At 43.2% G+C, this 69,837-nt stretch overlaps 1 protein-coding gene and 1 long non-coding RNA gene across 10 annotated transcripts; one reads left to right on the top strand and one right to left on the bottom strand.

Annotated features, from left to right (window-relative positions):
* The first annotated feature begins 9,528 nt into the window (after window positions 1-9,528).
* On the top strand, window positions 9,529-57,654 carry PCGF3 (polycomb group ring finger 3). 9 transcript variants are annotated; one of them, XM_081894810.1, is made up of 12 exons: window positions 9,529-9,825; window positions 36,480-36,522; window positions 38,233-38,270; window positions 42,246-42,413; window positions 42,988-43,105; window positions 46,381-46,477; window positions 47,415-47,470; window positions 48,855-48,965; window positions 50,718-50,806; window positions 52,707-52,844; window positions 56,549-56,629; window positions 56,857-57,654. In XM_081894810.1, the coding sequence occupies exons 5-12, from the start codon at window positions 42,997-42,999 to the stop codon at window positions 56,902-56,904; spliced, it is 729 nt and encodes a 242-aa protein (XP_081750936.1). In that variant the 5' UTR covers window positions 9,529-9,825; window positions 36,480-36,522; window positions 38,233-38,270; window positions 42,246-42,413; window positions 42,988-42,996; the 3' UTR covers window positions 56,905-57,654. The 9 variants fall into 9 exon arrangements, with proteins under 9 accessions (XP_081750936.1, XP_081750940.1, XP_081750938.1 ...); XM_081894814.1 differs by lacking the exon at window positions 42,246-42,413 and adding an exon at window positions 37,554-37,670; XM_081894812.1 differs by lacking the exon at window positions 42,246-42,413.
* A 3,890-nt stretch (window positions 57,655-61,544) lies between these two features.
* LOC309360367 lies at window positions 61,545-62,479 on the bottom strand. The gene is made up of 2 exons (XR_014164058.1): window positions 62,392-62,479; window positions 61,545-62,238 (listed from the first exon to the last, which is right to left on the bottom strand). It is a non-coding gene; the product is annotated as an uncharacterized lncRNA (long non-coding RNA).
* Window positions 62,480-69,837: the final 7,358 nt, after the last annotated feature.

Here is a 69,837-nt window from a genome sequence, read left to right as displayed (position 1 = left end):
CTCTAATCAATTAGGGAGTCTCTTGATCTTTTCAATTTGTCCAGTGTCTGCTTGGATGTACCAGCACTCATTGGAGAAACATCTGCACAAACCTACCCACTTCCCCAGTGTGCTCTGCTGAGCTGGCCCAAGATATTTTGGCACCTGAGACAAATCGCAAAATGGCGCCCCCTCCTCCCTGTCAAGGAAGAAGGGATGGGAGAAGATCTACATCAGGAACAAGGAGAGAATAAAGTTCTGCCTCCTGATCTGCTGCCCCAGTAGATCCTGCCGCCTGAGGCAGTTCTTTCACTTTGCCTCATGGGTGGGCCGGCCTTGGTGCCCTGTGCCTTTGCCCATGAGCACATTGCAGATGCAGAGATGTCCCCCTTCTATTATCCCTCCTGCATGTTCGCTGCTCGGGTTGCTCTGAAGAATCTGCCCAGGAGAAGCAAAAAACTTGTCAAGACTGGGTTAAGGGAAAGCAGCTCTCTGAAAAGATAATTATCAACTTGAATGAATCAATGATGGATTTACAGTGGTACCTCGGGTTACAGACCCTTCAGGTTACAGACTCCGCTAACCCAGAAATAGTACCTCAGGTTAAGAACTTTGCTTCAGGATAAGAACAGAAATCATGCTCCGGCAGCAGCGGGAGGCCCCATTAGCTAAAGTGGTGCTTCAGGTTAAGAACAGTTTCAGGTTAAGAATGGACCTCCGGAACAAATTAAGTTCTTAACCCGAGGTACCACTGTACTTTACATGTGCATTATGCTGGTCAGAGGCAAAGCATTTAGGGGTGGGGGTGGGGGAACACACACCTAAAAACTGCAACAGACCAGTCATCCATATCATAAGAGCTCCCCCCCCCCCCCCGTGTGATGTATTTTTAGACTGCCAGCCTGAGGGCACAGACTGTCTTAGAAACTATATTTGCAAACTGCTTTGAGAACCTTTGATGATGAGAGGGCAGGCCTTAAAGCTATGAATGAATTAGCATACAGTATATAATTTGAGTTGGCAGGTACAGTAGCTACAAGAGAAAGGGTCTGTTTGGTGGTGACTCCTCTAGTAATGGAATGCACTCCCCACAGAGGCTTACCTATGATGCCTTATGGCATTTTTGACATCACATATTTTCTCAGGCTTTTCAATGCTTCCTTCCTATCTATCTGTCTTTCTGTCTTGTTCTTCTCAGAGCTGTCAGTCTTATCCTATGTTGCTGGTTTTGTTATCTCAATTTTATTTTCTGCAGCTTTTGTATTTTGCTTGACAGCTACCTGGAAAGCGGATGAAGTGGGGACAATTTTTTGGGGGGTGGGTGGGTTGCCATGCAGGTCTCTTCTTGCTGCTGACATGTGATCTAATAGGTTTCTCTGCCCCTTAGGATTTCTATGAATTCTTTACATGGGACCAGCCCTGCTTGTCTTCACTGCTGTTCCCCTATTGTTTCTTCTCTACCTGTACATTTGGTAAACAAAACAGATTTAAAAAGCAAAATGAAACAGAAAAATCGCCGCCGAGGCATAATGAGCCTCTGTCCCAGCCTGCCACGAGTCTGTGGGTTAGGTTTCCACGGGGAGAAAGGAGGGAGTGTACCTATTTGAGCAAACGATACAAAGACCCAGCCTACCCTGAAACTAGGTGTGAGATATTAATCATCGCTGACAATCGCAACCACAAAAGTATAACCGCAAAAAAACAATCTAGTAGTGCATTTGGTTGAGCAACCACATTCGCCAGGGATTACCGTACGGGGCCATGAGACACAAAGCCACCAGGAAATGGGAGGTTGGAAGTTGTGACGTTCCTGGATAAAACCAGGAGGGTTTCTGAGCTTGGCTGTGGCAGAGAATCAGACCTGCCCTCTTGCCTGCCGTTGCTCTGCTGTGTTCCTCCTGCTTCTCCGCTTTGTAGATAGAGACAAAAGCTACGGCAAGGCTCACATCTTGTTTGTGGGCTTCTCACAGACATCTGCTTGGCCACTGTAGAAGAGGATACTAAATTAGATGTGCCCATGGCCTGATCCAGTAGGCTGGTTTTCCAACCAGCTGTGACTCCATTTGAACGGCACAGTCAGTGCTGGATTTACGTATAAGCTAAAACCACAGAGCTTAGGACTTGCCAATCAGAAGGTCGGCGGTTCGAATCCCCGTGACGGGGTGAGCTCCTGTTGTTCGGTCCCTGCTCCTGCCAACCTAGCAGTTCGAAAGCACGTCAAAGTGCAAGTAGATAGATAGCTACCGCTCCGGCGGGAAGGGAAACAACGTTTCCGTGTGCTGCTCTGGTTAGCCAGAAGTGGCTTAGTCATGGTGGCCACATGAAGCGGAAGCTGTACGCCGGCTCCCTCAGCTAATAAAGCGAGATGAGCGCCGCATCCCCAGAGTCAGTCACGACTGGACCTAGTGGTCAGGGGTCCCTTTACCTTTACCTTTAAACAAGCTATAGCTCAGGGCCCTACTCTCTTGGGGGCCACCAAAAAAATGTAAAGGAAAAAACCTGGATGTACATTTCCAAAATATAAGATAAAAAACAAACGAAATAAAACCTGCATACAGCAACAGTGTTTTGTGTTGTGTAGGCTCCTGTTTGTTATGTGCAAATGGCTTTAGATACCTATTAGGTCCATAAATTACCATATAGCATTTATTCAACACAAAAAACAGTGACAAATTGTTGTTGACAAAGGACAGCTGGACATATAAAGGGCCCCATTACCTTCAGTAGCTTAGGGCCTCATCAAACCTAAATCCGGCCCTGGGCACAGTACCAATAAGTTAGGACCTGGTTCCGAAGCTGACAAAATATCCTTGGGAGAATGAATAAAACTTTCTGCCAGAAGGAGGGGACCTTGTTAGTACTTTAAAGTCTTCGTGGAATGATGGTCTTCCTCCCTATGGGCTTTGTGGGCTGGTTTCTGCGACGAGGGTTTGTTGGGTCGCAAGTAGAGAGCTCTGCTTGTTTAGAGCTAATACCAGATGGCTGTCCTTGAGAAATAATCTTACAACAGATAATAGAGCACAAACACTGCGGAGAGAAGAGGCAAAACAATTCGGAGCTGGACAGGAAATGGACACTGGCTGTGCGGAATGTGGACGGGTAAAAGTGAAGATGAACAACTACTTGAGAAGTGAAGGGCGGTGGACAAGATCGACGCAGACGCCAGCACACGCAAGATGAAAAGAAAGGAGAATTAATATAGAAATAATAAGCAATGAAGCAATAAAGTGGATAGGCAGGGGGATGTACAGTATAACCTCTTCTGTTTTCTAAGGGAATATGATATTGTTATGTAAATATACGAGCAGGAATCGATAAATTGATGGCTGATGGATAAGGGGCAAGGACATATGAAAATTAGGAAATTAATAATGGCAAATTGAATATAAGGAATGAAATGTGAATTATAGATGTAATACCAAGTAGCAATGGGGGAAAGTAGGGACACATCTGGGATGAAGGGTGGGAACTCAACTTTTGGGGGGAAATTGTATTAAATTTGGTATCGATTCACTAAAAAATTGGAAAAATAATAAATATTATTTGGCAATGCCCCCCCAACCTTCTGCTAGAGAACCATCCTAACAGGGAAGCAGCCCCAGGGGGTTCCTTCTCATGTCTTAAATGTGTGTTGGAAGATCCAGTGTGAGTTACAATTCCCAGGTGTGCTTCTGGGCAAGAATCAAAGCCAGATGGTGATGGGATTGGAAGCAGGTAGCTTTGCCTCTTGGGTAAAGAACCTGTAGTGGTTATATGGGGTTGCTCGTGCGTAAGTTGCCGCCACTCCTGGCTAGGTAGCCTGGTTAAACCTTTCCTGGCTGGACAGCCCTTCACTTTGTGGCTGTTCAGTCGCTAGCAGAATCCGTCAGTGGGCGTTTCTTGAACTTCTTCCAGCAAAGAAGTTCTTTGACGCCAAGTCTACACCTACTTTCCCTGCGCGGAAGTCTTCTGCGCAGGGTGGGTGTGGGTAGCGGAGGACCTGTGCTCTCCCCGCTGGTCTCCAGCGAAGAGTCCTGGAGCCCTCTCTCCGATTCCCCCATCCACCCCCCTTTATCCCTGGTGTTACGCTGATTCCCTTCCCCAGCCGATGAGGTCCCTCTCTCCCTGCTTGGCCCTTCTCCGGCATCACTTGGGAGCCCTGCCTCCACTTCTGGCTCCGATGTCAGTTCCCTGACAGAACCCTTTTATCCTGGAGAGGACTATTCATGAGGGATAGTGTCAAATGGCTAATCTCATACTGTACTCAGAATATCTACTACACTCTCTATTGGATAGGCCTAAACTGCTTTGTCTCCCCTGCTTTCCAGGAAAGCCTGGGAATTACAATTCTGTGAAGTGAGAGTTACTAATAGAAAAAAGACAAACAAACTCAGCATCTCGGCTGTATAGGACCCTTGGAGGAAAATGTATATTAGTTTGTGGAGTCATTCTGCCCTTAGCGTTTGGCCGCCTGAAGGAGAAAAGCAGGGAAATAACAGGATCAATTGCTTTTGCAAGAAATGCAACGAGAAAATAGTATAATGCAGAAGTTGCACTGTAAGTGCTGTGAATGGCGGCTTTTTCTGTGGCTTCTTATCTTAATAATAACAATAATAAAATACCTGGGAACATAACAAACTCCATGAGAATGTTTAGGCTTGAGAGGTAGGAAATGAATGGTTAGAGATTAACTCGGCAGCTCTCAGTATTGTCCTCCTGAGCAGATTGCCCACACCTTTGGAATTGTGTGATGGGTTGGAAGTAAGAATGAAGGAGCCTTTAACAGTGCAGACAGAATTGTAAAGGGACTGAACCAAGGCATCCAAACAAGTCCAAACCATTTCAAGTTTTCTTAATTGTAGTGATAGCTCTGTAGAGTCTTGCAATAGACTCTTGTTGTTTAGTCGTTTAGTTGTGTCCGACTCTTCGTGACCCCATGGACCAGAGCACGCCAAGCACTCCTGTCTTCCACTGCCTCCCGCAGTTTGGTCAAACTCACGCTGGTAGCTTTGAGAACACTATCCAACCATCTAGTCCTCTGTCGTCCCCTTCTCCTTGTGCCCTCCATCTTTCCCAACATCAGGGTCTTTTCCAGGGAGTCTTCTCTTCTCAGGAGGTGGCCAAAGTATTGGAGCCTCAGCTTCAGGATCTGTCCTTCCAGTGAGCACTCAAGGCTGATTTCCTTCAGAATGGATAGGTTTGATCTTCTTGCAGTCCATGGGACTCTCCAGAGTCTCCTCCAACACCATAATTCAAAAGCATCAATTCTTCAGCGATCAGTCTTCATTATGGTCCAGCTCTCACTTCCATACATCACTACAGGGAAAACCACAGCTTTAAATAGTCTAAATATCTCTATTCTTCAGCAAAGTAAAATCTCAAGGGTGGCGGAGATATAACATTATCTAGGATAGCCTGTGTGGCTTAATGAAACAGCAAGCTAGATTTGGACTAGGGAGACCTGAATTCAAATCCCCACAGAAGACACATTGCTGCCTTCCATCCGACTCTACCTCTCTGGCTTGTTGTGAAGATAAAATTCAAATTACCCCCCCTCTCCGCCACAATGTGCTGAAGTCTATTGCAGGCATAACAGGGCTAAATGGGATTATCAAACAGAATATCAAGGAGTATATTGTGACTCTAGTGAAATGATTTGTGTGTCACATGATTTCAATTATTAAACACACAACTGGAAAATAGCTCACTAATGCAGCAACATTACTATTGGCGGAGGGCATATTAACCACTTAAAAAAAGAAAGAGGCAAATACATAGTACATAGGTCTTGATTCGACATCGTGAATCAATGTTAAAATTAAAATTTGATGCAGCTGCATTACTGCCATTGCTTTTACGATTTTTTAAAAGTTATGTACGTTTTATGGTTTTCCAAGCTGCCTTCTTGAGCAGTTGTTGAAAAGGCAGGGTATGCATGCTTTACAGTGCGATCCTCTGTTTCTCTGCTCAGAAGTAAGCCTATCTGAGCACTTACTCCCAGGATAGCATGGCCAGGGTAAGTGTGTGTCCTTTCCAAGCAATCCTATATAATAATAATTTTATTTTATTTTCCCCAGTGGATGGGAGACGCAGCTTATGTAGGCTATACCTGCCCAGCCCTGGAGGTGAAGGGGGAAATTGCAACACAGGAAAACTCAGGCACAAACATCCCAGAGCCCCTGGAAGCTACCAAAGTCTACCTTTCTGGAACTCTGTCAAGGATGCTGCTCACAAATAAATGAATGAACTCGTAAGACTGGGGACACTTCACAACATGTAAAAAATAAAAATTTGGAAAATAAATTTAAAAAATGAGACCAGTGCCCCAAATTCACTAATACCAGAGCCAGCGATGACCCAGTATTGTCAACACCCAGGAATCCTAAAGGTTGGAGTTTGAACCCATTTATGCTACCGACAGGGACGCAGGTGGCGCTGTGGGTTAAACCATTGTGCCGCTTGGGTTTGCCGATCAAAAGGTTGGCGGTTCGAATCCCTGTGATAGGGTGAGTTCCTGTTGTCCGGTCCCAGCTCCTGCCAACCTAGCAGTTCGAAAGCACGTCAAAGTGCAAGTAGATAAATAGGTACCACTCTGGCGGGAAGGTAAACGGCATTTCCGTGTGCTGCTCTGGTTCGCCAGAAGCGGCTTAGTCATGCTGTCCACATGACCCGGAAAAACTGTCTGCGGAAGCGGACAAACGCGCGCTGCAACTCCAGAGTCGTTTGCGACTGGACTTAATTGTCAGGGGTCCCTTTACCTTTACTTCACGCTACCCACAACCACTTTTTATGACCCCACGCACCCAAAAGGAAGGAAGGGGAGCCTACATAACATAGCACCCATATAGCTCCCCAGGTTGGAGCACACAGAGTGCTCCTGCTGGGAAGAGAGTTCAAGAGGGGACCAAGGGAGGGAAAGTCCCTTTTGCCAACCAGCCCGAGGGAAAGGCCAGGACAGGCAAGAAACAGGAGCTGCAAAACACCCACTGATAGCAGCAACCTCAAGTGACTCACTCTGTAAGCCAAAGGTTTGAAAAGTAGGAGAGGGAAGTTGGATCCCTGCCAGGGTGAGGCAGGAAAATGCATCCCCTCACCTCTTGTACGCCTAGCCTGTGTGGTGTAGCAGATGCAATCACATTGGAGGCAAAGGAAAGGGAGCTATCAGAGAATCACAGAACTGTAGAGTTGGAAGGGACCACAAGGGTCATCTAGTCCAACCCCAAGAAATGCAGGAATCTTTCGCCCAATGTGATGCTTGAACCCACAACCCTAAGATTAAGAGTCTCATGCTCTACAGACTGAGCAGTGCAGTTCCCTAACCACACAACCAGACTTGCAGACACATCCAGGGACATTTTCTCCCTGCCCCCCACCCCCCAATCCAGTCATAGTCTCCAATCACACAGGGGCTCGAAGGGGAGCCTTAGCTTGGTGGAACAATTTATACTTTCAGTGCAGGGCATCGCAGCAGTTGTTGAGCCGTTTTGGGGAGGAAAAGCAAAAAAGGCGGAGAACGATAATCAATTACAGCCATACCTCATGCTACATTTGCTTCAGGCCGAGCGTTTTCAGGTTGCTTCCCATGGCGACCCGGAAGTACCGGAAAGGGTTACTTCTGGGTTTCGCTGCTCACGCACGCGCAGACGCTAAAAATGACGTCGCGTGCATGCGCAGGAGCGGCGAATAGCGACCTGCACATGCGCAGATGCGGGTTGCGTTCTGCTCATGTTGCGAATGGGCCTCCGGAACGGATCCCGTTCGCAGCCAGAGGTACCACTATACACACTTCCTCCTTCAAAAACCCGGACATTTTGACGATTTTTCAAAATTCCCACCGTACGCTAATTTCACCCTTGAAATTTTGGACGTATGGCAACCCTACCCAAGGGAGATGGATGCCAGCAGCAGCAGTGGGTGTTATTGAGTGCTTGGCAGAGGATTAACCCACTGCCACGAAAGATAGTGAATACAGATGCAGAAGTGGCAGGGGAGAGGGGACACAACTCGCCACACATGGAGGACACATGGAATCAGTTCCATTCAATGTGGCTCTTTCCCAAACGTTACTACAGCAGTGCTTGGAAACCAAGCCATATGAGGAACGGTTGAAGGAGCTGGGTATGTTTAGCTTGGAGAAGAGGAGACTGAGAGGAGATATGATAGACATCTTCGAATATCTCAAGGGCTGCCACGTGGAAGATGGAGCAAGCTTGTTTTCTCCTGCTCTGTAGGGTAGGACCCAAACCAGTGGCTTCAAGTTACAAGGAAGGAGATGCCGACTAAATATCAGGAAGAACTTTATAACAGGAAGAGCTGTTCCACAGTGGAATGGTCTCCTTTGGGAGGTTGCAGAGTCCTTGGAGGTTTTTAAGCAGAGGTGCCTTTGCTGATACAATGGTACCTCAGGTTTAGTACTTCATTCGTTCTGGAGGTCTGTACTTAACCTGAAACAGTTCTTAACCTGAAGCACCACTTTAGCTAATGGGGCCTCCCGCTGCTGCTGCGCGATTTCTGTTCTCATCCTGAAGCAAAGTTCTTAACCTGAAGCACTATTTCTGGGTTAGCAGAGTCTGTAACCTGAAGCGTATGTAACCCGAGGTACCACTGTATTCCTGCATTGCCGGCGGTTGCACTAGATGACCCTCACGGCCTCTTCCAACTCTACAATTCTACAGTTCTATGTGTAGTCACAGAGAAGTAGCCAGAATATGTATGAACTGGGGTGGGACTCAAATGGCAGTTCCTCTTGGTGTGGGGGTGCAATCGCTCTGTAAGCCCCTAAATTGGAGCTTTCCAAACTGTGCGTGGCGACACATTCTTAGTGTGTCGGCTGCAGTGTGCAGGTGCGTCGCGCGAGCGCTTTTATAAGGGATATTAGCTTAACCTCCGATTTGTTAGCAAAACTGAATTACTGTGTGGACAAATGGTGCATGTCTGAAAAGCGTCGCCGGGACGAAAAACTTGGGAAGCTCTGCCCTAAGTCTTCTTATTGATACCCAAGACCTCGCTAAGCGCGACTGAGTTATTTTATTTTATTTTATTAAGAGTTTCCAAAACATTTTGCTGACGCGCTAGAGGAAAAAAAAGAAACCCGCAAGGCAACAGCAGCTGTCGATTTAACATTGCTGAATGGCGTAAAAGCGAGGGGCGTCAATATTGGGGGGGGGGGGGAAGCCCCACTTCCATCAGGGCGCCAGCCACAACCTGGGCCCAGAAGCAGCAGCCCGTCGCCATGGGAACGGGAGGTGCGCGCGCGCCCGCCCGCCCGCGTGCGTGCGTGGGGAGGAGGGGGGGGGGCGTGTGCGTGCGTTAAAGGTCCTCTCTCCCTCCGACTCCCCCCCCTCCCCTCACGTGGGCGTCGCCAGCCCCTTGGCCAGGCCCCGCCCCTTTCCCCTCATCCTGCCGAAGGTTCCCTTTGCCCAGGTCTGAGGGACTTGGCCGCCAACCGGCACCAGCCGCGCTTGGTGGTGGTAGTAGTAGTCCGGGCCCGAGCGCGCATGCTCCGGGGCTCGCGGCGCCCCCGCTCGGGCGCGCTCGGCTCGGCTCGGCTATTTCCGCCTCTTTGTTGTACTAACTCCCGACCGGAATAATTCCCCCCCACCCCCATTCTAACCTTCTCCGGGTTCTGTTTATATATATATATATATAGATATAGATACACATATACACACGTCTGTCTCCATATCTGCATATATATATATATATTTAAAAAATAAAATAAAATAAATATCCCCCACCGGCGAGTGTGTCTGAGGGGAGCGGGCTCCCTCCCCCACCACCCCACCCGCGTGGCCGGCGCCGTCCTCGTTGCTGCTGCTGCTGCTGCTGCTTCCTCCTCCTCCTCTTCCTCCTTCTCCCCCCAGCCAGGTCAGTGTCTTCTCCCCCTTCTCGCCTCCTTTCCCTGCCCGGAGTTACGGCGGAGGCCCCCGCCGAGGGCTCCCTCCCTCTCTCCCTCCTTCCCTCACGCCTGTGGGCCAAAGGTGTTTTGGGGGGCGGCCCTGAGGGGAGACCACCCCCCACGCCCTCGCCCCCCCCAAAAAAACATGCCTCGGGTGCCGGGGCCGCCCCCTGCTTCCCTCGACAGGAAGGGGGTTGTTATTGGGGAGGGGGGCAGGTGGGGAGGGGGGCAGGTGGATGTGCCAGAGGTGCGGAGGGCCAAAAGCTCCTGCTCCCTGCCGCTGGGATTTTGTGGGTGTTTTTTTATTGGGGGGGGTGTCTATGTCAAGGGGAGGTTTAAGAAGAGGAGAGGGAATTGGGGAGGTGGGTTTGAAGGGTATGCGCGTCCTTAACTTTCTGCGACTGCAGCAAATGCCCTCCAGGGAAAGGGTGGTGGTGGTCTTCCTGATCCAGAGTTGGAGACTTTCTCCTTCTGCCCCACTCCTGGTAATTGTAGCCCTCCTCCCCACAAATCATAAGCTGGTTTTAATAAGAATAAGAATAAGAAGTCTTCTTCCCCATGGCGATTTGCCTCCCCACCCACCCCTCCAAAAGTGGAAGGGGTCCTTGGATCTTTCAGAAATGTCTAACTCCCCTTACACACACACACTCTTTTAAAAGGATTTAAATCCCTCGCATTGAAAAGCTACCATTGATTTTATCTGCTTTCTCAACCCACCTCCCCGCCCCCAAGTTGTGCCAAGGAGTAGTCTCTGCTTGTGTGGTGACTAAGGGCTGGTTCACACCGGCGCCTTGCTTGTACTATGGTGGTTCCCATAGCCCAAGTGCAGCTTAAACTGGAAGGCTGCCACATGGGTTTGATGGTGTAAGAAAAGAAAAGAAAAAGGGAAAAAACGCGGTTTGCTGTGTTTTATTGGGGATTTCGCCCTGGCGCAATTTAAGGTTACTGCATAGTTGTGAGTCTCCCAAGTTGATCTGCAGAAGTCTGGGCTTGGTATCAGCAAGTAACTAACTTGAAGCTTGCCCACATCGGAGCAGCCTGGGCTCTCAAGGTGTTCTTGGCCTCAGGTGTCTATATGAGTGTTATTTGTTGTAATGAAGTATTGTTGTTTTCTGTTTCTGAATTCGCCACTCCACTATTTGATACTTCTCAGAGTGCTTCTTGATTTTGCCATTAAGGAAGTTCATGTCCAGCAATTTAGCCAAATGTTCTCACATAATAAATAGTTTTAAGACCTCCTTTGATGGAAGCGATAGGAGAGGTGATCAAATCCGTAGTTGAGATGAACTAGCTATAGTGCTATTGATAACTAAATAATTTTGTTTCAGAAATTATTTTGAGTGGCTCTGCTATTCTGGGATGGGTGCACTGTCAAAAAAAGTAGGAGATAATGTGTTAGTAAATTTGATGCAAACATGATTTACCTCAGGCTAGTGTGTTGTGAACTTGAGATCTGTGCTTCTAGTGATGGGGGTGTAATTGAAGAAACACACTTCTGTGGCTTGAAGTTCGGTTTAACTTGGATTTGTTAAAATCACTTTATCATGTTGGAATTTCAGTTTTGTAAATGCTGTGGGAATGTGATTGGGATTTGGTGAGAAATAGATACATCTTCGTAACTAATTACAAGTGGGCTCTAGATTTTCATATGCTCCACATAAATTGCCCTAAATCTTCCTACAGGAATTGGTATTTCTAGTTTAAAATGCTTGCTATATTATTTAATAAATGCAATGGTGTGTGAAAATGTGTGCTTTAAAGGTAAAGCTACACTTTTAAATCTAGACTCCAAATGTATTTTTATACCCCTTTTCTAGCAGTGTTCAACTTTATATGTCTGCTTATCCTTGAAGTTATCCATATATATATTTCTCCGTGTTATCTGATTGTATTTTCATAGTATCTTTTTATGCATTCCTACGGTCCTGGGACGGTGTCTCAGGGGCTGAAGGATGGATTAGCTCTACCTGATGTCAGGTGGGAGAGCAGATGTCTGAGCCTCCTCTCTGATGCTGTGGCCCAACTGATGAGAGCTCTGACATGGAAAGGACCAAATAGGGGGGATTCTGGGAAGTTGCTGATATCCAAAAGATCCTAAGTTATCCTGGTCTCCTGCTAAACCCCCAAACCCAGGGGAAAGCTAGACATGTTTCTGAGTGTGACTGAACCTCTCCCTCTCTTTGAAAACAGTGGGAGGGAAATGAAAAAAGTCACATTTTTTAAAAGCTTGGAAGTGGATGGCATTCACTTCCACTCTGCCAGCAGAGCCTGGGGGGAGGGCATTGGATGATGCCGTTACAACATCTTTGGTCCCTGCTCTTTTGCTGAGCTGCAGCCTAAAACTGTAATTCAGGCTTTCTGTTACCCCTGATTCAGAAGCTCTATTTTGCTTCTAACCTGTGATGACCTGTTTCACAAAGGTATTTACCGTGCGGAAGACATTACTGACACTTAAGAAGCTTTTTGCTAGGTCATAGCCAAACTTTACACCTAAGAGAGATCTTATTTAAATATACTGACAGCTGCTTCACATAACAGAAGTTGGTATGTGTTAACTTTTGTACATATCTGCTTCTTCTCCATAATGTTTGGGAACATTATGTCTGTGATCTTTCTCCATACATACTCTGCAGAACCTGCGCCTCTTTCTGTAATGTCTTGCAAAGTGATCTTAAGGCTGCTAAAATTTTATCAAGGGTAGAAATGGAGCTAACATATACTGCAGTGATGCCAGAAGTCGCCTTAGCCAAGAGTTTTCAAGTTTTCTACCATTTCAGTGTCAACATGTCTACTAGGGAGCCAGTGTTGGTTGCAAAAGATTCTGGGGTGTGTTTGGTGTTAACAATCTGTTCTTCAAGAGCGTTGGTTAGGGCTGTTGGGCTTCATCACAGTTCTCTTCAAACAGAGAATACTTCTTAGCAGAGGGTTCTGTGTCTGCACATTAGAAGGGAAGATTGGCAGTAGTGGGCAAGTTGTTTATTTAAGCAAACTGACCTGTCATTGCTGATTTTCTGATTAAAGAATCTCTGATAAGCCTATGAAACCATTGATTTAATCTATATACGTAGTACTAATAGCCTATTTGCGCTTGCTTTGTGATAGAAAAGATCAAAGTTCACTTTTGACCAATTTTACCCCAAATAGCCAAATCTTAGTGTGAAACTACTTTCAATTTAGCATTGCAAGTCTTTATGCTAACTTCATTTTCAGGTATCATTTATGTGCTGGCGCCTGCATTATACACCTTTAAGTGCCAGTCAAAAACGTTCCTCTTCTGCTAGGCCTTGGGCTGATAAACATCCAATACACTTTTAAATGTGTTTCCTGCTTGGCAGGGGGTTGGACTCGATGGCCCTTGTGGTCTCTTCCAACTCTATGATTCTATTCTATGAAATGTGTTGTGGGAAGGAGGATTATTGGTTTATTTTTGTTCTTGTTCTTAGTATATATTTTGTGGGGTTTTTTTTATATTGTATTTTTTTATGTTGAGAGCTGCCCTGAGATCTACGGATGAAGGGAGGTATACACATTTAATAAATAAACAAATTGTTACTTGAAATAGAGCTGTTTGATATTAGCCATGGCAATCTGGCTTTGGAGTGGCAAGTGGCTCAGATAGATTTAATACAAAGAACTTTGTGTCTTCAACTAGTGAAATTAAAGTGCAAATCTTAAGCACACCCATGCAGCGCATGCTTGAAAATGTGATTGTCATGCTGGTTTTTGTTACGTTCAAGCACTTCAGTTCTGTGTAGCTGTGATTGGTGCAGAAAGTGGCTTGGACCGATGCAGCCATCCTAGGTGAGGGAAGTAGGGCAGGTCTGTCTTGTAACATTGCCTGTCAGCTGAACTCCCATTACAGCCAGTTACTATCGTATTTCAGGCACTCAGGCTTATTCAGCTATAGCTGGCTCTGTGGTAGCCCCAAAGGCGTACAGGGGACTGTACGAATAAAATCTTCTGAATTTTATATGCAGCCCACCTCTGCTATGGTCCAGATTCAACCACATTTCACCTGTGAAAGGCATTTGCATGAAGCTGCTGCATAGTGTCTTAAGCATGGGTAGGCAAACTAAGGCCCGGGGGCCGGATCCGGCTCAATCACCTTCTAAATCTGGCCCGCGGACGGTCCAGGAATCAGCGTGTTTGTACATGAGTAGAATGTGTCCTTTTATTTAAAATGCACCTCTGGGTTATTTGTGGGGCCTCCCTGGATTTTTTACATGAGTAGAATGCGTGCTTTTATTTAAAATGCATCTCTGGGTTTTTTGTGGGGCATAGGAATTCGTTCATTCCCTCCCCCCCCCAAATATAGTCCGGCCCCCCACAAGGTCTGAGGGACAGTGGACAGTGGACCGGCCCCCTGCTGAAAAAGTTTGCTGCTCTTAAGGAATGGTTGGTTAGTGCATTGTTGTTAGGCTGCCCCTCTGCCGCAGTGTCTTGGATTGTCCGACAGCAGCCAGTGGCAAAACTCCTTGGATGTAAAGTCTTGCTGGTGCCACCAAATTCTACCTGATATTGAAGCTGCTTGCCAGAGCTCAGTTATTCATAGGACTGGGCTGCAAGGCACTCCTTTTCTGTGAAGGAGCTTGGTTCACTGTGAGAATATTGTGACATTAAAATGAAAAGGCTTTTGGCTTGAATAGAAATATTGAAGAATGCCCTGTCTTTTTTATATATATAAAAATGATCGAAGGAAGAAATTAAGCATATTTATTCACTTTTCTCCCTCAAATTCTGAGTAAGACAGGTTTTCCAGCTATTACATGTAAAAAGTAAATTTAAAAATGAGCCACTGTTTCCCATGTGCTCACAATACAAATACTTTTGTACATGTATATGAACACCCCATAGCAGAGCAGCTCGCCTGGTAGAACATTTCCCTCCATGTCATATAACTTTCCCCATTCCAACAAGTGATCTTAGCACCACTTTCCTCAGCAATTCTCTGTTGATGGAATAATGTAAGCCATCAGCAGAATGAAGTGGTAAAACTTACTTCTGGCTTGCGCCTTCGTTCTTCAAATAAACTGAAAGAAAAGTAGAGTATAATTTCTCACCCCCAGAACCAATCCCCAGACAGTTGCAACTTTTTCCTTTCTGATGTCCTTAACCTTGTCATCATATATATATATTTTTAAAAAACCCTGTCACTGCTTTGACAAGGATGAATGCTCCTCTCTTAGATATGTGGTTGAGCTGCTGTGAACAGATACCTTTTATTATCCCCTCTGATATGACCCTTGTGAATGGCCCTTGATTCCAGTGTTTATAAAGTTAAGATCAACCTTCTAACAGCAACACCAGCTTTTAAAAATTCTGTGAGTTTGGAAGATAACAGCAATTACGCTTTGGGAAGTTCTTATCAGAGAGTTTTATTCTTTAAAAAATGCTTGAGAAGCTTTATTCCACTTGAGATTATTTTTAAGGAAGTTTTTGGACACCTCCAATTTATTTTAAATGAATTTAATGTTCAGTGGGAATGAAGTGGTGGTGTTAAGTAATGTGCCACTCACAGATGTGTCATTTGTCACTGTAATTATTTGTCGTACATGGAAGTAGAACAAATGTTGTCATCTCACCAGGTATAGTCAGAAAGCAGAAGTCACATCAAACGTGAGAAATTTTCTATGTGAGAAACATTTCCAAATATGAAACAACATGCAACTATCATGCATGGACTTCTGTCAGTTCTCTAGCTTGATGCATCAACTTGAAGTACAGAGTGTGTGGCTGTATGTGCTGTATGTATGCACAGAGTGTGTGGCTGTATGTGTAGTTTTGCACACAGTAGAGTTTTCTTGTGCTTTTGAACTTGTTTGTAGAGAGAGTTACCAAAAAGGTTTGACACTGTTTGATCAACTTCATAGGTATATATGCCACAAATGTGTGTAGTGAAATATACCGAGGTTGCATTCTATTTCCAGGATTGAAGTGCTTCTCATGTAGGACTCTTGTCCTGTTTGTAGTGGCCTTGAGCTTTTAGTGCTTTCATGGGTTGTCAACCTTTTTGGCAATAGTGTGGCAAGTCAAGATCAAAATGGTACCACTCTGCTACGTACCAAAGTACATATACAACCTCCCTCCCATGTATGTTGAGATGCTGCTGCCTCTACTGATCTTGGGAGCTGGCAGAAGTGCCGGACTGACTCCGTTTTTATCTTTTTATTAGTTTAGATATTAATCAGATATATCTGTGCCACAGCTGGTTGCATGAGATGACTTGCTCCTATCCAAGAGTGCCCCAGTTCCAAGCTGATCATGCCACTCCACAAGTTGACTACCAATGGGTTGGTCACAATAAAGGACAGGAAACGTCAGCAATAAATTACTGGTATGCTGTATGTTACCTGAACTTTTATAATGATGTTGTGTGTCAGTGACTATAAAGTAGGGATGAGCAGCCAAGGTCATCCAGACTAGTCTCATAGGTGAAAGAGAAGAACCCATTAGTCTTGGCAGTGGACTTTGGTTTAGAGCAGTGTTTCCCCAAACTTAGATCTCCAGCTGTTTCCAGACTACAATTCCCCTATCCCTGACCACTGGTTTTGCTAGCTAGGATGATGGGAGTTGTAGTTCAAAAAACAGCAGGAGACCCAAGTTAGGGAAACACTTGTATAGAGAGTTGTTGCCCTCAAGGCGCTTTCTCAGGGTGGTTCTGCATAAACGTAAATGCTGAGGGCTATAAAACCTACCAAGAATGAAACTGCTGTACCAGTTAAATGCATGTGAAAGCCTTCTACTGTCACGCCATGCTGGAAGACGTATCCTTCAAACCAAACACCCCCCCCCCCGACATTTTGCTGTTCTTAAGAGCCATCAGACAGTTCAAATGCACACAAATCTGCTTCTATCTGCTGCTGTTCCAAAGCTGTGCAATTGTTTCTATTTACGTGTGTCTGATAGTGTGAAATCTGGAGCCACGTACTCCAAATCTGAACGCTTCGGCCCACATTGGGAGCTGTGAATAGAAGGACTCTGAAGTAGAAACAGTTGCCAAGGGTATTGACGAATTAGTAAGATGCAGTTTTTGAGTGCATGGGTTGGTCAATACTGTATGTTCTTGATACTTTCCAGAGGTGGGAGGGATTCATGGAAAGCTACCCTAAGGGCTCGATTCAAAACCTATGTATTATAACATAGTGCTTGAGGCTGAAAATGGTTGCCTTTCTGTGTGCCACAGCAACATTGATGTTGACCACATCTTCACCCCAGTAATCTACTTCCAAGTTGTCAGCTTTTACGGGAAAACACGCCCCCCAAAAATTAAGCACTGTTTGATGGAGGCTCACCTGGCAAATCACATTCTAAAATCAAATACCAAAAATTTCACATTTTTTTCTGTTGCAGCTACTTTTAACACCCATTGCTCAATCCTAGGATCAGAAATATTTAATTCGGGTGAGTAGCTTGCCATATATCCATATGCATGGTTTCATATCAGGTCAATTGGTAAAACCAAGCAGAGCATTCTGCTTTATCTACTTATTAATAGCAGTGATATATAATTCAGAACTAATGCAAACAGCTCTTTCATTTTCAGGAAAGTGCACAAGTGTCACTTTTCAGCTCAAAAATATTTTGATCTGCAATAGTTAAAAATTTTGGTCGCCAAGATAAGATTTCTGAATACACTATCGAAACCTACATGTTTTAACTTCATTGCTCAGTTTGATTCATTCTTCGTGGGTTTGAATGCTACTTTTTGAGTAACTTGCTGCTGATCATTTAACATGTGCCAGTGTTTTTGGAGAGTATGTTTATTCAGGGTTAGGTGGTTTTACCCACATGCAAGTGCCACATATGTTAATTGATCCCAAACTTCAGGGTTGAAAAAGTGTTATGTGTGCAAACAAAGCTATTGCATTCTCCAGAGATGCTACAGGATACCAAAAAAAAAAAGGCCATTTGAGTTTGAGATGTCCTAGCAAGCAACAGGTGGTGTTAGTTGTTATAACCCTATGATAGTGTGAATGCTGAAATGTTGCACTCTGAAAAGATCCTAATTGATGATGTACCCACATACTCCTTCGATTACATATGGCATTGTTTGTACGGTAGGCCTACCTCTTCATTGGTGCTTAGTTGGCCTGGATGCACATTTATCTTTTAAAGATGGTTTGGCTGGTGGAAAGAATTGGTGTCTATTCCTGAGGTAGACCCAGTATGCAAAAGGCGTGGTAGATGCTTAGGTCCAGCATGAGATAATTAGGATTTCTTGTAGGCAGTGTTTGAAATTCACCAGGCACCAGGTCCCACCGGCGCCACTTGCGATCAAGTGAAGATGCCCTGCTGCCAGGATGGCGCCTGATGTCTCCACTATCTGGAGGTGCATGCCTGGGGATCCTTGGATCTTGCCTGTTTTCACACACTAAAAACACATCCTGTAGAAGTCTGTGATATTTTATCTGCACAATCAGAACAAATTTTAAGAACCATGAAGTTGTATTGAAAAAAATCGACCTTCAAACCGCCTGGCTCCAAAATGAGAACTAGACATTCGTTTTGGCAATTGGCGGCTAGCTTATATATCTGAGTTTATAACACTGCTCTTAGAATACACTTTCCTGGAAAATTGTCTTGCACAAGGCTCATTAAGTGATTAAAATAAATGGCAGCTACACAGGAGAGTTTCCTGGTGGGTTGCGCCCTTGGTGCAAGGCCATTTGCAAGCCTTTTGTTTCTTGAAGCCTCATTGAAATCTCTCTCTTTTTTTTTTTTTTTTGGACAAACTGAATATTTCCTTTTAAAATCAGCTTTAAACCTGTGCTTTGTTTTTATTTCTGCCAACTCCCCCCCAGGAGCGCAAGGTTGCACACATTGTTCTCCCCCTCCTCATTTAATCTAAACAACAACATTGTCAGGTAGGCTAGGTTGAGGGGCAGTGATTGGCCCAAGGTGTATTGTGAGCTTCATGGCCTGTGGGGATTTGAACCCTGGTCTCCCAGGTCCTAGTCTGACACTCTAACCACTGTACCATGCAGGAGTAAGCCTCGTGGAGTTCAGTGGGGCTTATTTCCAAGTAAGTGGATGTAGGATTGCAGCCTTAAGAAGAGCCCTGCTGGATAAGACGAAAGGGCTATCTAGTCCAGTGTTCTGTTCTCCCAGTGGCCAACTAAATGCCACAAACTGGAATTTAAGTACAATAGAACTTTCCATTTGTGTCCAAATTTTAAATCAGGGGGTCAGTTTCTTATAAACTTCTTAAGTAGCTTGCTTAAGTTGGTATTGCATCAATTATACGTGTGATTTTGGAAACAGTAATTCATAGTATGTCTTCCTGGCATATGTGAGCAAAGCTCAAATGCCGTTTCCAGGTGGTCTCCCATCCAAGCAACTTAGGAGCTATAGAACTGTGTCATGCGCCTTCAAACCATCACCATTCCAGAATATAGCATTTGTCTGAAAGTGCTATTACAATCTTCAGTTTCTTTATTCTCTTATTCCTTATTAGTTTAATATAAGATTCTTGTTCACTTTCTGCCATTTAATAATTGGCCAGATTGTATTGCCTTCTTGCTAAACAAGGGTGACTGTGAACCGAATTCATCCTTTGTGAAACAGCTAGGTTTTTAGAAACCTGGACAATTGCTTAGCATTGTTCTGTGGTGATTAACATCAAGGGACAAAAGAGCTTTTAGAAAGCAGGCTGCTTGGAGCAGCTCCATTTAATGAGGGTGTAGCTAAATTGGGATGATTTTTGTCTTCTGAAAATACCTTTACACTCTCAGGAATTTTGGATTTATGCTAATTTACCATCTTTCTAATGGGACGCGGGTGGCGCTGTGGGTAAAACCTCAGTGCCTAGGACTTGCTGATCGTAAGGTTGGCGGTTCGAATCCCCGCGGCAGGATGAGCTCCCGTCGTTCGGTCCCAGCTCCTGCCCACCTAGCAGTTCAAAAGCACCCCTAAGTGTAAGTAGATAAATAGGTACCGCTTTATAGCGGGAAGGTAAACGGCGTTTCTGTGTGCGGCGCTGGTGCTGGCTCGCCAGCTGTAGCTTGTCATGCTGGCCACGTGACCAGGAAGTGTCTTCGGACGGCGCCGGCTTCCGGCCTCTTGAGCGAGATGAGCGCACAAGCCTAGAGTCGCTCACGACTGGCCCGTACGGGCAGGGGTACCTTTACCTTTACCATCTTTCTAATTCATTTTACTAGTGGAAACCAAATTTTTAGGTCTACTGTTCAGCTTTTTTAGATGGAAAGTATGAGAAGTTCTGCAGTAGTTACCCTCTTACCTAGGGGTTTTCTGAGGTGGAACCACACATTCATGTCATGACCCCACAGTCTAGCATTTACCAGGCACCAAGTCGGAGGCTAGAGTAAGATCTGGTTCCTGACTAGGAGCCTCATGCTGTGAATGAAGGTAACCAGTGCAATTTTTCTAGAAAAAGAGGTTTGTGGACTCCTCCCTTGTTTTCTTATAATGGCAATAGTAGCTACATGAGAGGTGCCGGAACTGTGTTCTGGTGAGTTCCAGCTGAAGAAAAGCCCTGGCAGTACAGCCAGTGTGGTGTAGTAGTTAAGAGCGGTAGATTTGTAATCTGGTGAACCGGGTTCGCTTCCCCGCTCCTCCACATGCAGCTGCTGGGTGACCTTGGGCCAGTCACACTTCTTTGAAGTCTCTCATCCCCACTCACCTCACAGAGTGTTTGTTGTGGGGGAGGAAGGGAAAGGAGAATGTGAGCCCCTTTGAGACTCCTTCGGGTAGTGATAAAGCGGGATATCAAATCCAAACTCTTCTTCTTCTTATTCCTTGAACCAGAGGATGGCAAAGAGGTCTCTCTGATGTTACAGCACCAGAGTCCATAGAACTGGATCCCTCAACCAGAGAAACATGATACTGCCTCCCACAGTATCTTGCCATTTCAAGGTGAAGGTAACACACCATAGAATGCAAAAGTGCCTGTCTGGAAGGCTGGCCCTTTAAGAAAGCCCAGTTTACTTAGATTTGAGTAGAGTCAGAAACCTGGATGCTTGTTTGCCAAACACAAGCTTCATTCAGTATTTTATGTAAAAAAGGAAAGAGGTTCAGGCCTCCTAGGCTGATGGGTCCTCTCTACCGCCAAATCTAACAATTCTCTAGTTTCTGCTAATTGTTTTTTCAGGTCCTATTAGAAATCTAAAACACCAGTTAAATAAGCCAATTTGTATAATGAACGATTCCTGTGGGTTCTTCAGATAATTTAAACAGAATATTTGAAACATGGAGTGAATATCCTTATAAATGTGCCAACCATGTATTTGATTTGGCAGCAAATAATGTGGCATGCTAACAGTAACTCTGCACAATAGCACTTCAAATCTCAGTGTTTTTAACACGTTCCTAATTAGGTGTGAAGTGATGTGAAGTGATCGAAGGCTCGTAGCATCACAGTGGTTGAAGCTCATTCAGATTTTCTACTAACACAGTTTATTAGGTTGGTAGTCAACTAATCCTGGATATTAATCTGGATTGACAGTTTGTGAATCAAGGTTTCACTGACATTATGAAAAAGCTAACAATCCATATTTGAAGGGTGCCAGAGTCTTTCACTCAGAATCTGAGCCTGTAAATGGTGCCTGAGAAAAAAATGGTCCTAGGATTGAGGCAGAACTAAAGGTCATGCCAAACGTAGGTTGCTGCTAAATACACAGAGTCTGTGACAAGTTCACCCTCCTCTTCTCAATAATATTATATTTAAGAATACACAAATTTCCTTCTCAACAAATGTTTGCACAGCTGTGTACAATAAACAGAATGTATAATAGATATAAATATATGCACAGCAGTTTAGAAACAAATCTTTAAAAGATACATTTTTGTTAATTGCTTAATATAGATATACTTATGGAAGCATATTATGTTATGTATTCTTCTTCTTGCCCCAGGCCCAGGCACCCACCAGGGACGTGGGTGGCGCTGTGGGTTAAACCAGCGGGTTAAGCTGATCAGAAGGTCGGTGGTTTGAATCCCTGCGACGGGGTGAGCTCCCGTTGCTCGGTCCCTGCTCCTGCCAACCTAGCAGTTCGAAAGCACGTCAAAGTGCAAGTAGATAAATAGGTACCACTCCGGCGGGAAGGTAAATGGCATTTCCGTGCACTGCTCTGGTTTGCCAGAAGCGGCTTAGTCATGCTGGCCACATGACCTGGAAGCTGTCTGCGGACAAACGTCGGCTTCCTTGGCCAATAAAGCGAAATGAGCGCTTTATTGGCAACCCCAGAGTCGGTCACGACTGGACCTAATGGTCAGGGGTCCCTTTACCTTTAGTATTGTTGAGAGGTGGTAGAGGAATGCACAGTGCGATGTCATTCTGTCATGTATTTCCATAAGATATTAAGGGGAGACAAGGGAAAATACCCATTTCATGGTCTTGCATCTGATTCTGGCCTTCCATTGTGATCTGTACATGTCGACTCAGAAGTAAGTTCCTCTTTGTTCAGTGGGACTTACTCCCTTGCTAGGGTATTTAGGATTGCAGCTTTTAAAATCTGGTTTTCATAATAGGCCAGAGCTGGAAGTGCCATTGTACATCTTGTACAGGGCGAGTCTTTTAAAAGAGGCCCCGTGGATCCTCTTGTCAAGATGGAGAGAGTGATAGTCCTGAAGACTAAACTGATCATAGAAAAAACAAAAGCAAAAGATCTTAACTCCTCTCAACCTATTTCAGAACCTTTGGTGAGGCAAGTGGGGACACTTTTGCATCTTCTGTCTCTTCAGTTTGTTGATGAACAGAAAGCAAAGGATTATAAAGCAACAGTGGCCAATTGGGTGTGGGAAGGAGATCACTCAGAGAGGGATGGGAGAAGCGTGGCTGGTTCACATCTCTGGTTTCTAGAGGATTCAGAAAGAGGTTTTCACTGTACTAGGTGAGGAGCCACAATACAGGAAAACATCATTGAGGGTTAAAGTAGGGAACACTGTCAAGCCCCCACAATTAAAGACAACTGCACATTTTGCGCAGAAGTTGAGCTTGTTGTTTGTATCATTTAGCAAACATGTGGAAGGCTAAATGTCAGATGTGAATCCTTGCTAACCTATAGCAAAGTTATTTGTCACATAAATATTAATTTGGACATTTCATTTGAAGTTGACAAGTCAACTAGAAGTTGATAATACATCCTTTCCCCTTTGCTCCTGAGAAAAATGAAAGAGCAAAATTAGCACATTCCCCCACTGGATATTAGGCAGCCTGATACCCATGTTCTAAATGCATTATATTAATTTCAATATCATTTCTGTGATAAGTTTTCAGACTAGATACAAGTAACCCACTTCTCTCAATTTTAGTCAACTAGCACTGATTAGGAAGTGCAGATTTCAACAGCTTCCCCCCCCCCAATAGCCGTGCACATAAGTCTATGAAATTATGAATCTGCATACATTTTTACTAGCCCATCTATACCTATACCTGAATGCCTCAATATACACATTTCTTTAACTCGGTCACCTCGAGGTTATTCCTAGTTGTCATCAAGTGGATAGTTGAGCGGATATTGTTAGGTCAGCCTGCAGTAAGTTTTTCAGACTCTCATCAAATTGTTTGTCACCAAAGTTACCCCCGTGGGATGCTGAGAAAGAAAACATTTTTGCTGTAGAGTAACTTCATTAAACCCGAAATCTGGGATCCCCTCCAAACCTATGCCACAGTTTTGCAGTTGTTTTGCAGGGTTTTGCAGAGCAAACCTCACGTTTTGCAGCCCCCTCATCAAACTGAGTAATCAAACTGGGGTTTGTTGTTAACCCCCCCAAAAAAAACCTGTGCCAAGGGGGACTGAATTTTTTTGTCTTCTCCCCCAAGGAGATTGAAAGAAGGAATGGTGAAGAGGTTGAGAGGGAGAGCCAAGAGTTTATGAGGAAAAAATACTGAGGAGATGGCAGAGATAGTGAACTAAACTGAACTATCTTCAGATGACAGGAAGAGGAGTCTTCTGCCCTGACTCAGCTTTAATCCAGCCACAGTTTATTGCCAGGCGAGTGACTGAGACTGAGGCCTCTAGCTGCATTCCAGCTTAGACTGTGAGATCAGACAGGTCTGAGAAACCCCAATTGCTCATCTCTGGATAACTGATTTACTGGATTCTGTTCCTTCTCGTGTTTTGTTTAGCAACATGCATATTTATCTGAAATGTTCCTCTTTTGTATTTCTCCCACTCCCAATTTGATCAAATTGCCGATAGGCTGTGATGTCAGTTTTCTGGAACGTTTTAAATTGGTATTTTTTCTTAAATTCCCCCCCCCCAAAAAAAATTAGGGTAAGTTGCAATGGAAACAATTATGATGCCCTAGAGAGCGATCTTATTTAGCATGCTTATTTTATTTGTATTTAGTAAATAAAGCTAAAAAACTTTGAAACTGCTAAGCTTACCTAATATTTATTTGCAGTTGGCACCATTCATTGTTTCGGTGGAAAAAATAAACACTGGAAAACCTTCTACCCTACAGGTTCTCCTTGTAGTTCTGTTGGCAACTTAATCAGTCCTACAAAGGCTGTGACTTTTATCCCCCTTCATCCATCCCATTTCAGTTAAACAACAACAATCACTTAAGCTCAGGATTTCTAGTAAAAGAAGTTGCCAGTATGGAAAGTGGGGTTAACAAATGTTGCATGTATAAAATACAGGTTTGCTAAGAGTAGTTGAAATATCCAGAGCAGTTACATTTTATTCTGCAACCTAAAACAACTTCACACAGGAAGCAACTATTGTTTATGCTTTTCTAACTTCAAGGTTACACTACTGTAATGTACTTTAAGTAGGCCTACCTTTGACAATTTGGAAGCTTCACCTGGTGCAAAAAAACCCAGCTGGTGTATGTTTATTTTTTTTCAACTTTCATTGAAGGTGTCTCATCATTTCTAGGGACCTAGTTTTTGTCTCAAAATGAAATTCAGGTAGAATCAGAGTTAAAAAACAAGTTGGGAGTGACACAATTTGAACGCTGAAATTGACCATGATACAGATGGGGAGGCTTTGTACTGCCACATCTGTGTGCAGCAAACCTTATTTGCCTGGCATTAAAGCATGACCCAAAAGATCATGCTCAGTTGAATATGGAAACTGCCAAGATAACTGCATTAGGGCTAGAAATCCTTGGGTAGAATCTTACTCAGTTTTTTCAGTATGCAAGTTGATCTTGCTGGTTTTGTTGTAAGATTTAGTGACTTCTGAGTTTGGCTGCTTTTGAAGTTTTCACTGAGGCTTGTTTAATCTAAGGGATTTCCCCTGTGAAGCCATAATTCGGTCCTAATGCCATTATTCTTGTAGAATTGTTAGTACCACATATTCAGTATTGGGACTTTACTTAAAGCTGAAATTGTAAAAGTTAAAAAAGAGGGCTTTTGGACATTTATAAAACGTTTACTACCTTAATTAAATTTAGCTACATTTTGCCCGGATTTGATTTACGGCATCCTAAAATGCCTGCAATGTGTTTCAAACGGTCATTAGTCGATGTTCCAGCTAAACTCACAGGTGGGGATTCTCAAACTTATGGGGACATTGTGGAATTTTGAAACAGTGCCAAGAAATACTGACTTTTCCGCTAGATTCCCATCCCGCTGCTCCCACACCACACTGCTTTTCCACTTAGTAAAAGTCAGATACAACAGAATTAAAACAGATCTTCTTGAATTTGCATGATTTAAATACTCCCCCCCAAAGAAAGGGTTCCCATTCATTCACATTTTGCCTTTCCACAGGATCTGGGTAAAAGTCAGCTCCACTAAAATCAGAAAACAGATCTTATTACATGGTTTATAAAATGAGATCCACCCAGAGCAACAACCAAATGAGATTTTACATTGGTGTCTATAGACTGCATGCTAAAAATCATGGATCCAGCACTTGACGGCAGTTACATGACACACACAAAAAGATGAGCCCACGACATCGATCCTGATGAATTATCATGATTTTTAGATATGTCAATAAAACCATCATGTCACATAATATATCTGAGGTTACCTGTGATTTGCCTGAGGTATGGGGAGAAACTTTTTTAAAAATCATGAGAATCCCCCCCCCAAAAAACAACCACTTCTAATTCATGCTTTTCGCCATTTTACCACCTGTTCACTCAGTTTGGAGAGTTCCCTTTGGAGCTCTTCACAATCTCTCTTTGTTGTAGTGACCATCAGCAAACGTGGCCACCTCACTGCTCATTGCTAACTCTATAAATTGTTTATGAACACGTTAAAAAGCAAAGGTCCCAATGCTGATCCTTGAGGGACTCCACTTTCTATACCTTCATCCGGAAAACTGTTCATTTATCCCTACTCTTTGCCTCCTGCAACTTAATCAATTCCTGATTTGCAAGAGGGCCTAAACCTCTTATACCTTGACTGCTAAATTTATTCAGGAGTCTTTGGTGAGGTACTTTGTTGAAAGCTTTTTGAAGCTCCATGTACACTATGTCAACCAGATCACCTCTATCCATATGCTTTTGTTGACACTCTCACATAACTCTAAATAGGTTCATGATATGTTGAATGTTTCCGTAGCAGGTGCTTTACCATTGAGTGTGTGTGAGAGCTCCCAAGTGTGAGTAGGTGTGCCACTTGGAGGAAGGGCTAGTACATTTTTGTGGTTGCGCTTCTGCAAGGTTACATGAGAGCTAGTGTCAGATTTCTTAATTTAGGCAGCTTGAGCAAAAGGCTTATGTGGCAATGCTTCCTATATTTTGTCAGCTTCAAGAAACTGAAGACACTGGCAGCTTCCTCTTTCTTTATACTGTACTTTTATTCACTTGTAGAGCAAACTGCTTAACTTTTAATTTCATTTGAACACATCTTCAGAGTTTCCCATTTATTTATTGGTCCCTGTGACAAGGCTGCATTAATGCCCACCTACTTTCAGGGTCTCTGGGGCTGCGTTTGGTGAGCTAGTTCCGTGTAGGGATCTCAACTACGGCTTGTGTGTTGATTTGGAAGACTACTAAGTGAAATGATGTCTCTGACCACTGCATGGCAGGGAGACAGCTTGGCACTAGTCTTCAGTAAGCTTATGTTCAGGTAGGCAAAATTGATATGAGAGCAACCCTTAAAGGGACAGTCCTTAATTAGAGCCAGTGTGGTGTAGTGGTTGAGCGGTAGTCACGTAATCTGGGGAACCGGGTTCGTGTCTCCGCTCCTCCACATGCAGCTGCTGGGTGACCTTGGGCTAGTTACACTTCTTTGAAGTCTCTCAGCCCCACTCACCTCACAGAGTGTTTGTTATGGGGGAGGAAGGGAAAGGAGATTGTTAGTCGCTTTGAGACTCCTGAAGGGGAGTGAAAGGCGGGATATAAAATCCAAACTACTCTTCTTCTTCTTCTTCTTCTTCTTCTTCTTCTTCTTCTTCTTCTTCTTCTTCTTCTTCTTCTTCTTCTTCATCTTGGGGGGGGGAGGGGTATTACTCCATGGTTTTAAGAGAGACCTGGTCTGAACAAAGACATTGGATTCTTATCTCATTATACATGACAAAGCCATTTTTCACCTTCTCACCCCTTGCTTTTTCCTGTAAGACCTATTGCAGTGTTAAGAGTCGTCAACAGGCTCATCACAGCTATCTGCCAATCACCCATTCCCACCACCCTTCTGAGTAATACCCCTCCCCACTTTCTCACTATATAGAAGGGTCTGGTGACTTCTGTTTCAGTGTATCTGAAGAAGTGTGCATGCACACGAAAGCTCATACCAAAAACTAACTTAGTTGGTCTTTAAGGTGCTACTGGAAGGATTTTTTGTTTGTTTGTTTTGACTATGGCAGACCAACACGGCTACCTATCTGTATTTTGGATACATTTTGGGATCTCATAGAACTGTAGAATCATAGAATTGTAGAGGATCCTCTAGTCCAACCCCCTGCAATGCAGGAATATGCAGCTATCCCATACAGGGACTGCGTTTGCAACCTTGGTGTTGTCACCACCATGCTCTAAGCAACTGAGCTGTCCTCAACATTATTTTTGTGCCTCTGATGTGTTGTTCAGAATTTACAGAATAATATAGATGAAATGCTGGTCCCTGCACTGATTCAGAAGAGATTGCAGTCGAAATGTGGGGACATGCAGGAAAGAAACACAGGAGGTGGCAGGGGAACCGAGGGCTGAGTCCAAAAGAAATGCAGTTAGAGGTGCTTAGGTTTTATTTCACTGGGGATTAGGATTTAGGAGCAACAGAAGAGGGGAGTTTGAAGAGGCCCTGAGGAGGAGCAGCATGCAGATGTACCGTAACTTGTGTTTTAATGTACTGTATTTGATATTTGATGTTAGCCGCCCTAAGCCCGGTCTTGGCCGGGGAGGGCGGGGTATAAATATAAATTTACTTACTTACTTACTTACTTACTTACTTGTGCAACTACATTCTAGGCATTAAGGGCAGCAAAAGGGGAACAGTCAGAACTTAGATACGTAAATGCTGAGAAGTCAGCATATGAAACAGCTAATGGTTGTGGGAATATGGTAACTTAGAAAAATGAAACAAAGCACCATCCCAGTGAATTAAAAGTACAAATCCTGCTCCTACTTCTCTTCCAAAGTTCTAACTTAATGGTTTGCCTGTTCAAAAACAAAACAAAACACTGACTGGGAATCCCCATCCAACACTAAAGATTCCAGTTGTGGGGTATTAATAACCAGCTTAATACTGAGTCTTGCATGAGTCAGTACTTAATTTTTTTCCATAGCTTAAAACATGCCTTGCATATTTTCATGCAAATGAAAGAAATAATGTTTTTAAAGGCTGTATAAAAGGCATTTGTGGTATATTTGCCATTAAAAATAAAGCTTCTCCAGTTATATTTCAAGTTGTCTCTGTAGGAAGTGTGAAGTGGGCATTTAGAGACAGTTTCAAAATGCTGAAGAAATTAAAAGGGCTATTCTTGAGAAGCCTGCAACTGGGCGTTATTATCCAAGCTTGACCTTACTCCAAATTAGGGCTTTGAGTGTTTTCTTTCCCCACTGGAGGACAACTTTCCACAGTTGGGAAGTAACAGCCTGGACTATAAATGCAAAGTTCAAAACCGATAAAACTCTTCTCAAGGCAAAGATGGTTGGTGTGGTCAGGTGTGGGGAACCTTTGAATCTTCAGATGTTCCGGATCTACAACTCCCATCAGCCCCAGCAAGTATGGCTCATGGCCAGGGATGATGGGAGTTGTAGTTGAGCAACACCAGGGGGTGCAAATGCCCCCCCCGCACCTCGTCTAAGGTGCCAAGCTACCCTCTAATGCTGTGCTGTGTTCATGCACAGCACCTTTTTCGTATCATAGGTTGTTGCTACTATTAAGAGTAATTAGAAGCCCAAACTTGCCACATTGATTTCTAAAATGCTAATTTTGAAGGAAGCAGAGAACAGAGTCACTGAAATCTTATTTCATGATTACTGTATTAGTGACTCATCATCCAGTTTGGGCATTCTTTATTCTCATAATCAGTTTGCCAGAGGTTTAATTAGCACTGAACTTTGAAAAGGATGTTCGAATGTGTGGGTTATCAGGTAAGCAGCAAAGGGAACTCTACCTGTTACCAGCTGGGCCTTGAAAGGTCAAACTGTGCAAAGGTGGATTTCATGAATGGCTGAGAGGGCGGTCTATTCTACACTTAATGCATGCTTAAATTGTGTTCCCCTCAAGCTGATTTTGCCTCTGGTGCCTACAGATTCTTCCTTCTTGACTTCAGTGGGTTTTCAGTATAGAAAATGGGTGACCTGTCATGCAGGAGCTTTCCCCCCAAAGCAGGTGCTTAGTCCATAAGCTTTTCTTTATTTTCAGGGTTTTAAGGAATTTAATCAGGGCTAAAAGTGTGGAAATGCAGTTAACCCTGGCTACATGGGTTCATGTGCTGACAGGGCTAACAACTTCTGATTTTAAAAAATGTGGGCAACTTGATCGGTCCAGGCAAGTCAGTGGACAGAAGTAGAAGCAAAAGTTGTAGCAGCAGCTGGAATGCCAGGAGGAATGAGGTGAAGACATGGAACTGCCCTGAGACCTCCGAGTATGAGGCGGTATATAAATTCAATATTTTTTAAATTTATTTTAAAAATTGAACACTGCCACCCACTCCTGCCTCCCTTTTGCCTCTATGCTGAGTAGAACAGAGTTGGGGAGACATTCTGGAGATACTGAGTTTTATTGTTTATTGCACTCAAATTATTTTTTTCTGTGAGTTTAGTATAATTGGCTTGTGATTCTTAATTAGTACTCTTGCTGTGTACTAACCCTTGGATTTTGTGAAGCATTTAACTGCTCTAAGCTGCTTTGGGAGCCAATCTTGGTTGAGCGGGATATAAATATAGAAGAAGAGAAGAAGAGTTTGGATTTGATATCCCGCCTTTCACTCCTTTTAAGGAGTCTCAAAGCGGCTCACATTCTCCTTTCCCTTCCTCCCCCACAACAAACACTCTGTGAGGTGAGTGGGGCTGAGAGACTTCAGAGAAGTGTGACTGGCCCAAGGTCACCCAGCAGCTGCATGTGGAGGAGCGGAGACTCAAACCCAGTTCCCCAGATTATGAGACTACCACTCTTAACCACTACACCACACTGGCTCTCTGTGCAGTTGCTAATCATGTTTGCTGGGAAGTAAGCCCTACTGTGTTAAATGGGATTTAATCGCCAGGTAAGTGTGCATAGGATTGCAGTGGTCTCATAGTATAATTTCGGATCTGGGTTTGCAAACAATGGTTGCTAGATGATGGTGGCCTGGACATCACAATAAACCATGGATTGAAGTTTATGTCTGAGCTTATGAGTTTATGGGAAGGCCCATAAGTATCGATACCACTTTGTTCTGCTTGCGCTACCTTTTTCTTAGACTACTGTTTTATTCTGATTACTGTGAGATACATTTGTGAGCTGTTGCTAATGGTAGGAATCAGGTCCCCCTAACCTTGATTTTTAATTTATAATGGTGAGAGGTGCCAAATTTTGTGCTTCCAGTTCCCCTGAACAAATAGTTGATTCAAAACTTGATGAGACATCTGAGATGTGGGCTCCCGGGTGTAGTATGCCCGTTGTCTGCAGTTTATAGCAGTTGCTAATAAAGTTCAGATTTAGTTCAAGACTGTAAGGATGGTTTCTAAAAGCTCTGCAAGCTTTAGTCTTTTTATATCCTAGAAACCTCTTATGTGTGCCTAATATAGGTCCATTGTTAAGATATTTGGGTTTGGTGGAATTTTGCTTTGCCTCATAGGCATACTTGTCCCCTTACAGCTAGGTCCCCTGGAGTTCAGAAATACTTTAAGACTACTTTCATACTGAAGCTTTTCTTCTTGTTGTTAAAATCCCTCTAGCATTCTCACCATTGCATTTGCTTCTGTTGTTGTTTGATGGCTCTGTGTACTTCATATTTTGTATTCATTACTCTTTTGGGAAAGGTTTTTTTTTTTTAGTGCAATGGGGCTCCAAAACAGAATGCGGAAATTTCCTTACATTTCAAAAATAGTATTGGTAATTTTTCAAAATCAAATTGGTTTGGATCTTTCTATAGCTTTCATGAATGCAAGGCCTGCCATTGCTTTGAGTACTGAAGTAATGTAAGCTGTCACTGTATGGAGATCTAGGCATCATGGAGATGGTGGCCTTTTAGCAGAAATGCAAAGTTAATGAAGCCTGAGGATGTGGTCAAGATGCTTGCAACTTCACAGCCTGTTACATGCTTTCTTGATTCATATTTATCCTGGCTGATTATTGCCAGCCCTTGAAGCTTTACTGGGTAGCTCCAAGGTGTGATGAATGCTTTGTGGCATGATAGGATGGTCCCTGCTGCTTTGGAGGAGGTGGTAGTGTGGCCATGCAAGGGGAAAAAATCACTTTGGGAGCAGAGGTTTATGCCAATTATCGCATGCAAACTACTTTCAACACACCTTTTTTGAGATAGGGTGGTGCTGGTTCAGCTGTGGATGCTTTTCTAGTCTGGTCTGGTTTTGGGGCAGAGTTGGTCTCAGTCACCCTGATAGATGACCTTCAGGATGAGGAAGTGTGACCATGCTGAGATTGCTTGGATCTCTCTGTGACCATTGATACCATTCACCACATTATACTCCTGTAGGTTGGGGACACCATTTCACAGTGGTTTTGCTCCTACTTGTGGGGTTGGTTCCAGAAAATAGTATTGGATGGCTGTGTCTCAGATCCCTGGCAATTGATTTGTGGGAGCCGCAGGCAACAATTTCCTCCCGAAATGATTTAATATTTATATGAAGCCAGTGAGGGCAGTCACTGGGAGATATGGGGCAAAGTGTCACTAGTATGCTGATGATACCCTTCTATATTTCTTTGTAACATCTGAACCAGGAGAGGCTGTGTATGTCCTAAACTGGTGCCTAGAAGCCCTAGATGCAGTCATAGGCTGAATGAGAACAAATAAACTGTGACAAGACAGAGACACCATGGATAGGAAATTCCCAGATTATAACCTTTTTGTTAACTCTATAATTCTATCTATGTGTCTTAAGTGCCCTTTGACAAAGTCATATTGACAGTAGATCCATTGAAATGAATGGACTTACATGAATTATGATTAACTTAAATCCATTGATTTTAGTGGGTCTCCTCTTGAGTGTGGCATAGTCAAAGGCCATTCTTTGAATTTAGCTTGTTACCAATCTGTCTAAAAGGGAATAGTCCAAAAGGGAATAGTGTACAAAAACATTGTGATAATCATCCTCAGTCTTGCATGTGAGCTTGTTTCTTCTCTTAATCTAAAACAGGGAGAGGTTAGCAGCCAAATGCAGTGCCTTGAATCATACGACAATTTGAAGTCTGTGAAGGAGGCAGGAAGGGACTAGAATAGTGTATGCTTCCCCCTTCTCATTGCATGATTACCAAGTTACGACTGGACTTCTGCACCCAGCTTTATTAACTAGATAGTTCTGATTCATTCCTTTTGTGCCATCTGTTCATTAAATGACGTTGAGGAGGAAGGTGAAAGAAATTGCTCACACTTATGAGTGTTTGAATGAATGATGCTTAATTTGTCACTGGTGATTGTCTAATATTCAGTCTTAATACCTTCAAAAATTTACATTTAATTGGTCTGTAGTATAAAGCTCACTGTAAACTAAACCTGCCAAAACACTGATCAGAGAACTGATTTTCTTTTACAGCAACCACTGCTTAATCAGTAGTTGTTTTAGCAAATAATCTTGTATTGGATTCAGCAAAGAAGTCTAAAATACTCTTTTAAAAATAAGTATGCTCAGAAAATAGTCACACTTAATACTTATGTGCAATATATGCACAGGAAGCTGCCATTAGTTTTACCTTTTTCTCAAGGGAAAGATGCTTCAACCTCTTGATCATTTTGGTTGCAATATTCTGTAAGTGGTGGTCCTTTATCTCATGTAGGTAAAGGTACCCCTGACTGTTAGGTCCAGTCATGGACGACTCTGGGGTTGTGTGCTCATCTCGCTCTATAGGCCGAGGGAGCCGGCGTTTGTCTGCAGACAGCTTCTGGGTCATGTCGCCAGCATGACTAAACTGCTTCTGGCGAACCAGAGCAGCGCACGGAAACATCTACTCACAGCAAACCTGGGTTTGCAACAGGGAGCTGCAGCCAGTCCTGGTTCCTTGCTGAGTATATCTGTATGATACATGAGCGTACCTGTATGATACATTAATCCTGAAATATTTTTACACTGCATTTTTAGATGTACAGTTATGTATATACAACTACAAAATGTAGTGTGTGTGAGGTGTGCAAGTAAGTGCATATGGGAGTGGAGCAGCCCCTGCCTTTGTGTTGTGTGAACAGAGGGCTTAAGACACCAGTAATACTGCATTCCTCTTCTGACTTGAGAACATGCTTCTAGAGCTACTTGAGCTCAAAGGCATGAATTGTTGACTAGGATATTTAAGCTTGCTAATCTTGGAAGATTAAACTGATTTTACTCATTTAGGAGTGGTAATTCATCTCTGGAAGCTGAAGGATTTTTGGAAGGGTTACCAATTAGTATTTGGTTGTACTTTTGATTACTTTTGTATTTGTTTACTTTTCAGCTATATGTGTAACAGCAGTGGTTCACTGTACCATAGGTGTCGGTTATTCATTGTTTCAGAAAAATCATATTCTTAAGTCTTATTCAGTCATTATCCCCTCAGTGCAGTTACCACTGTGCAAGAGGGAGAGTTGGGGTGAGCCCATTAGCCCTTTCCCCCACTTTATGTTTCCGTGGTCATTTCTAGTGTCCATGTGTTGGAGGCAATTTACAGCTGAGGACTCTAGCTTGCATAGAACATCTAGTCAAGTAGAGCAGGTGTCCCACTGCAGACATTCAGCCCCCAGCATGTGGAGGCCTTCAGGAATTTCAGTTTCTACATGCAGGAGGAACTGTTCCAAATGAGTTCTTTTCTGCTTGCTCCTTTGCACGATGGTGCCCAAGGGGTGGGATGGAGAGTAATTGCAACAACATTTCAAAGCAATTTGCAAGAAATGCTAATTAAATTCAAAAAATCTCTGAACTACACCTGAAAGTAGTGCCCATAATTGTCAGGTGCACTGCATATGGACTAGGTTCATTTGGGGTATAACATTGAAGAATTTCTAGTTCAGGTTCATTCTCTTACATGTGTTTTATACTCTTTAGACCCTTTGAGCCTTTATGCTTAAAGATCGTAATTGTTGAGGGGTGTGTGTGGAAATTAAACAATGCACATCCCATTGTCTGTGCTTTGATGTTTTCTTAGTCTTCTTAAGTATGTTTTATTCTTCAGCACAACAACTTGTGAATGCTGAATTTTTGTTTGCAATCATGTGCATCAGTGTTTCCCAACCTTTTTACTTGGTATGGTGACCCATCAATTTATCAGGTTTTTTATGGACCTCAGGTCATTGGCAGGCATTGGTTTTGTGCATTTTAATTGCATGTTTGTGTATTTTATTACCTTGAGGCATCCAAGCAACAATTTACTTAATATCCTTGTTAATGTGGAATTTGTTGAATTGTTTATAGTACTTAAAAAGTTACCCATAGTTTTGTTTATGGGAATGTAAGAACACCAACCATCTGATTGCAGGATATGCCTCCATAAGCTGTAGAAATTTGTTTTTAAAACATACAATTACACAAGCCATGTTATATCTAACAACATATTAATATTGTAAATATTTTTATTCTAAGTGAAGTCCATTTCAGCAAATAACAGTGGGATTGCTAAACTAGCATTTTGCCAAAGAGTAGTTCAATGTAGGCTTTAATGGTTGTCAGACATGGTTCTTATATCATTATGGATACATAACCTGTTTTTGTATTTTGGCTTCATAGTAGCCATTCCTGAAAAATCTGTATCAGCAGCACAGATATTGCTTCATCAGCAATCTCTAGATATTCTGTGGCAACATGAAAGCAAAATTCAGAGCACCTCATTTACAAAAGTTATCTTAGAGGGTCCTATCACGTGACAATTGAAGGAGCTGTTATTTTAGCACAATGAGGACTTCATGACATCAGTTGCAAATGGGTTTTGCACCTACTCTACCTTCTCAGTTTCTAAGCAGACTTCAAATTACCATTGACTTAACTAACCTTGGCAGCAGGTTCAGTGATGGTTCACTTGTACAGGGAGCTTCTCTGAGTGATTATTACAGCTCATCTGTGATGCACAGCTGCCAAAGGAGCGCCTTGTGGTGAACTGTCACTGGATCTGCCAGCAGACAGCAGTTCCCAAGTGTTACAGTGTAAGACCTGAGCCATCCGGATGTTCAGAGACATGTGTTTATTCAGATCCCGACCCACTTATGGGTCATGACCCATAGGTTGGGAAACAGTGATTCAGCTGAACTGTGAACTGGATGGTGGTGAGCTGGAATTAGTGCCTTTTGGATTTCTTGAACTTGTTCCTTTTAAAAATGAATTCCCAAGTGGCCATCTCTTTTTTGTTCTTATAGCAAGAAAATGCTTTTTATCCTCCGGCAGGAAAATAATGAAAAAAGGCATCCATGTACATCTGTAGAAATGGAATAGATTTGGACCTTGTCATGAAATTTGGCACAGAATAGTAGATGAAGAAAGACTCAATAGCAGATTGCATGTGGGTCGCAAGACAGGTAATACATGTATTAGGAATCAAGTTTTGAAGCCTGTGTCCAGTTTTGTCCCAGAAAAACTGGGGATTAAGAAACAAGAAGTGAGCAGAGCTGGCTGGTGCTGCCATCCAGTTATTATAATTATGATAAAAATATCATAATTATTCTGCCACTCCTGTCAAAGGAGCCCAGGGCAGCAGAAACAGCAAAAGTAAAACAGTGTCAGACTAGTGGGTTTAACTCTGCGAAAGGTTACACTCTTGTACCTGCTCTACTAGATCTTGTGGATCTAGGGAGTTTAATAGTGACCTATTTTAAGCAGGAAAGCAGTTGGCCTTTTGATAGCTTGACTATTTTATGCTGACAGAAATAAGTTCACCGGAAAAGGATCAGAAATACTTCTCATTTCTGTCACCCTGTGGTGGCAGGGAAAAATTACATCTACACTTTGTTTCAGTTCATGTATCTCTTATTAGCCTCATATGTCTAATTTTTCTTCTCTGCACTGTGACAGGCACCCATCATTTAATGTCAGCCCCATCCCATATATGCATTGAAATATTTACCTATATTCCTTAAATCTCTGGTATTTGTTCTGGCAATCGTAGTGTTACCTAACAGATTGTTTTCTTCTCTCTTTTCAGGTCTCTGGATGGCAGACTCTGAAAAGAAATGCAGTTTTAAGAGGTATGTTGACCACATGTCCTTCCAGAATTATTTGGGGAAAGAGCACTTTACTGATGGAATTGGACTTCTCGTTTCTCACTTTAAATAGATGAAAGGGGAAACAGGGATTGAAAACAACAAGCACACCCAACTTGAAATTGGTGCTTTTGAAGTTCTAGTCATAATTAAAATTTGCCAAACGCTTTGTTTTACTGTAAACAATAAAATTGCTGCTGTCCCACCAGATAGAACCTGTTTTAGTCTCAACATCAGATTTGTTATGGGTCCAGTATAAGTTGCTTTTAATGTTAGCCTTTAGTTTTTATGGCGTGACAGTTGTGTAGAAGCTCAGGGAGGATGGTAACTGTTTTAATCTTGAGGGTTTTTTAAATGTAGGAATACTTTTTTATTCAACTGAAATATCTCGACACTCTTTCACATAAAGATTATGTGGGGGAAAGAAGATTTGGGAGATCCCCAAATCTATTTGAATTGCATCACTATAAAATATTTGAACTTCCCCTCCTAACTGGAACTAGGGAATTCCTGTCAGTGGCAAGAACTCCTTCATGCTCTGATTCCTGCCACAAGAAATGTTTAATGTGTTCAAAGTTTTGGAATGTCACAGAAGAGTCTTTGAGTGGTTAAGTTATTCTTACAAGGCTACTGAGAGTCACCCAAACTCTAAGCTAACCCTGCTACTTCTGGGGTAGTTTGTCCACCACCCTGCACTCATCTCTCACCTGTGAATCCTAGAAGCTGTCAGCATGCAACAGCGACCACACCCTGGGAACGGCTTTGGCTAGCTGGCTAAACCAGGTCAGGGTAGCCGATGGGACTCAACCATTGATGAGTTAGGGACTTCTCTTGCATGCGAAGACAGACTCCTGCACATTGAGCAGACAAGTATTGGGTTCAGCAGTCAAGAAGATGGTTTCTGTACATGCTGTGAAGTGAGGGGCAGATGGGGCTCATCCACCTGGAAAGGTAGCCCACGTAGGAGAAGGAAAAATCTGATGCTAAATCTCTGCTGCTTTGTGGAATATCTTCAGGAGAAGAAAAGGCTAAGGAGCAGGGCTTTTTCTCAGCCGGAACTTGCCAGAAGTCAGTTTCAGCACCTTTCAAGTGGGTGCTATTGCCATTCTAAGAGAATGAGGGAGGTTTTCATGGTGAGTTTTGGCATGTCTTTTTTTTTGAAAAATAGCACTGCTAAGGAACTCGGAATAAACCCAACACAAATCCAGAGTGGAGACCCTAAGACAGTTGGATAGTGACTTGTACACCTCCTGGCAACTTGGTGCCAGACATATTGCTCTGCTTTCCTTTGAAACCCCATCAGTGAGGCTGGGGTGGTGGTGTCTTGTCTTCTGGGCAGCCCAGGACCTCCATACACACTGCCCAGGCTTACACCCCGGGGTGGTCACTTCAGTGCTGCTAGTGCAATAGCTTGACTTGACCTCCAGAGGTGTATTCCATTGTCTCTCGAGACAGATGGATACCAACACAAAGCACTATGCCATGGGAGCTAGGAAATTACTATTTTCAGAAGCAGAAAAGCCTGAGGTTATCTTGGGGCCAAACTAGATATGACCAGGGGAGAGTAAGTATTAGCTCTCCCACTGTTTGTTTATTTATTTTTTTAAAAATAACAATTTAAATACAATTAGAAGTGTAGGCATCCATTTGAGACAATGTGTTAACCCTATTCTCTCTGTAACATTTTCCTATTAGGCTACTATTTGTCCTGCAAGAGAAAACAAAGCATACAGGTATCCATATTATTAATAACTTCAGAAGATGATTTTCACTTAAACAACAGTACAGAGTAAAGGGTTTAACATACCCACCCCACTGCAATTCCAATAAAGTTTCCCAATGTACCCCTGCAACTGTTGTTAAACTGCAAAAGTATGTACACTGGATGTGCTCTCGTGGATCTTCTGTCATGCAAATCCTTTGACAATTGTCATATTCTGTGTAGGATTCCCCAGGCATGGAACTGCAGAAGATTGCAGTCCTGGTTGTTGCAGCTGCTGTTCATTCTTCTAACCACAGTTGGTGCCCACTTCCTCTGAAGCACATGAATTTTCTGTTTGCATTTATTAGCTAAGATTATGCTGTTTATTTTGAGGATTAGATGGGTTTGTGTAGCATTACTTCTCGGCATCTGATATCTCAGATCTCTGGGGCACTGCTTTATATGGTGCCAGAGTATGGCTTACCATGAATGTTTTGAGTCCCACACCCACCTTGCTCCTTCCCAGGCTTTTTTAGGTCAGCACAAGACAGGAGATAAGCCAAAGTTTTGCTTATTGTGTTGTCTGAACCCAGAATTGTTGTTAAGGAGGAGATAGTGTACAACTTTCAGAGCTGTGAAAGGACTGAACTTTGGCTATTGTCATGTTGTCATCATGGTTTGGCACAGTGTGATGTACAGATGTGGCCACTATGTGTTTTAGAAAGTATCCTCCATGGGCAAATACACTCAAATACATCAAGTGGAGAGATAAACAGCTATTATACTATTGCAACATTTACCATATTTTACACTCGTCCAGCCTGGAGTAGAAGGGAGAAACACACTGCTCTAAAAAGTGCAGAAAGGAGCAAAACTAGCACTCCTACCACAAGCTGTCATGGCTGGCCAGTTTGGCAATGTTGTGGAAATGATAAGTTGCTGAAATGGATGTTTGAGCTGGATACTGTGATGGGGGGCTACTTACGCTGACACAGATGTGCCCCATTACACATTCTCTCAACTCACCCCAGATTCAGCATATCAGACATAATGAAACCTTCTTCTTCTTTCTTTGGTGATCACGTGTAGCCGAGTAAGATTGTCTTTCATGAACACAGTCTTAACAGTGAGTACGTAAGTGACTGTGGAGGCCAGTTCTGGATCCACACGTCCTTCCGCAGTGGGGACATAGGTTTCCGGATGAGAGCTGATGATGGTGAGGGTTTGCCAAACGTGCCTTCCTCTTAGCACGTTTCTCCCCTTTTTCCTGAGTTCGAGTGTCTACAAAGTCCATGATACCTTTGGTAAAGGCAGCATCTTCCACCATGTGAGCAGGAAGACACCAGCAATCAAAAGCTGTTGGCATCCTTGCACTCGGAAGTACAGTTTGCCCTGGCAGCACATACTCCTTGCAAGTACGTTTTTGATTGCAGCATGTAAAGAGAAGGAAGGAGGGGCCATATAACACAGAGCCCTGAGAGCTTCCTTGGAAGGAGGCCTGCAGAGAGAAGAGAGCATAGAGCCCTCTTTGAGACAAGAGCTCAAGACTCACTGAAGGAGTAGAAGTGTCTTTTGCCAAGCAGGGAAAGCCAAGTACCAGGATAAAGGACAAAGGAAACTGCAACCGCTCACTGTATAGGGCACAAGGTAGGGAAAGTGGAGTTTGAACCTCACCAGGGGGAATAGGGAGAAGATGAGCAACACCAGAGACACTACTCATTAGTTCCCTATTGGCAGCAGACAGGAAACAGATGCGTCGTGACACATTGGTTTCCCTCAGCGTTGAGACCCAGTCACATGTGCCAGAAGCACATAGGTTGCAGATGAAGCCTGGCGGAACAAGTGGCAATCTCATGGAGGGGGTCTGAAAGCAGATCATACCAGGGAAAGAGATTTACTGCTTCCTGGCAGTAAAAGAGCATGAGTGCACAATCTTGACCAGATGTCAGTCCGATTGAATTCAGTGGGGCTTTCCCTGAGGAAAGGGGGTTAGGATTGCAGCCAAATCGTAGTGAATAGCACCTGGGGTGGAAGAGAGAGCCTGAAAAGAAAGGTCTGTGGCATAACCAGTTACCCCAGGAGGGCTGCTGTACCTCGGACAGTTGCTCTGTAGCAAGGTAACTGCTGTGGTGCCCCTCATGGCTCACAACTTCATGTTGATACTGCGAACAAAGAGTGGCTGGAAGAAGTAGGCCGGGAACAGGCAGGGGCATCCTGATTGCTGGTCATGGGGTGCTCTTCCTTGGGGCCTACGTGGAATGGATATCCCATTCCTTGTAGGCCATGAGGAAAGCCCGCCCCATGAAAGCTTGGTAGCTATGGGCAGTGGTCCATGGAGAGCGAGAGGCATCTGCTGCCAGACTATAGTACCTGCATTTCCTCAAGTGCAGTTGCTGTTTGTAAGAGAAGACTGAGTGCCGCCATGGGGGAGAGCCATCCTCCTTGTTTCATGGGAGTTTGCAGTGGAACTGTGTGTGTGCTCAAACAGCTTGTCCTGATCCATGTGTCCAGGCTGTGACCAGCAAGGCAGAAGTGTTTGACCAGTAGTATCAGTGTATGGAATGGAGAGCAAGTGTGGTGTAGTGGTTAAGAGCAGTTGACTCATAATCTGGTGAACTGGGTTTGATTCCCCGCTCCTCCACATGCAGCTGCTGGGTGACCTTGGGCTAGTCACACTTCTCTGAAGTCTCTCAGCCCCACTCACCTCACAGAGTGTTTGTTGTGGGGGAGGAAGGGAAAGGAGAATGTCAGCCGCTTTGAGACTCCTTAGGGTAGTGATAAAGCGGGATATCAAATCCATTCTCCTCCTCCTCCTCTTCTTCTTCTTCTTCACCAACAAATAGTTTACCTATATGTGCAGATGCCTTGTACGGAAGAGACTGTTTCTTGCTACTCTGGCTATGGGGATGGGTGGGGAGGAAGCAATACAGTTCAGGGAAGACACAGTATTAACACATAGCAAAGTGGGTTGGTGAAAGACACAGGAGACGGTTGAATCAGTCATACTTTGCGGCATACAACCCCCCTCCCTCAGCGTTAAGGACCTGTCATATGGAGAATTGCCTATGCTGATTTTTCTTGGAAAGTTTGGCTTTGATGGATATGCAGTACCTTCATCGAACATAAAAACACATGAATGATTCATTTCTAACAATCTACACAATAATTTGTAGAAGGCCTCTTAAGGGGAGAGAATAGTTAATCATAAAAAAACAGAATCCCCCCCTCCCCTAAGAATCTTGAGTTTGGCTCCTGCTAGCTAGTTTTATTGAATGACATGTACATTGATCAGGAAAGCCAAAGAAAATGGTCAGTGCAGAATCATCTTAAAGTAATATGAAGATGCAAGCACACTGAATTACCCTTACTGCAATGAAATTATGAAATGTGTTCCAAAATAAAAATTAATTAAAATGTTTTCTGAGCCAAAGTGTCTCAGCAGTTCTTACTGAAAAGCATGTTAATTTGGTGACACCTGCCGCGTAGGGTACCATTGCAACAGATGGTAAAACTAGCTCCCCCCCTCCTGTTTTTAATTATTTAATGCTATACTCTTTTTCCAGTGCAGATTTTCCCAGTGAGGAAATGTGAGCAGGTGTTTTTATCCTACTTATAAGTTTTAGTATGTCATACTTCAGCTGCTTTCTGGGAACTTTGAGTTTGCATATTTTTTATGAGCCAAACTTGCTCATCAAATTTGGGTGTTTTCATAACGTTCTTGAGATATTTTAACAGTTTGTTTTGTCAGGGTCCCCCCTACCCCTGCCCTTCCAAATTTAGGGTTCAGGGATTTATTCTTGATGAAAGCGCACATGCATGCATTACACACAGATTACATGGAGACTTGTTTAACTTCTGTTCAAAGGCCTCAGTTGAAAGAAGGAAGATGACTAACCATTCCTTATTGTCTTATGCTACCAACATACACATTAGTCTCCACCCCCAAAGTTACACAGACTTTTGATTCACAGATAATAAAATATGTAACATCTGTCCCCTGAGGCAGACTTTCAACAATTCCTTGCAGACCCAGCGACTCCAAATTCCTAGATACTGGATTCCTATCATGCTGCTTTTTAACTGACCTGAAGTCAGCTGCAGGTTATATCAGTCTAAGGTCATTTCAACAACAGATGAACTTTTACAGTTCAATCGTATACATTCCTACTCAGAGGTAAGCTCCATTACAACATCATGACCCACCTAACTCAGAATTGTCTACTGTGACTGCCAGTGACTCTCCAGGGTTAAATACAGGTTTGTGTTTGTGTGATAGAATCATGTGAGACTCTACCGAGTAACGTGGGGATTTTTGGAAGTTTTTGAAATTTATGCTAGTAATTAATTCTAATTTGGGATCCTACAATCCATCACTGCCCCCAACTGCAATCTGAAGTGGTGCAGTCCACTAACCTTACCTGCTGCTTCTGAGAACTAGGCCCCAGTTAAACCTGATTGTGTAGAATGTCACAAACTTAGTTGTGAATAAATATTGCAGCATTAGGTCTAGAATACCAAATGTTGAACTTGCCTTTAGTAATTGGATTGGATAGTTCAGTGGATATTCATTCTCATTTTCTTAAACCAGGACCCTTCCTTTCAAGTAAAATGTTGTTAGGAAGAAAGCTACATTGAAAAACCTAATCACTCTCTGTATTGCAGGCTTATCATGAACGTCAAATATTTAAATTTGCAAAGGCCACTTACATCCACACTTGGAAAACCTGATGGCCCTGTTTCTCTTGCAGACACCAAAGATGCTGACGAGGAAGATTAAGCTTTGGGACATCAATGCCCATATAACCTGCCGCCTTTGCAATGGTTATCTTATTGATGCTACCACTGTAACGGAATGTTTGCATACCTGTGAGTATTAATATGAGTATTAATAGTGATGTTTCATCAGATGTAAGATTAGTGGGTTGGGTATTTTTCATTGTTCGATACATCCTCTCTGTCTGCTTCTTCTAGCTTTGTAATGTTTCAGAGTCAAATGTCAAATACCAAGCTTCTTTCCACCCACGCCCCCATCCAGGATCAAATCGTGGGTGAAGACAGATTCTGATTACAGATAAAATCCATATTCTGGCTGGATAAGATGTTACTTTCTGCTGGGAAGGACATGGCCTGAGGCTAACTCTCATGTGAATACAAAGCATATGCTATGGTCCTTCTTTTAGTGGTAGGGGAGAGTGTAAATGAATGATGCCAAGTAATGTTCTGCTTTACTTTGAAGGTGAGGGCAATGGTAGGCTTTTAGGAATGCTAAAAAGTGGGATTGTTTTGAAAGATAAGGTATATTGGAGAATTAATGATGGTGGTGATGTTTGAAGCGGCACATAATCCAAGGTTTATTGCTGCTAATAAATCAGGTTCTTCTTTCCCTCATACAAACCAGCAGTGAAGATCTAAAAGGAAGGATTGGGGGTGGGTTGTTAATATTTTGCAAGTGGTATTTGAAAGAAAATGAAACATGGAGATTTAGTTCATGTGATACATACTAAATTATGAGTTGATTGCTGTGCCGATTTGTAAGCCTTAGATTAATACTCCTAATTTAAACCTAAACTGAAGACTTTCAGGAACTGTTGTGTGAAACTGTAGAAGGCATAACTCTGGACAAGAGGGAGACAAGATAGGTTTGTAGCTCTTGCTCATGTAGGGGCAGGTGGCTACATGAGCAAGAGGACAGGATCACACTTCAAAACAACCTTGACAGATTAGAGAACTGGGCCAAAACAAACAAGATGAATTTTAACAGGGAGAAATGTAAAGTATTGCACTTGGGCAAAAAAAAAAAATGAGAGGCACAAATACAAGATGGGTGACACCTGGCTTGAGAGCAGTACATGTGAAAAGGATCTAGGAGTCTTGGTTGACCACAAACTTGACAGGAGCCAACAGTGTGACGCGGCAGCTAAAAAAGCCAATGAAATTCTGGGCTGCATCAATAGGAGTATAGCATCTAGATCAAGGGAAGTAATAGTGCCACTGTATTCTGCTCTGGTCAGACCTCACCTGGAGTACTGTGTCCAGTTCTGGGCACCACTGGCAGAAGGACACTGACAAACTGGAATGTGTCCAGAGGAGGGCAACCAAAATGGTCAAAGGCCTGGAAACGATGCCTTATGAGGAACAGCTAAGGGAGCTGGGCATGTTTAGCCTGGAGAAGAGGAGGTTAAGGGGTGATATGATAGCCATGTTCAAATATATAAAAGGATGTCACATAGAGGAGGGAGAAAGGTTGTTTTCTGCTGCTCTAGAGAAGCGGACACGGAGCAATGGATCCAAACTACAAGAAAGAAGATTCCACCTAAACATTAGGAAGACCTTCCTGACAGTAAGAGCTGTTTGACAGTGGAATTTGCTGCCAAGGAGTGTGGTGGAGTCTCCTTCTTTGGAGGTCTTTAAGCAGAGGCTTGACAACCATATGTCAGGAGTGCTCTGATGGTGTTTCCTGCTTTGCAGGGGGTTTGGACTCGATGGCCCTTGTGGTCTCTTCCAACTCTATGATTCTATGATTCTATTCTAGGTCACAATCATTCCCCCTTTGGGTGCTTGTGGCTTATTCCATTTCAGTGCTAAGGTCCTTATGACATTTGAAAGACAGACCCCCCCTTTGATAGGTGATGGCTTATAAGTGCATTTAAACTTCATAGAATTTGCCATTTATACAGTTCTTCCAAAACACTGAACTTTCTCCCCTATTCTACTCAGAAGCTCCTCTTCTTTCCCCATTTCCTTTCCCTCCAAAGGAACTTCTACTCTTTGCAAGAGAGCAATAAATATTTTAATAAATAATAAAACTGAACCATCATCTTGGTCTATCTGGACTTTCACCTTGCTGTCCCTCTTCCATGGTTTTAGTCATATGCTTTCTGTTGACTTTTAATGCAATAGGATAGCTGGGTAATCGTGTGGGTGTGAATCTTTGTTATGTCAATAGGTCCTCATTGCTTTGCATATATCTCTCTGCCCTCCCTCCTTGCAAACCAGGCTCCCTCTAAAGGCTCACAGTGCCTCATCCTGGCTGTTATTAAGCACTACCTTGAGCTTGTTTCTGCTAAAATGTGCATCATTTTTTGTGAGATGTAGATGGCACTGTTTAACTGCAGAAGCCAGGCACCAGTATTGCCAAGGTTTCAAAGCCATTGTAGGATGGTTGGCTATATTCAAGCGGATGGTGTTCTAGGTATCCTTTTGCTGTACCTACAACTCTGCTGTTAACGTCACTGAAATAACCTCAATTTCAACTTTGGACAACGCTAAATCAATGATGGCACACTGTCAGATATGTAATAAATATATGTTTATAAGGAACATCCTATGTATTCAGACCTCAGTTTGACTCTAAAGACCATGTTGTTCTTAAGCAGGAAACAACTTTTCATAACTTCATATGCCAGAAAAGCAAGCAAGCAAACAAAACCCCTCCCAGTTTTATATTGCTGCTCTTCTGATCTTTCTTATCTATATTTTACTTTCTGAATTTTACCCTCTGAAGATGAATGGAAGTGCCTGAATTTATGCCTTAACATTTGTATGTTAGACAATACATCCTTATTCGGCATTATTTAGTTAAAGCTGGAAAGTGAATACAAATAGATGCTAAAATATATAATGCATTTAGATTACATTTAACTTTTTTGGTATTGAGAAAGCAGTTTTGTAAAGAATGAAATGTTCTAGTCAGAGATGGAAAACCTCAGGCTTGGACGCCAAATGCTTGGAGCCTTCCAGGGCTCTCTGGCCCTCATAAATCTCTCTAGGTCACATACCTTGGAGATCCGTGCCCCTGGCCCAGCTTTGCACCCCCCTTGAGTGTTTTTTTGACTGGCTGGAAAGTGTCCAGTGAACCCCAAGAATGCTGCTTACTTGCTTGGATGGATGGAGGATAGAGAGGAATGTGTGAGTGTGAAGAAACTAGGCAAAGGTGATGTTCACATTTATGGCTCTGTTCACTTTTGCCTTGGCCCACCCACATCCTCTATGTGGCCCCCAGCAGGTTGCCCCGAAGGGAATGTGGCCCTCTGGCTGGGTGGAGGGCAGGTTCTCCACCCCTGGATTAAGGGAACAGTGTTAAATATGCAACATCCATGTTTGCTCTTAAGATGGTAGTAACCAAATCTTTCTATAAACAGTCTGCAGGAGTTGCTTGGTAAAGTATTTGGAAGAAAATAACACCTGTCCCACATGCAGGATAGTTATACACCAGAGCCATCCACTACAATATATTGGGTAAGTAACATTTTAAGGTACCGTATTTTTCGTCCCATAGGACGCTCCGTCCCATAGGACGCACCTAGTTTTTTTGGGGGGAAATAAAGAAATTTTCCCCCCCTTTACAGTATTTCCCCCCCAAAACCAGGTCAGGGAAACCGAACCAGGTCGAGGAACAGCGGGATGGCGGCACTGCGCCTCCCTGCTGTCCCCCGAGCTTGTGGGGCTGGCCGATGTCTGCTATCCGCAGCGTGGGGAGCCCTGCGGGGAACTCCTGTAGGGTTCCCCACGCTGCGGATGTCTGCCCGGTGCGAGGGGTGCTCTGCTTCAGGGCGCCCCTCGCGCCGGGCGGCAGGCTGCTATCCGCAGCCTAGACAGCCCTGCGGGAACTCTCGCAGGGCTGCCTAGGCTGCGGATGTGTTCCCGAAGCACCGGGCGCTCTGTTTTCAGCGCGCCCGGCGCTCTGGGAAGCAGGCTGCTATTCGCAGCCTAGACAGCCCTGCGGGAGTTCCCTAGGCTGTGGATGTCTTCCTGAAGCCTGGAGAGTGAGAGGGATCGGTGCGAAAGCCCCATAGGACGCACCCAGATTTCCCCTTCATTTTTGGAGGGGAGAAAGTGTGTCCTATAGGGCGAAAAATACGGTAATATGTACAGAGATCTGCTAGGTATGCCTTTCCCATCAGTGGGCTGGTTTAGAAATGCATGTACATAATTTGACTGCACATCACTTGATTGCATAGCACAATGAAAATTATGGGGAGCCATCCAGCCTTCCTTCATTAAATTTACTTTTACGTGAGGGATGAGTTGATGTTTCAGCGCTCATCCCAAGGGAAATTTCAATGCTCATCCCACCATCCAGTGTTAAGTGATACAAATTCAGCATGGAAGTGCTTCATAGTGAAATTTCATAGTGAAATTTACTTCTTGTTATTTTCTCTCTCTTTTTGGCTAGTCATGACAGAACAATGCAAGATATTGTTTACAAACTTGTTCCAGGTCTTCAGGAAGGTAAGTGAACAATATACTCTTCGGTAAACATTTACATATGATTAAAACTTTTCAATGTGGTGTTTGGATGTAATGGTTCGATTTTTAAAAATAAAGTAACATATAATAATGGATGGCATGATGTAGTTCTAGGTTGTTTTTATGGGGCTGCTTTGGCAACTAAGGGCCAATTGGCATGTTACAGTGGAGCTCCATGCTTGTAAAAGTTACTGGGATGGTTTTGGTGGTTTCAAGAGAGGGGAGGTCCCCCTGGTACTGTGGCCCCAAGTCAGATCACTTCTGCAGAGCTGCTGTTAGCCTGTAGAAGAGAAAACTAATCTCTTGGTTGATTTTACAGAAAGTTATGTTGGGAGCTCCAGACATGAGGCACCAATGTAATATGTAGTTTGGCCCTCAAGATACTGCAGGCAGGAAAATTCATTGCACTGTGGGTGCCTCATATTTGCACATGTGAATGTGAGAAATTTTAGCAAGTGGGGATGTTTACTGGTATTTACTGATATTTGAATGGGCCCAGAGAGAAATGACAGGATAACTAAATGCCTTTGGGAAATTTATTGTGTGTGTGTGTGTGTGTGTGTGTGTATCTCACCACCCTTCACCTGAAAATATGTAACACAAAATATATAACCAAAAACGAAAGCAAACCAATAGTCCCCCTCCCACAAACACATCTGGAAGACCATAGATTTTTTTAATCAGTCAAACGCCTGGTGCCTAAATGTCTAAATGTCATCCACATTTCTATCATATAACTGATAAAGGACACATACCTAAGAAGCACATGAGTAAATTTCAGAAACAAGTCTCATGATTCAGGCATTTCTAACATTTCCCAGCGGGCTTCCTAAATTACCAGTAAATGTCAATATCCACATAGTTGTTTACATTTCCTGCAATGCATACTAACATAAAATTCCTTGTGGGTATGCTGCAATTTGCAGTCCTAGATTTTGCTGTTGCCTGTTTCACTAATATGGATACTTTATACATACGATGTGTGTACAGTAATACCATCATTACTTCTGACTGAAAATTATTTCATAAATGAAGCAGGCATGGGAGTGGGAAAGACTTGATTTCACAGTTTGTAAAACATGAGTCCCTGCCTCAATCCTAAATCTTGCCTAGAGTCACTAACAAGTGCATGAAACAAGTGCTGGGCCATTTTAAAGTAGAAAGTGAAATCCAAAAGTAGCATTCAGTCGTTTAAGAAATTTCTCATCTTATTAAGATGATGCGTAATGAGTCACAGAAAAGCTGTCGGACATTAGAGGGTGCTCTTGCTACATTTTGCTGAAAGCGTGAGAGGAGTAAATTGTTTGCTTAAGTTGATGAAGTCCACTGATCTTAGCTAAAGACACTGTTTTAAAATGTTAAACAGCGGAAATGAGAAAGCAGAGGGATTTCTACCACAAATTGGGCATGGAAGTACCAGGTGACATCAAAGGGGAGACGTGCTCAGCCAAGCAACATTTAGATTCCCACCGTAATGGTAAATAGACATTGCATGTATTTGCTACACCTGTGCTTGCGAAAGGAAATTGTTTGAACATTCTTTATTGATTCATAGTATGTTTATTACCAATATATTCTGTTTCCTAAAGAATATGTATGCTGTTGCTTGTGAAATGTGGGACAAATATATATTTTCCCACAAGTAAGCAGCTGGAAGGCTACAGCCTCCTGATCTATATATTTGCAACAAATTTTACATTCAAGCCATTTTCCACAATTGATGGTACCTATGATCTTCCCCACTGGCTATTGTATGGTCCACCTGTTCGTGTAATGTAAGAAGTGGACCCATCATCTGCACATATATGGGTGCTGTGGTGTAGGCATTCAGAATGCCTAGTGGTTTATAAAGATGACTACAGCTTTGACTAAGGATGCCGGATCAATAGCCAATTTTTAAGTCTTTAGAGGCAAGAAAACAACTTCACTGTGATACACTTCACTGTGAGCTGCTTTCATCAAAGCGAATTTGAGTGGCACACGTTTTTCTGCTGTTGCAGAATGAACTTTACAGTCCTTAAGTGGCATAATTGTGACATGAGCCACTGTAGTTAAGAACCTACTTCAGATGCATCAGCCAAGAATGCAGAAATTTATTTAAAGGGGGGAAAAATGCCTAGGATCCAGAGCAAGGAATGTGTTACTGGTTCAAAGACACAAGTGGTATCCTAATATTAGTCTTGACAGTAGTGTGGGGGTGTCCATTAGTGCCCTAGTGCCAGTGGATGCCACACGCTCTTGGTGCATCTGAGCAAAGGACTGCAGAAAAATCTGATGTGGGCATAGTGGAGTTCTTCTATCTGTTCACCTTGTGGGATGTTCTTATGCGACACAAGTTCAAGGCATTAGGGGCCAGGTGTGTGTGTGGTTCCTGGCAGTTGGGCAGAGTTGGGAAGCTCTAAAATAAATCTAATGTAAAATTGGCTGTTCCATGTAACCTTGTTTTTGGGATTGATTGTGCTGCTCCAGTACAGCTTGTCAAAACAGAACGCCAGTGTTGCAAGGACCTTCATGGCTTTGCAGGTAAATATGCCACCCCAAACGATTTAGCTTCAGGAAGGGCTTGATTGTAAGGAGAGAGCTCTTACACAGCCTCTGCCTCTGAGAGGATCATAATAAAGAACCCTTTGCCTACATCTCTGCTGGGGACAAATTAGCTGATAGTGGTTATGATCAGGGACAAATTGTGGCCAGATTTGTTTTCTGGCTTCCTGTTCTCTCTTTCTGGTATACTCTAATTTTAAATCTCCAGATGTTTCAGTCAGAAACAGGAAATGGAAATTGTGTGCAGTTTAGCCTGAAGCCTGATCTTTTGAAATATCCGAGGTGTTGCAATGAGAAGAATGTGTAAATGTTATGTTGGGATGAAAAGTCTGAGTTTTGGTGGCTTTGCTGGTAAACTGTCTTCATTAAAAGCAGCAAGAGCACAATCAGGTTGTTGGTGTAATTATCTAAAGATATTATAACCTATCAGAATCTTGAGTGTTGTTTTTTTTTAAAAAAAACACACTTTCAAATGCCTGAGTTTGTCATGATGCACTACATGACATACTAGACACATAGTGTCTTCCATGAGTAGCTTGAATTGCTCTTAATATGAATGAATTTATTGTAGCTGATAGAGCTGCATCTGAAAGGGCTGAGGACTTCTTGCATTTATTTCATATGTGAATTTGATATCTTTAGAGTCTTCAACTTTGTCACAGATGCTCTCTGCTTTTTTCATAAGGGGAAACAAAAGCAGATGAGAGTACAAACAAAGAAACGTCGGAAGAGAAACAGGAAGAAGATAATGATTATCATAGAAGTGATGAGCAGGTACTGTTTAAATACGTCCTTTCAATTAAGTAGATGTTTAAGCTTTTGGTTTCGGGATAGAACCAGCTAGGAGATAACGTTGTACCTTTTCAAAGAAGGCATTTGTGTGAGTAGCTAGAGATGCTACGATGGGTGTGTTCATTGTTAAGAGAGAGTGGTGTCCAACAAGATGCTGCACAGTAGAATTTCCCCTACCTTTCCATCTGCTCAGTGTGTCCCCTGCATGTATTCCGGGTTCCCCCCCAATCTTCCAGAGCAAATTTGGGAAGACATGTGGGGAGAGGAGGCGAAGTTCCATTGCAGACACATTGATCCTTTTGTTAGTGGAGCACTTAAGTGGAGACTGCCCAGAGTTTCAAATGTTTCTCATCAAGTGAGTACTCAGTTTCTAAAACGAAAGCAGGCTATGCTTGGTGGGTATTATGATTCTTTGAAAGTGTTGAACCCTTCGCTGCAATCACCTGTAGCCAGGTTTTGTTTCCTGTCATCCTAGTGTGGTTGGTTGTGGCTCCAAAAACTCCATATACCAGTTGAATAATTGATGCAAGCTTCTCTGTACACTTTGCTTCTGTTTCTGCTCTGGAGAAGTTGGCTTTTCAAATCACTGCCTTTTAGGACTGTTTCTACATGTGTTGTTTATTCCTGCCAGCTGGTCTGTCACCTGGCTTCAGCAGCTGTGAAAATGCAGCCACTTAGATACACTGTTATTTCATCCCTAACTTTCATTTCTTGTTAATGAAATTCAGCATTCCCTACTGCAAGGAAAAACAATGAGTCTTTTCATTTAAGCATTTCATAATTTTGCTATTTGAGTTCATTTTGAAGAAGGCAACGATGTGACTGTTTTGTGTATCTCTGATGTTTGAAATTGGGAGAGGCCATGCCTCAGCAGTAGAGCACATTTTGCACGCAGGAAGTCTTGAGTTTAATCCCCTGCATCCCCTGCTGAAATAGATCCTTGGGCAGCAGGCGCAGGAAGGATAGCCTCCTGAGACCTTGGATAACCTCTGCTGCTCAGAACAGACAACAGTTGACTAGATAGAGCAGTGGTCTGGTATCATAAGGCAGCCTCATATGCTCAGGGTTTTGCTGAAAGCCAAATCCCTCGAATCCATGGATCATAGGGGTAGAACTGGAAGGGCCATTTCGTGTTTGTTTTTGTTTAGATGTACAAGACAGCTATAAATCCTGGGAAGAGCTATAGATCCAAACGGACAGGGATTTAGCAGCACACCGTAGGGGAGTGGGTAAATGTAGAGGAGCTGGTCCTGGAGTTTGCACATCCCAGTGTAAGAAACTTCTTGGTTTCTGTAGAGGAAAACTAAAGATGCAGTGCTTTACCTAGGTAGGAGGCCAGCACGGTCTTCACCGAACCACCTGAACATCACCACCATGTCATGCTGCCTCCAGTATGCGGAGCCTCCACCAATAAAAACACATACCTGTCTCAGTTTGGTGGTGAACAGCAGTTCTGGTCTTGGAAGGTATAGATCTCTTGCATGACTCTTTGATATGTGGAAGTTGCATGCTTCCATAGGTACCTGTCAGTTGGTACCCATGATGTAGCAGCTCCCTAGGAACATAGGGAGGTTGGACTGTTTCTCCATCTATCCCAGTATTGACTACTCCACCTTGCTGTGGTTCTCCATGCTCTCAGACTGAGCTCTCTGTCGTCACCTGCTCCCTGACTCTTCTAAAGCAAGAGATGTCAGAGGTGGAAACTGGGACCTCTCCTGCGTTCCAAGAATGTGCTCTACAGCTGATTTATTTGTACCTTCATTTTATGTAAAATGAATCCTTGCTTAGTTCAGTTTCTCAACCTTTTTGCCACTGAAACAAGGGGGACTTAGAAGGGAACCCCTATTAACTTGTATTGCCTGCTTGTTTACCCCCCCCAAAGGTAAGCATCTGCTTAGAATGCAACAGCAGCAAATTGCGCGGATTGAAGAGAAAATGGATTCGCTGCTCTGCACAAGCTACAGTCTTACATCTAAAGAAGTTCATTGCCAAAAAGCTTAATCTTTCTTCTTTTAATGAGGTAAACTTTATAAAAAATTATCCTTACAAAGAACAAACATACGATTGCATTGTGTTCTTAAAATGATCTTGCAACTCTTTTTTTTTGAAAAAATAGAACATCGCTTTACAAATGATAGGGTTGTTTTTTTCTTTCTGAGACAGAAATAGCTTGATGAATAGAAAGTGTTGGTATCTTGAAATAGTCCCTTTAGTTACAGTATAACAAATGAGATTTTCTCTTAGAATTGGTTCTGAAGCTTTTCAATATTAGTCATATTTCTCTATTCTTCCTTCACCTGCTATTTCCATTTGAACCATTCATTTTAGCATCTATAGGGAGACTTGGCTGTTAAGAGGTTTGGGGTAGAGGCTTGTACTAAGTGACATCCTGTCCTGACTATTGAAGTCCCAGGCCTTCTCTACTTTTTCAAGATTTTTTTTTTAGCAAAAACAGCTGAGATAACCTCAGGCTTTCATTCATACTGTGCAGTTTAGAAATGTGCTTTAAAAACAAAAAAATCTGCTTCATCAGGTCCCCCAAACTTGTGGAGCAGATTTTAGGGGCACACAGAGTGCTGTGGGATGTGGGGAGAGGTAAAGGAAGTAAGGTTTGCATGCGTGGAAGTCTGTTATGCAAGCTGAATGCCACAATTTGATACCTGACCCTCTAGAATTTAGCTTGTTATAATTATTATTTATTAAATTTGTTTACCATCCTTCATCCGAAGATCACAAGTTGGCTCGCAACATAAAAATGCAACGTGAGAAGACAAATTACGTAATAAAATAAGAACAAAAACAAACCAATAACCCTCCTCCCACAAACACATTGAGCCTCTCTGGGGAAACATTCCACAAACGGGGAGTCACCACAGAAAAGGCCCATTCTTGTGTTGCTGCCCTCCAGATCTCTTGTGGAGGGGGCATTCAAAGAACGGCCTCATGGTGATGGCAGGGTCTGAGTTGGTTCATATGGGGAGAGGTGTCCTCGAGCTATTGTAGTCCTGAGCAGTTTAAGGCTTCATGGATCAAAACCTGCACTTTGCATTGGGGCTGGAAACTAATTGGCAACCAGTGCAGTCGGTGTAATATGCTCAAACCGTCTTGCTTCACTGAGCAACCAGGCCACCAAATTCTGCACCAGCTGAAGTTTCTGAACTTTCTTCAGAGGCAGCCCTACTGTGTCGCACTAATCTAACCTAGATGTTACCAGAGCATAGACCACAGAAGTTAGACTATCTCTGCTCAGGTAGGGGGGCAGTTGGGTCACCAACTGAAGCTAATGGAAGGCACTCCGCACCACCGAGGCCACCTGAGCCTCAAATGACAACTACATACCTGTCCTTCAGAGGGAGTGTAAGCCCATCAGGAGCAGGCCACCTCCCATCCATCTGGCCTAGGGAAACGACCACTAACAGTGTTTGTTGGCTCTCATCCAGTTCATTGCCAAGGCAAGATGAGAGTCCAGCACATTCACTGCCCGACCTGCAGATGCAAAGGAAGAACAAAGCCATGTGTCGTCAGCATATTGTCGACAGTGGACTCTAAAACTCTGGATAACTCCACTCGGTGGCTTCCTGTTAAACAGCATAGGGGATAAAATTGAACTCTATGAACCCCACATTGAAGGGTCTACAGGGCCAAAGAGCACTCTCCAAGCATCCCCCTCTAGCAATGACCATCCAAGTAGGACCAGAATAATTATAATATAATAATAATTTATTATTTATACCCTGCCCATCTGGCTGGGTTTCCCCAGCCACTCTGGGCGGCTTCCAACTGAATATTAAAAACAATACAGCATCAGACATTAAAACCTCCCTAAACAGGGCCGCCTTCAGTTGTCTTTTAAAAGTAAAATAGTTGTTTATTGTCTTGACATCTGCTGGGAGGGCGTTCCACAGGGCAGGCGCCACTACCGAGAAGGCCCTGTAATCTCACTTCTCGCAGCGAGGGAACCAGAACCACTGCAAAGCAGTGCTACCACCCACCACCAACTCGGACAGTCGCTCCAGAAGGATACCATGCTCGATGGTATCGAAAGCTGCTGAGAGGTTGGGGAGAATTAACAGGGACACATTTCCCCTGTCTCTCTCCTGACAGAAGCCATCATCCAGGGCAACCAATGCAGTTTCTGTGACAAAATCGGGCCTAAACCCCAATTGAAATGGATCTAGAAAATCAGTTTCCTCCAAAAGTGCCTGGATCTGGTCCGCAACCACCCGCTCAAGAACCTTGCCCAGGAAGGGGAGATTGGCAACTAGCCGGTAATTGCATAGATTTTTGAATCCAGGGAGGGCTTCTTAAGGAGTGGTCTTACCACTGCCTCCTTCAAGCAGGCAGGGAACACCTTCTCTCACAAGGAGGCATTAATCACTTCCCTGGTCCAGCCAGCTTCCCCTTCTCTGCTGGTTTTTATCAGCCACAAGGGGCAAGGGTCCAGAGCGCAAGCGGTCACCCAGACCAGTCCAAGCATCTTGTCCACATCCTTGAGCCTTACCAACCAAAACTCATCCAACAGAACAGGACTAGGCAGTGCTCTGGACATCCCTTGAGAGCCATCTGCTCTAAGGGCAGAGTCAAGATCAGATGCGAGAGGTGCAGGTAACCCGACAAGGAGAAAGTGCGTGGCTGAGCTTGTCCAATCAGCTCCTAGGATGTGGGAATGGATTTCCTGCTTCACATTGGATAAACCTATTGAACAAGATTTTCCCCGTGGCTGCGTGGCTACTTCTGAGTTGGTCTCTATATAAATTGTGTGCACACCCTGTGTGTCTGGTCTTGCAGGTCTAATAAATGCCAGACAAAAGTGACAGACAGAAGGATAAAGTAGAAGGTATAACCAGACCTATGTTGAGACATCTAAAGCTGGATGTTTTGGGACCATATAATAGCTTACACCTTAATATTCATGATATGTATGAGACGCTCTGATTCTGATGAAGGCAGCCAGACAATCAAAATTGGCCATCAAATATCTAATGAGGCACAATTTGCCATTTCCCTCCCCCTCCCTTTTTTATTGCTGTTTCTTATCAACTGCTTCATACATAGGGTTAAATGCTTAGTAATGGTCTAGTTTGCCCCTGGACAATTGGGTATTTACTGGTGACCTCTGCAAACTTCTTTTTTGTTCCTAGTGAATCCTGTCTGGGAGCTAAAATGACACTCTTTTTATCTGCTTTTTCATTCAGGCCTCCCTCATCCCTTCCTTTCACAGTTGCTTCAAGCAGGCACGCTCAGAACTTTGCACATGCTCATTTTGATAACTTCCACACACTCTGGCTTTTGTTTATTTTCCACAAGGGCAGACCTTCTGGTCTCTTGTAGAGCACAACACAGATTGTGACCTATCCCTTTATTGTTCTGCACACCAACAGAGACCATAGAATGCAGTTCATGCCCTGAGTCACGCAACCCCAGTGGGTGCCCAAATATTATCCCTGCACTGCCTGGCAAGCTCAGTGATAGAGACAGATAGAGACATATCCTTGTTATGTAATTTGTCCTGTGGCCAATGAGTTTACTGTATTGGAAAAGACTTCCAAATTGTCTTCTGAAGATCTTTATAGGGATTCTTTGAAGCATCATCTATTTTGCCCATAAAGGGATTACAGTTTACATTTAAACCAGCATTATCTTTAATTTAACTGTTTAAAATTGTGTCAGGATTTGTGCCAATTTGTGTTTGACAAATAAATGAAATACTTCTGTTTTTATTAGCTGGATATATTATGCAATGAAGAAATTCTGGGCAAAGACCACACTCTCAAATTTGTAGTTGTTACGAGATGGAGATTTAAGGTATGTTATATTTGTTGTTAACTTGATGCATTTAACTTTTGAGATTAAAGCCTCCAAACAAACTTACTGGGGAGGAAACCCACCTCCCTACACACACATGCAAAAGAAGTTGACCATGATTGGTTTAAATTAATTTCCATTTTGATACATAAATTGCTTACATTCTACACTAAACTTTGATTGCATTAGCTATTTACTAAAAGCAGGTGTATTATTTTATCTTTCAGAAAGCACCTCTACTGCTACATTACAGACCCAAAATGGACTTGCTGTAAGAACTATTTTGTCCTTCTGGACGGTTTTTTGCAGAGACTATCATCGGGCACCTTCTTAGTGCATCACGCAATTGACCCGTGACACAGACCAGCAGAATTCATTCCCGAGAACAGTAGTGCTCTCCTGTTCAACCACCCTGAATCTTTCTCTGAGGGATGCATTAACCTGACTTTCTGGACAGAAAAATATTTATACTTTTTTCTACAAAAAAAAAAAAAGGATATTGCAACTCGAGAGGACACTACCAGCACGAAGTTTACAGACATTGAAAACACTTCACAGTTCCCTGTGTGTAGCTCAGTTCTTGGTCATCATCTTGCAAAGACGCAAAATAGGTTTAAAGTGTTGTGAAGGAGATGAATTTCGAATTTGTTGCCCCAAGCCACTTTTGTGTTGCTTCACAACGTAACTTAAATGTGGCACATTTTTTTTGCAAGATTTTCTGTCTCTTTATACCTCACGGCCATCTTGTCTGTTAGTAAGCCCTTCCTAGATTATTTAACATTGACAAAGACCTAATGGCTGGCAGTGAATTTCCTATGTTTCACTGTTCTAGACTGTTCTCCTTGGTTCCTTTGCTGATGCATTGGATGAGGTTATTGGGAGACTTTCAGTTGTTTCCATTCGTGGTTTTATCAGTCACATGAAAAGTGCTGAGCATTTAGAACATAGATCTTGCAGAGCTGGGGCTGATATTGGACTGAGGGATTTGCCTTTCAGTAAATGAAATAAGCCATTGGCAGCCTTAACTACTTGAACTCCAGTCTTGTTCCTTTTGAACAACACTCTAATACTAATGCTACAGCACACTTTGGCGACATGCGTTAGTACATTCTTTCTGGTTTCTGGTTTCCCTAGTAAATCAGTTCTGTTCACCTGGCTCTCTGCTGAATTAACTTTATGGGGGTCAGATTTAGATGGCAATGTGGTACTTCCTGGCCTTAATTATAAATCTTTATTTATTTTTTAATCCAGCCCCCTAGGAATGCATTAGCCCCTCTAAACTATGTAAGTACTGTCTCTCTCAATAGAGGATTGAACAGCTTAAAAAAGGATACATGCTGCTCCACTTTAAGCAACTTGAGATTTTTTATTTTTAAAGTTTGCGTTCGGATGTGACCTCTGCAAGTTTGCACCACGCACAAAGTGGGGGTGTGATAAACTGCATGCTAGCCTTCATTGGTCAAGGGCACGTGAGGCCCTTTCATCGGGGGCCATTTAAATGGTCCAGTCTGGGCTGCACCCAGTAACATGTGTGCATACTCTCATTGTTGCACGTAACCCTACGTACTGGCATGTTTTCCCTCTCCCACATGCACATACATGCACAGAGGCATGTGTATTCTTTGCATGTACACAAACCTGCCTTTCCTCCATCAGGCACCAGCTTGGCTGGGACTTGTATTTGGCCCAGGGACTGGTAGGGAAGAGGGTACACCACTTTCCATGATGTTTTGCCGTTTTGCAGTATGCTGCCTTGAGTTAGGTTTCTCCTATCTCTCTTGCTTCAAAATCCGCTGGGCTAGAAGCACAGAACGGCCAAATGAATAAGTGTCATGTACAGGCGGTGAGTTTCAGAGAGACCGGCAAGAAGGTCGAGGGGGAGATGATGTTTCCCCCACTTAGGGAGACATGGTTGAGTAGCCAATATGCTTAGCCGGTAGCAATTTGCCCATCTTTGCTACTTGTTTTTCTGAGCATTCTTGCTCTGTATTACTGGGTGCAGGTTAATGACTTTCCTTTGTGGAAGAAGCCCAGATAGGGTGCAACAAGGGGGTGGTGTATTATGACATGTGGACCATTTAACAAATCCTTACCAAACGGAAGTCCAAAACAGGTAGTTGCTGGATAACATTGAGATCAAGTATCTATGTTAATAGCATACACTCAAGTTAAAATACTGTTCTCATCTTCTTGAATGGATGATTCTCGCAGCGCTAGACCTCCCCCACCTCTTCAGTTAGGAATTAAGTCATTTCCTTCCCTAGTCCTGATTTTTCTATTGTCATCAACTAGAATTAAAGTTCATCACCCAGCTTCTTTCAGCCATTGTCCTCCTCTATGCCTTTGGCTCCTCCTGTCAGTGTGATAGGAGCCCATCTTTCTAAGGTGAGCAGTGTGGCCTTCGTTACCTCAGATTTTATCATGGCAAATCTGAATAGGTGGAAGTCAAAGGAGTCAAAGGAGGAACGAAGGGGAAATGGGAGCAAGTAGGAAATGTTGAGATGACTAGATGAGATTTGGCTTAGCAGTAGACGGCACTGGACACTCTTTCTGTGGAAAGTCTTCCAGGGCAAGTCCTGTTGAAATGAATGGGCACCACTAAACATTAAGGGCACTTATTCTGTTCGCAGGAGAATTTTCCACTGGATAATTTCCCTTAAATTTGTAGCTTCTACTTCTTAATAAGGCCATACTTCTGTGAAAAGCAACTTCCCATTTCATGTTAAGCTATTGCTTGCCATTGTTCAGAAAGTATCTTCCAATATTAAAAATGAAAGCACTGGTTAATGGAAGACTATGGATTTGTGGAGTGTGGAGGACTATATGGGACTGCATGAGGCCCCTGGAAAAAGAAGAGTCTTAACTTTAAGGTGTTCCCCAATTTCACAGGCCATATGGTGCTATCTGAAAACATATTGGCTAACATTGCTTAGTGAGCCTTAAGCTTGGAGCCTTGTCCAATACCCACTTGATTCAATTAATCTTTTAGAGGGTTAAATGACCATATACAACTATTCAGTCTACCTCAGACTAGATACACAGCTGAATTGTATGACCAATGCCATCTTAAAATACGGAATATAAATGTTATCCTGTGTAACTTAAAACTGAGGGATTAAATAGTATCAAGATGCAAACTACACCCCCACAACTCTTGACTGCAGCAGTCTACAGAATCTGTATTGCTAAGTTTCTAGCAAATTTTTGAATCACTTGAATTTGATACGGTGCTATATAAATATATTTAAATATATATCTAGGCAGGTGCATGGAACCAAAGCCAGCAGTTGACACCTAAGCTGGTTTTGCTGCTCTTCAGCGAGTATTTATCTCTGGTTTTATAACAGCCTGATGAAAACAACCTTGGCAGAAAATGTTTGGGTTTTTCTTTCTTTCTCAACAGCTTCTTAGAATACATTTTTTTTTCTGTGGAAACTCAGTTCCTTGGGGTGTGTTTGTTCCAAAGACCTAGCTGACTTGTTTTATCAGAAAAAAACACAACCACAGTGAATACCAACAGAGCAGATCCTTGTGATAGAAATTGTCTCTCTTCTGTGAAGTTCTTAAGGGGCAGGTTGCACAATGATTATGTTGGCAAAACATTCTGTTGATCTTCTGGCTTTAGGTCTTGGAATCATTTTCAGCTTGAGTGGCTCAGGCCACACAATTTGGTTGAATAAGTGATCTATAAAAGTTACTGTGAAGTTGGTTTTCGAGGTTTTTTTCGTTTTGTTTTTTTCAAACGACTGCTTACCGCTGGTAAATAAATGCAGTAAAATTATCTCGTTGCATTATCCTCAGCAACAAAAGAGACGAGCATAACGCAGGTTCATGTTCTCGCTTGGTATAATTTTCTTTTAAAATAGAGAAATCAGAATATATAATATTGAATTTTAAATAAGATTGGGGCAGGGGGGGGTTAAAAGTTAACTTTATAAAATTATTTATTCTATTTTAAGCATTCTATCTTACTTTTTACCATCTAAGTATTTTTTTGGTTTTGATGGTCCAGCTTTATTTATGGGCATATAAAATGAAATTGTGAGATGTTTTTTACAAGCTTCTTCCTTCTTTTTGTGAGGGCCAGACTGGATGTTGTGCTGAATGGGTGGCTGCAACCAAAAATGGCAGCCGTGTGTCAAGTCTTCTCCCCGCCTCTGTAATGTTTATGATTACTTATTTGTGCTCTCCTGCCATTTCGCATCTCTTTTCACCCTTCCGGAGGCAGACAATGATATGAGAAATGGTGAATGCTCTTACATGAGGCACAGGTAAGTTGTACTAGATATTTTGGAGCAGTAAAGAGGGAGGATACAGCTGTGATAATGTATGACAGCAGCTGCATATTTAGCGTAATATTTAGTTTGGCCCCTTCTTTGATTTTTTTTTTAGTATGTTTTTGTTTTGTATGGATAAAGAGCATTACTTTATGCTTTTTGTGCAATAGGTTTGAAACATGCTTCTGTTAGGCATAACTTTAAGATTTTAAATGTAGCATCTACTAACCACAGATCTGAAAAGGAATGTAGGTGGGTTTAAGTGTACATTCAAATGGGCTCTTCTGTTTTTTGTTTTTTGTTTTTCCTTCCTGGGATTTTCAAGAGTGACATTTGGGAGTTGTGTCTGCGTGAAAGAACTACCTGTCAGCAATATTTTTTAACGAAAAGATTTGGCAAAAAACTCTTAAATGTAAAATGTGGAAGAAATCGGCAAGACTTGCAACCTATCCGAATCTTTTTTTGTGTGCCATTAATATGTCTGGTATTGCTCTCTTATTTGTATACCATTTAACCTGGAAATATTTATTTCTCAGTGGTTGTGCAAAGCTCCAGATGCAAACTGTAACCTTGGAGGGGAAATGCAATCATTTTAAAATATCAGACTTCAAAATATGATGGTGCTATTTTTCTCCCCCCCTCAGTAGGATTTGAGCCTTTTGAAAGCTTATCTGGCTCTTATTGTTTTCATAACAATCTAATTAGTCTTGGGAGATTCACTGTCCTGTTTCTTTTCCAGTGGATGACAACTCTATTAGCATAGCCTATTTGCAATGATTTGAAACTGAGCTGTAAATTTAAATGCAACAGGAGAAAGCCAACCAGTTTGTACATCTACACAATAACTTTGATAACTTTATATTTTAACCAGTACATAAGAAATGCATTTACTGCAGACGGTTAAAACTGTATTTTACAGAAAAAAATCTGTTTCTGTATTTCCTCAGGTAATTGCTCCAGTTTTAAACACTTCACGTGATACCTTAACTTAACATATATACACGTGCCCTCCAATTTCAAATGTAAAAAGATGAGGTGCACAGGCAGACCCCATTGCATGCCAGAATTGCAAGTGGACGTATTCACCTTATAGTCAAAATGTGCACAGGAAATGCAACCTTTTTAGCAAGATCCATACTGCTGGCTTAGAAACGCAGTTTCCGCTTTAAGTGGAAGTGGTGGCTGAATGCACATTCTCCAGGAATTGGTTTCTAACCCTAAAAACTGGCTGCTGCCGTTTGAATTCCTCCCCTCTTCGTTGAGCACAAATTGTGCCCTGGAGGTGACTCACAAAGGCCAGGGTTACCAGGTCCTTGCGATCCAGGGTTTCTGCTGAGCCAGTGGCGTAGTGTGGGGGGTGCAGGGGGGGGGCCGACCGCACCGGGCACAACATCTGGGGGTTAGGGTTACGGGGCACAAATCCACGGGTTAGGGGGCGCAAATTACTTGCCTTGCCCCGGGTGCTGACAACCCACGCTACGCCACTGTGCTGAGCAGCTGCAAATTGGCAGAGAAGATGGAGATCTGCGGCGGAGGAAGCAGGGTGTTTGTGTGTTTTGCTTAACCATTTCCCTTACAGACCACTTGCCTCCACAATCCTACAGACATGCTTCTGGAACCCTGGCTGGGGTGACGTGGAGATTGCAGGAGGAAAATGGTGCAGGAAATGTTAAGCACTTTCTCCCATCTTATTCCTCTGCTGCAGTTGGTTCCCTTAACCCTACTGTTTTGCAGCTCCGTGGCAGATCTCGGTTCCAGGCCTTGTTCTGTTGCTGAATGCGTTGTTCTGACCACTGCACCTGTCTGGAGTTCTGTGAATGCCCATGAGCGTTGAACCTGTCAAAGCTACGAATGGTTCCTCCTCCTCCTCCTAATGTTTTGTGTGAATGGGCACATTTACTTGGGTGAGGAAAGTTACCTAAGGTGCACTGTGCACACCCGCTGGGCTTCGGGTATTGCAAAATGCCCTATATAAAAAGGTAGCGATAACAGCCAAGTGACAGGGCAAGTGTCAAGAATACCATTCGCTTGCAACGAGATAAATTTAGGGTTATGGGACAATAAGCCAGTGCAACCGTTTAAGCCTTTATCCTCACTTTGTGGCATAATTAAGTTACTGAAAATTCTTGCCGTATTAAAAACAAATAAATCATATTTTTTTGGCTTGGTTTCATTTGAAAGTTTACAATTTTTTTTACGCTTTGTGTTGCTGTGTAACTTTTGTACTATTGGTGGCTAGTTTTTGTCTGGATAAGCCTTTTGGGGGATTATTGCTTAATGTTTTGATTTTATGATAGTGAAGCTTGTATTCAGTGTTCTGCCAATTAATATTATATGCTTGTAATAAAAGCAAAAAAAAAAGGCTATTTTTTTGGCCTGTTTTTCAAGAACGTGAATGTTTAGCTCGCAGAAGGATAAATCCACACCCCTGAGAATGAAAGCAAGCTGGGCCTGTGTGACTATTGCCAGTTTTGTGTTCAGTAAGCTCTGATAATGTCCCTTGCCTGTCAGGCTGGAGGACAGAGGCGAATGTATGTAGAAACTAGAACAAAAACTCAACAGCTGACAGCTATTTCGAAAACCGAAAACTCAATAGCCGACAGCTGGGATTCAGGTTGTTGCACTCAGTGGAAGCTGTGTGGCATGTTCAACTTCCGAGGCATGTTCAAAAACTGAAGCATTTACGTTCCAGGTTTACAGCGTTCAAAAACCAAAATGTTCAGCAACAGAGACATTAAAAAACCGAGGTATTTTGCCCCTTGTCCCAACATCACTGCATGTGTCCAGTTCTCAGACCATAGTTTAATATGCTTGCAGAGGAGAGCAACCAAGATGATCAAGGAAGGGTCTGGAAACCAAGAGGAATGGTTCAGGCAGTTGGGTATGTTGTTTTATCCTGTTCTGGAGGGTAGGACTCGAACGAATTGATTCAAGTTACAAGAAAGGAGATTTCGACTAAACATCAGGAAGAACTTTCTGTCAGTAAGAGCTGTTCAACAGTGGAATGGACTCCTTTGGGACTCTCCTTCTTTGGAGGTTTTTAAGCAGAGGTTGGATGGTCACCTGTCATAGATGCTTTAGTTGAGATTCCTGCATTGCCGGGGGCTGCACTAGATGACCCTCAGGGTCCCTTCAAATTCTCCTATGAGTCCATGAGCATATCTACCAAGCTGAATGCAGGACATTAGCAATGGGTGGAGGCCCACAGAAGCTTACTGTTCTACCTAATTTTGCTTCTTTCCTGGAACACAAGAAATGAGATTTGTGTAGAGGGGTCCCCATTCTGCATTGATCTCCTCTCTCTGCTATAGCAGATGAGCAGCAACAAATTCCTGAATGAGAGGGAAGGGCAGGGGCAGGGAACCTGTGGTTCTCCAGATGTTGGACTACAACTCTCATCATCCCTGGCCATTGGCCATGGTGACCAGAGCTGATGAGAGTTGGGAGGATGGCATCTGGAGGATTCTAGGTTACCTATCCTGGGGGAATTGCCAAGGGCTTGTGCGGCCGCCATCCACAACTGATGAACCGTGTTTTTTTTTTAAAAAAGATATTTATTAAAGTTTCAAAAATTATATAAAAACAAAACAATAATACAAACAAAACACAAACAAAAACAAGTATAATTTCAATCCATTATTTTCTTATAACTTACTTCCCCGACCTCCTCATACCTCCCCTTTCTGTATTCCAGTTTCTAATAATTAATTCAGCAAATCCTCTCCCTTATTTTTCATTTGATTTTTAACCTTTCTTTTCTTTTTACTTAATCATTACAGCTGAAAACCACTTAATTTCTAAACCAACGTCATTCTAACATCCATTAATTTTGCAATGTTTCCTAAGATAATCCTTAAATTTCTTCCAATCTTCTTCCGCCGTCTCTCTTCCCTGGTCTCGGATTCTGCCAGTCATTTCTGCCAGTCCCATAAAGTCTATCACCTTCATCTGCCATTCTTCCAAGGTGGGTAGATCTTGTGTCTTCCAATACTTTGCGATGAGTATTCTTGCTGCTGTTGTGGCGTACATAAAGAATGTTCTATCCTTCTTTGGCACCAATTGGCCGACCATACCCAATTGGCCGACCATACTGATGAACCGTGTTTGGCTCGGTGTGTTGCAAGTTGTACAGCCTTACTGAGAAGTTCATCTCCTAATAGAACAGATTTTTGCTGACCTCTATTTATCTTCTATGGCAAACACTCATTCTGATTGCTGTGCCTTACATCAGTGCATAGATGTAGGACAAAATATATTACCCTGGAGCAAAGAATGTTCTTGACTTTCCTTGGTTTTTCTCTCCGCATGCTGCTCTTCAGACTCCTGTCATCTTTTCACAATCAAAACTGGAAAAGTGTGTTATTGTCAGCAGCGCAGTCCACAAATAAGCCTATCAACACCATTAGCAATATTACATCTTTTAGATTTTAGGAGCAGTATCTGGTGAGTCAAGATTTTCTGAATGGCCATACAGACCTTCAACGAGACCAGAGATTCCCGAACTGTGGGCCAGGGAAGGTTGAAGGTCTCCCAGGGTCCAGAGAGTGGTTAATGCTTCATTGGAGGAAGGGGAGTTACCATTCGCTGTGAAAGAGCTGCTGGTGTATCCCCTCAAGAGGACCCCCCTAGACTCTGAAATGTTAAGGAACTATTGCGTTTCCGAGCACAGTTCAAAGTGTTGGTGCAGACCTTTAAAGCCCTAAATGGCCTCAGCCCAGTATACCTGAAGGAGCGTCTCCCCCCCCTATCGTTCAGCCCAGACACCGAGGTCCAGTGCCAAGGGCCTTCTGGCATTTCCCTCACTGTGAGAAGTGAGGTTACAGGGAACCAGGCAGAGGGCCTTCTTGGTAGTGGTGCCCGCCCTGTGGAATGCCCTCCCGTCAGATGTCAAGGGAATAAGGAACTATCTGACTTTTAGAAGACAACTGAAGGCAGCCCGTTTTAGGGAAGCTTTTAATGTTTGATGTTTTATCGGGTTTTTTTAATCTGTTGGGAGCCACCCAGAGTGGCTGGGGAAACCAAGCCAGATGGCGGGGTGGAAATAACATCATCATCATCGTTGTTGTTGCCCAGTGGCAAATATGCCCTTTTTGGACAAGGTGCTTGAGAGAGTACTGGCAGTCTACTTTGAGGCATTCTTGGGAGGATGATATCTAGATCCATTTCACTCTGGCTTCAGACCGAGTCATGGCACTAAAACCACCTTGGTCATCCTGGCTGAAGACATCTGTCAAGAGAGAGATGGGGAGATCGCAGAGAGCGTGATCCACCTCTGGGTGAATTTCAATATACAATGGTACCTCAGGTTCCATGCGCTTCAGGTTCCATACACTTCAGGTTAGAGACTCCGCTAACCCAGAAATAGTACTTCGGGTTAAGAACTTTGCTTCAGGATGAGAACAAAAATCTGGTGGTGCGGTAGTGGGAGGCCCCATTAGCTAAAGTGGTGCTTCAGGTTAAGAACCGTTTCAGGTTAAGAACGGACCTCCAAAATGAATTAAGTACTTAACCCGAGGTACCACTGTAATTGACTATGGTATTCTCATAGAGCAGCTCAGGGAGGTAGAGGCTCGGGGCACCATACTTCATTGGTTCCATTTCTACCCCCATGACTGTTTCCAGAAAGTAGTTACAGTGGTATCTTGGTTTACGAACTTAACCTGTTACGGAAGTCCGTTCTTAAACCAAAGCGTCCTTAAACCAAGGCATGTTTTCCTATTGCAACGGGGGACTCAATTTACAAATGGAACACACTCAACAGAAAGTGAAACATATTCTGCTTCCAAAGCAGAGTTCACAAACCAAAACACTTACTCCTGGCTTTGCAGCGTTCTTAATCCATTTAGGGCTTTAAAGGTCAGCACCAACACTTTGAATTGTGCTCGGAAACCTACTGGGGGCCAATGTAGGTCTTTCAAGACCAGTGTTATGTGGTCCCGGCAGCCTCTCCCAGTCACCAGTCTGGCTGCCGCATTCTGGATTAGTTGTAGTTTCCGGGTCACCTTCAAAGGTAGCCCCACATAGAGCGTATTGCAGTAGTCCAAGCGGGAGATAACCAGAGCATGCACCACTCTGGCAAGGCAGTTCGCGGGCAGGTAGGGTCTCAGCCTACGTACCAGATGGAGCTGGTAAACAGCTGCCCTGGACACGGATTGGACCTGTGCCTCCATGGACAGCTGTGAGTCCAAAATGACTCCCAGGCTGCGCACCTGTTCCTTCAGGGGCACAGTTACCCCATTCAGGACCAGGGCATCCTCCACACCTGCCCGCCTCCTGTCCCCCAAAAACAGTACTTCTGTCTTGTCAGGATTCAGTCTCAATCTGTTAGCCGCCATCCATCCTTCAGCTGCTTCCAGACACTTCAGACTGGATTATTGCAGTGCACTCTATGTGAGAGTGACTTGGAAACTTTTAAGTGGTACAAAATGCAGTGAGTGGATTTCCTGAGGTTTCATTTCGATCTTGTATAACTCCATTTTAAAACAGTTGCATTAGTTGCCAGCTCATTTCTGGGCCCAATTCAAGATGCTGAATTTAACGTTTAAAGCCCTTAAAGATGTAGGCACCAAAAATCTGAAAGGTGGCTTTTGCCCTTCATTATATAGTTTTTGTTGTACACCAGGCTGCCCCTCTTTACCCTCGTCTTTGTTGCTGGAGATATATATTCTTAGGGCTTACCCTATTCTTACGACTGTAATTCGTTTTAAACTGTTTAATATTGTATTTTTAAGTTGCTGCAACTAATGCTGGAGGGAAGGTAATAAATCGAACATCTGCTTACTATCTGAGGGCGGCAAGGGGGTCCCTAATTCTATGAAACCTAAAAATTATGCAGATGAAGACCTCAGCCCCTCTGCTTGCACACTCATGTGCCTGGCATGTGTTTTAGGAATCTCTGCATTTATGTAGCAATATTTGGTGATATTTGATTTTCCCAAATGGTGGCGCTAGTGGGCTACCAGTAATGTTCACTTTCCTGGGATTATAGTGCATGGTTGTCCTTCTGCGGCAACTTTCTAATAGGGATAAGCAAAATTCGATGTCTTACATTCGTAAATGCAGGTGTGTAATCCGGTACACTTCAAACATGTTTCCGTTTGCCTCATTCCATAATTAGTCTTTAGAATTGCACAGGAGACCTGGATTTATAATTTATTTATTTATCTTGCATGCCATCTCCTTTGTTATAGATTATTTGTCGTGTACATTCACCCACAAATCAAGCTATTTTAGTCCAACTGAATCACACCCAATTAAATTACTTGAACAATGCAGGGTATAATTTATATTCTATGACATTTTAATGCTGCTTCAGCCTGAATAAATCTCCTGTATATTTTCTAAGTAGTCTGCAAGATGGCAATTGACAAAAACAATTTCTGTAGCCTATTATAGAGGGTGTAATGAAGTTGGTACTTACAAAGTATTTCAAATTAAGAGGAGGGGCAGGTAAGCATTAGTTTGGAAAGACTGATATGCCAAAGCAATTGTTTGATAAGCAAAGAGGGCTCAAATAAGTTAGCTGGTAAACTTGGTAGCAATGTACACTTTAATAAACGTAGAAGTAACATTAATACATTTTTTTTAGAGCACTCAGCACTACATTGACCAATAGTGCTCCTGCTATGAATGGATTGTGGAAGGTTCAGAAGCATCAGGGTGAGGCCATTGCTCAATAGCAGAGGGCATGAATTGCATACCAAAGATCCCAGTTTCAGTCGTTCGTATCGCCAGTTAAAGGATTCCAGATTCCATACCTGAGAAAGACCCTCTGTCCGAGAGCTTGGCAAGTTGCTGTCACTCGGTGTTGGAGGAACTTGTTCCACCATTTTGAGATTTGTTCTTTGTTGAAGAGTGGCTGCTTTTGGTTGGGAAGAAGAGTTTGGATTTGATATCCCGCTTTATCACTACCCTAAAGAGTCTCAAAGCGGCTAACAATCTCCTTTCCCTTCTTCCCCCACAACAAACGCTCTGTGAGGTGAGTAGGGCTGAGAGACTTCAGAGAATTGTGACTAGCCCAAGGTCACCCGGCAGCTGAATGTGGAGGAGTGGAGACGCGAACCCGGTTCACCAGATTACGAGTCCACTTCTCTTAACCACTACACCACACTGGCTCTCAGAGCACGGGAGACTGCCTTGCACGGGAAAGTCAAAGGTTTGGCCTACGATGGGTGTGTGACACTTGAGGGGGAATTGAAACCTGAAGTTTAAAAAGGGAGATAAAGAATCCAAAGTGATTTGAGAAAAGGAAATGGCACACTAGCGCCCTTCTGATTGACCAAGAGGGTGGATGTGGGACCTGCGGTCTTTCAGATGCCATTAGGCACCAATTCTTACCATCCCTGACCATTGTTTGTCATGTCTTGGGATGATGGGAGTTGAATAACATCTGGAGGGCCACAGGATACCCGCCTGTGGGAGGGAGAGTGGAAATAATATCTCTGAATAAAGCTGTCCAATAGGATTAGAGTTAGAATATGGTTGGAGAAGGGACGCAGGTGGTGCTGTGGGTTAAACCACAGAGCCTAGGACTTGCCGATCAGAAGGCCAGCGGTTCGAATCCCCATGATGGGGTGAGCTCCCGTTGCTTGGTCCCTGCTCCTGCCAACCTAGCAGTTTGAAAGCATGTCAAAGTGCAAGTAGATAAATAAGTACCACTCCAGCAGGAAGGTAAATGGCGTTTCCGTGCACTGCTCTAGTTCGCCAGAAGCGGCTTAGTCATGCTGGCCACATGACCTGGAAGCTGTATGCCGTCTCCCTTGGCCAATAAAGCGAGATGAGCGCCACAACCCCAGAGTCGGCCAAGACTGGACCTAATGGTCAGGGGTCTCTTTACCTTTACCTTATGGTTGGAGAAAGAGAAAAGGAAATCAGAGGAGTGAGGCCAGAGGGCTGCAGTGGACCCAGATGACAGAAGCTTACTGGAAAGGG

This window comes from Podarcis melisellensis, assembly GCF_964234715.1.
Source record: "Podarcis melisellensis genome assembly, chromosome: 17".
Taxonomy (NCBI): domain Eukaryota; kingdom Metazoa; phylum Chordata; class Lepidosauria; order Squamata; family Lacertidae; genus Podarcis; species Podarcis melisellensis.
Note: the sequence above shows the minus strand (reverse complement) of the source record. Positions and strands in the feature narration are given on the sequence as shown.

Excerpts from the sequence above, each read along its gene's own strand:
- PCGF3 (XM_081894807.1), top strand. The coding sequence starts at position 42,967 with ATGGCCCTGTTTCTCTTGCAGACACCAAAGATGCTGACGAGGAAGATT. Across the intron at positions 43,106-46,380 it reads AACGGAATGTTTGCATACCT|TCTGCAGGAGTTGCTTGGTA; the intron begins GTGAGTATTAAT and ends TTCTATAAACAG. Across the intron at positions 47,471-48,854 it reads TGTTCCAGGTCTTCAGGAAG|CGGAAATGAGAAAGCAGAGG; the intron begins GTAAGTGAACAA and ends AATGTTAAACAG.